This window comes from Homarus americanus, unplaced genomic scaffold, assembly GCF_018991925.1.
Source record: "Homarus americanus isolate GMGI-L3 unplaced genomic scaffold, GMGI_Hamer_2.0 scaffold47293, whole genome shotgun sequence".
NCBI lineage: Eukaryota > Metazoa > Arthropoda > Malacostraca > Decapoda > Nephropidae > Homarus > Homarus americanus.
Genome location: NW_024716859.1, coordinates 150,400 through 222,488, shown reverse-complemented (window position 1 = coordinate 222,488; position 72,089 = coordinate 150,400). Strand labels below are relative to the sequence as shown.

The 72,089-nt window shown below is 43.4% G+C and overlaps 1 protein-coding gene across 1 annotated transcript; it reads left to right on the top strand.

Moving 5' to 3' along the window:
* Window positions 1-42,790: 42,790 nt before the first annotated feature.
* Window positions 42,791-63,056, top strand: LOC121858517. The gene is made up of 3 exons (XM_042354990.1): window positions 42,791-42,868; window positions 59,363-61,871; window positions 62,965-63,056. Exons 2-3 carry the CDS (start codon window positions 59,675-59,677, stop codon window positions 63,054-63,056), a joined length of 2,289 nt encoding a protein of 762 aa, XP_042210924.1. The 5' UTR covers window positions 42,791-42,868; window positions 59,363-59,674.
* Window positions 63,057-72,089: the final 9,033 nt, after the last annotated feature.

Sequence of the window (72,089 nt, the reverse complement as noted above, 5' to 3'; positions counted from 1 at the left end):
GGTGATAGTAGTGATGGTGTTAGTAGTGATGGTGGTAGTAGCTGTGATGGTGGTAGTAATAGTAGTGGTGGTGATGGTAGTAGTAGTGGTGGTGGTGGTAGTAGTAGTGGTGATGGTGGTGATAGTAGTGGTGTTAGTAGTGATGGTGGTGGTAGCTGTGATGGTGGTAGTAGTAGTGGTGGTGGTGGTGGTAATGGTGGTGGTATTAATTGGTGGTGATAGTGATGATGGTGTTAGGGTGATGGTGGTGTGGCTGTGATGGTGGTGGTAGTAGTGGTGGTGGTGATGGTGGTGGTAGTGGTGGTGGTGGTAGTGGTGGTGATGGTGGTGGTGGTAATAGTGGTGGTGATGATGGTGATGATTGTTAGTGGTGATGGTGTGGCTGTGATGGTGGTAGTAGTAGTAGTGGTGGTGGTGATGGTAGTAGTGGAAGTTGTAGTGGTAATGGTAGTGGTGGTGATGGTAGTAGTAGTAGTTGTAGTGGTAATGGTGGTGGTGGTAGTAGTGGTGGTGGTAGTAGGAAAGGTAGTGGTTTTCATGTTCTCCCTCTTTCTCTCCCCCTCCTCCCTCCACCTTCCCCCAGCACACGTAAGGTCACCCATAAATATGATTTTGACCCATGATGGCGGCATATCAGGTCACAGCGAGTCATTCCCTTTGCCAGCTCAGGTCAGATGGGATTATTTGACCTCGGGCTATGATAGGTCAGGTCAGATAGTCTCAGATACTCGTACGATATAATATTTCTTTACTCTTAACTGGAGATGTGAGAATGTATCTAACTGACTCACTTACACAACGCCATTGAAATCTATTCTCAAAGATTCTTACATTGAATTCTCTACCTGAACCTGTGTTTGTTTTGGTCTGACGCACACACACACACACACACACACACACACACACACACACACACACACACACACACACACACACACACACACACTTGACAGACAACACACAGAATACCACGTAAACAGACAATAAACGCAAACAAACACAGACAGCACATATAAACAAACACAGAACCAAAGACGGACAGACAAGACATAAACAGAAGCTGGTGATGATAAAGAGGAGGAGGGGGACTTACGAGGGGTCAGGTTTATGTTGGTTTATTCTGGGTTTATTTTCACCTTTGTATATTTGGTTTATTTTTCTGGTGTGGGGTGAGGGTGGTTTATGGTGGAGATCTGGGCTGGTTTATTTTTGTGAGGGATACATTGGTACTTGTGTGTGTGTGTGTGTGTGTGTGTGTGTGTGTGTGTGACCCTCCTCTCACCCTTAACTGATGGAAATCTTAAGAAGGGGAAAATAAAAATTCAATTTAGGCCAGAAAATGAGAAATTATCCAAGTCATCTCAGACATGACCACCAGAGAGAGACTACAAAATGGTAGAAAACCTTGATTGGTTAAGAAGCCACTGTCGTTTCTAATGGCGTTAGTCATTAATAGTGATGCAATAGGGGAGTAAAGATAGATTTATAATGGGGGAGGAGGAGGGGAGGGTTTTATGTAAATGGGGGGAGGAGGGAAGGGTGTTATATAAATGGGGGGAGGAGGAGGGTGTTCTGTAAATGGGGGGAGGGAGGACGGGTGTTAGTGTCAGGTGAGGTTAATTAAGGCCTTGGAGGAGGACCCTACAAGGTGTAAGTGTCATTAAGGTGTTGTATTGGATATGGCTGAGGTGTTAGCCCTTGATGAGAGAGAGAGAGAGAGAGAGATGGACATAATAATAATGTGTGTGTGTGTCTGTATCTGTGTGTGTGTGTGTGTGTGTGTGTGTCTGTGTGTCTGTGTGTGTGACCTCTATGAATTACTTGATCAGTGTCAACAAGAGAACCACACTATAAACATCACTATAAAGAATAAAGAGAGACTAAATAATAACAAATTAACTAAATCCTGATGATAACGAGAAGGAAACACTATTTAATGTTTATTTTTATTTATTTTTCTATTGGGTATATTGTTTGTGTTTTAATTTCCCTTTGTTTTTGTTTTTCCCACCAGGGTTGTCGAAGGCGGCCACAGCTGAACGTCAACACAAGGTAGGTGAGAAGGAAAATTATACCTGTGTTGTTAATTGGTTTATATTCAGGTGTAACGGACATTATTGTTTGTAAGGTAAGAGGTAATTCATGTGTATGGGCAGGTGAAGACTTGTTGATCCGGGGATTTGAGTCCTTGTTCGTGTGAGTCTTTCCTCCTGTAGTGTTTGAGAGGACAGGTGAGTACAGGTGAGGATGGATGACTACAGAGCGTGTACACACCATGTTCACGTGTACACAGTAAAGGCCTGTTGACATTGGTAAAGGTGAACGTACCATACATACAGTATGTGTTTATACTGTAAACTGAAAATGTGCACATCCATGTACGTTCATTCAGTATGTACACATCCCTGCAGGCAACCAGTGTGTATACATTACGGCGGAATATTGATGAGTTAAGGAATAAATTATTGTTGAAATAATGTAAGAGTTTTACTTTAGACGGGGGTGCTCTCTCTCTCTCTCTCTCTCTCTCTCTCTCTCTCTCTCTCTCTCTCTCTTGTATTTCTGCTTTTCTTTCCCCCTCCCCCTCTCTCCTTCACTCTCTCCCATCTCCCCACCAGAGACAACATTATCCCAGGGAGCAAAAGGGATCGAGGGAGGGAGGGAAGGAGGGGGGAGGGAGGGGGAAGTCACAAGTCATGCAGGATATAAAGGTCTCCCCCCTCTCTCCCTCCCTCTCCCCTCCTCCTCCTCCTCTTTGCCCCTGCTATTAACTCCCTTTCTTCCCCCTACCCCCCTCCTCCCCATCTTCCCCCATGCCATCGACGTCCTCCTCCCCTACCTCCCCTCCTCCACAAGACTTCTACCACCTCCTCCTCCCCCTCCGCATCAAAAGCCTTGCGCCCCACCACTGCGGCGCTGTTCACCTCACCTGAAACTTTGAGTGGTGGAGAATCTGAGCTTGAGTCTAGAGGGGGATTGAGGTCTGTGATTAAAGGAACCTTAGAGAGGTGATTGCTGGCTGAAGAGTATGTTGGGGAGGGTCATGGGCTGTGATTTAGTCAGGGGGAGGTCGTGGGCTGTGATTTAACATGGGTAGTTTAATAAGGTGATTGTGAGCTGTGATTCAATGTGGGTCTACCCTGTATACCTGTACTGTATCTATCTATCTGTGTATCTATTATTACTTTATCTATCTGTCTGTATGTATGACTGTCGAAAACGAGAGACGACACACACACACACACACACACACACACACACACACACACACACACACACACTAGCAAGATAAAAAAAATGAACAAGTACCCCATAATAATTACCTCTAGACCCGCTGTGACAACATAGAAAACGGGGGAATGTCCGCGATGAATTAGCATAAAGTGCGTTTTTGTCGCTCGATTTACCGTGTTCACAGCTCCCTCCCTCACAAACGGACGGAACGGACGGGAAAGACGGACGGAAAGAACCTATTCCTGTATCTTCCAGGACGGACGCGGCGGCTCGGAACGATAAAAGAAAATGGGAAATTGTTGACAGGAAAAGTTTTGAAGGGGAAACTTAAATAATGGAGAAAATATAAAAAAAAACTGTTGACGGAAGAATTGGAGGAAAGTTTTGGAAAGAGTAAATTATCTGATCAAAGTCTTGTCTGAGTGAGGGTGTGATGGGGGTGGAGAGTGAGGGTGTAAGGGGGACAGGTGAGGGTGTGTGGGAGGTGGGGAGTGAGGGTGTCTGGGGCGAGGAATGAGGGAGGGATGGGGATTCACAGACATAGAGAGACATGGGAAGAAGCACCACCACCACCACTAACTCCACACCTGTACAACCCACCGCCACCACCTTTGACCTCTGTTTCACACCTGTACAACCCACACCACCTCTACTACCATCATCACCACCATCACCACTACCACCATCACCACTACCATCGTCACCACCACCATCGTCACCACCACCCTTACCCTCGTCAATAAGTTACCTGTGCGTTAACTAACTGGAGGTGAGGGAGGGACAGGTAACCCCGCACCTACACACAGGTGAATATTGCAGCTTGTGATCAATCAACTGTCTGTCAGAATAAAAAATAAGTCCCTCTGTTTCCTCCTCCTCCTCCTCCCAACCCCCTCTATCCCTACCCTACCTTACCCTACCTCCCACCTCTCTTACTCCCCTCTCTCCCTCTACCCTTCCTCTTTCCCTACCCCTCCCCTCTCTATCCTACCCTTCTTCCCTCCCATCCCTACCCCCTCTTCATCCTACCCTACCCTCCTTCCTCCACACTCCTGCCCCTCTCTCCCTACCCAACTCTACCCTACCCTCATTTCCCCCAGCAATAAACTTTGTCATGTGTCCGGGGTTAAAGTACAGTTTGTTAGTATATTGTGGCCTTGATAATGGCAAAATCTATACCTGTGTGGCACCTGGTAACAACGCCTTGCTAAACCTCGGGGGCGTGGGTGGGTGGCTGAAAGGTGGGCGTGTGTAGGTAAATGTGGGTGTAGGTGAGTGTGTGGGTGTAGGTGAGTGTATGGTGGTAGGTGAGTGTGGGTGATTGAGTGGCTAACAAACGAGGTGTAGGTGTTGATGTGTGTGTGTGTGTGTGTGTGTGTGTGTGTGTGTGTGTGTGTGTGTGTGTTTAACTGACAAACAAATAAACATATAATTGCTTCACCTGATGGCATACGCACAGCTCTCTCTCTCTCTCTCTCTCTCTCTCTCTCTCTCTCTCTCTCTCTCTCTCTCTCTCTCTCCTGCCCTGTCAGTGTTGTCAACAAGCCTAACAGAGGCTGTTGGCCATAATGAATATACGATATTGTGTTTCTTATTCATAGTCGACGGCTGGACGTGTGGGGGGGGGAAGAGAACAAAACACACACACACACACACACACACACACACATGTACAGTTAGAAAGATTACGTACAGGCGTTGTGTGTGTGTGTAAGGTGTCTGTCCATGGGTCGTCACACTAACAATATACATATCGGTAATTAACCCAAGAAACAGCCCGGGAACTGTGGTTGTTCCCATATGTTTTTGCTCACCGTCCGAAACCTGGATAATAATCCCTATTAGTTATATTCAGGTATTCCGTATGTTTTCGTTCAACAGGTGCATTTAGTTAGATGTTATAAATGATGAGTGATGGGAATATAGGTTGTGTTGGTACAGGTAATGACTCAGATAGGTCAGTGTGTAAGTCTGTCAATTCTCTTTTTCATCTTTTCGTCCTCATCTTCACCTCATCTTCCCTTCATTTCCTCATTCCCTTCACTTCGTATCCTCCTCTTATTCCTCTACCTCTCCTCCTCCTCCCAAGCCCTCACCATCAAGACCTCACAAGTGTATCTTTAACAGTCGCCTCTTGCCTTCCACATGACATCTATCGACCAATTGCAACGTGACTTTAAATTATTCCCGTCTTATGATTGGCTGAATTTCACTAGATCTCGAATTAAGATAACATCCGTATGCCATCAAATCCTATCGACCGACCAATCGTAATATGACTTTAAATTAATCGCGATTTATAATTGGTGTAAACTTACCCGAGTTTTTAAATTGGTGATATCCATACCTTACCTTATCTATCGACCAATTAGAATTTGAATACCATTATCTTCTAGTTGACGATTGGCTGAATTTCACGAACGTCTGTAAACAAGTGTTGCCATTTGACTTGGGTTATTTCCTGGGACGCTAATTGGCCTATTCCGTGTTGTTAACAGTCAATCTAATTGGCGTATCAGTTAGTCAATTAAGGTAATGGGTTTACTTAGCGACGTAATTGTGCCCTTTGATGGTCTTGGTGATCAGGGAATTGTAGTCGCTCTGGTGGTCGTATAGACGTGAGGGAAAATAGTCACAGCTAAGGAAAATAGTCACAGTTGAGGGAAAATAGTCATAGTTATGGAAAAAATAGTCTTTGTTAGGTGAAAAATAGTCACAGGTAGAGGAAAATAGTAACAGAAAGGGAAAGATGAGGAGGAAAGAGAAGGTCGAAAGGAGAAGAGGATTGGGAGGAGAAGTGAGAGTCAGGGAGTAGGAGAGAGGGAGGGAGGGGGAATTAGGGGAAGGGAAGACGGTAGAGGGGAAAGGAAATAAGGAAATAGATTGAAGATCAAAGGGAAGGGAAGGAGAATGGTGGAGGGAGAAGGGAGTGAAGAAGAGAGGCGGGAGGAGGTATAGGAAGAAGAAAGAAGGGAATGGAGAGAATAGGAAGAGAGGAGAAGGAAGATGGGGTGAAGAGGAAGGAATGGTTGGAGATAGGGAAGAGGTGGAGGTGGAGGAATAAGAAAAGGAAGAAGAAAGAAGAAGGGTGGAGGGTAGAAAGAAGGAAGAAGAGGAGAGGAGGAGGAGGAGGAGGAGGTAATGTACAGGAAGTCACTATGTAAAGAGGAGGAGGCTTCAGGGTAACTTTCTCAGCCTACCACACCTCAAGGTTGACCTCCATCCCCTCCTCACCCGTCCTCCCCCTTGTGGTGGTGGTGAGTGTTGGTGTGGTTGTTGATGTGGTTTTTGTGGTTATTAGTGTGGTAGTGGTGGTTGTTGTGGTTGTTATGTGTGTGAGAGAGAGAGAGATGTATGTAAGGTAAGTGTGTGTGTGAGAGATGGTCAGGGTTAGTTTTGGGAAGGGGCGGTGCGACAGGGAAGGTTCAGCTGTCCTCCGCTAGATGTCTCTCTCACCTCCAGGCAAAAAACTCATTAGTGGAGGTGACGCGTCTGTCGTGATGTAATTTGCACCTTATCTTGGCTTCTTCCCTTCCTTCCTTCCTTCCTTCCTTCCTTCCTTCCTTCCTTCCTTCCGCTCACACACACACATATACACACATACACACACACACGCACACACACACACACACATAAGGAACCTCATCTATTAAAGCAATTTTTAAACTCCTAATCGTAAACACAAACAAAAAAGACACTAAATATTTCCCCTTCCTAAAACACAAAAACAAACAAACAGCCAAACACAAACGGTAGAATATCCTGTTTATCTTCACGTCAAAAATAAAACACCTTGAATTTGTTGCCTCTTCGTGTTGTACATTTCCTCCAGGTAAATAATAAAAGTATGACTTGTAATTTGGGTCTTTGATATGGCTCGGTCAGTCGTGTTGTGAGGCGCTAACCCAGGTGGTGTAGGCTTGTAATTACCTGCTAGTGGGGTAGATGTGGCACTTAGGTGGTGGTTGGGGTAGTGGTGGTAGTTGAGGTGGTGGTTATGGTGGTAGTAGTTGGGGGTGGTGATTTTAGTTGTTATGTTGGTGGTGGTAGCTAAAGTAGTGGTGATAGTTGTAGTGGTTATTGTGCCGGGTTTTTTTTGATATAGTGGTGGTGGTGGTACTAGTAGTCGTAGTTGTAGTGGTGGTAGAAGAAAAAATCGAAGAAGATTAAGAAGAAGAAGACGAAGAAGAAGATGTAGAAGAAGAAGACGAACAGGAAGAAGAATGGAAAGCGATAAGTAGCAGTATCCCTGGTCCACCGTCTCACACACACACTACACAAGACGCTCTTAACTTTTCATAAAACTCAGGAAAAACTGCCGTGGTTACAAGTTAGTACAGGTACACACACACACTTCCGCTTCTCTGACACTCAACCCTCCTCCGCCACTAGCCGCCACAGCTATCGACTCTTGACACTCGACCCTCCTCCGCCAGCCGCCACCACTTCCACCTCCCTGACACTCGACCTTTCTCCGCCAGCCGCCACCACTTCCACCTCCCTGACACTCGACCTTTCTCCGCCAGCCGCCACCAGCCGACACTAACCGCCAGCCGCCACCACACCTGGCCTTGTATTGGTCAGTCGGGGATGGATCTATGACTCATGGATGGTTAAATGACGCATGGATTGTTCTGAGTCATGGATGGTTCCTAACTGACGCATGGATGGTTCTAACTGACGCATAGTGGTTCTAAATGGCGCATGGATGGTTCTAACTGACACATGGATGGTTCTAACTGACGCATGGATAGTTCTGAGTCATGGATGGTTCTAACTGAGTCATGGATGGTTCTAACTGACGCATGGATGGTTCTAAATGACGCATGTATGGTTCTAAATGATGCATGGGTGGTTTAAATGATCTAACCTTGATAAAAACATTTCACAAATATATTTATAATCCAATGTATTTTTTTTTTGGGGGGGGGATTAATGGCCGTTTATCCTATCATATTTCTTCAGTATCTTTCTCTTGGAAGTGATTGGTCAACGTTGAGGCGGTGGGCGGGGCTACGTGTGGCGGCTTCAGGTTACGTCATGTAAACAATGGAAAAGGTGCGGATGATTACCCTAGAGTATGCCGTGTATTTTCCGTGTACAGTATGATGTTGAAAGGTTGTAGTGTATGGAGGAGAGGAGAGGGTGGAGGAGAGGTATGGTGAGGAGTGGAAGGAGGAGAGGGTAGAGGAGGACAGGGTGGAGGGGGAAAGAGGAGGATGAAGTAGGGGAGGAGGAAGATGAGGAGAGGTGAGATGAATGAGGGGAGATGAGGGCGAGGAGAGGAAGGACAACGAAGAGGGAGGGAGGGGGACGAGGAGAAGGAGGAGCAGCAGGAGGCGTAGAAGGGGCATTGTTGACTTGTCTTCCTCGTTCGTCTCAGTTTTTTTGTAGTTGTTGACTTTTGTGTTTGCAAGAGAGAGAGAGATAGAGCGAGCGATATGACTCGTAAACAATAGAAGAAGTGCCTCACCTATCTCCCCCTGGTGTCTCCCCGCCCCCTCCTTCCCTTCCTTGTGTAATGGCGAAGGTCAAGCCTTACGCGTGTAGGAGAGAGAGAGAGAAGCAATGTCGACTCGTCGTTCTTGTTTGATGGGTTTGTTTTTATTGTTGATTCTTGTGTCGAGAAGCGAGTATATCCAGCAATGAAAGTGACGCGGATACCTACCCTACAGAACTCCGTCCATTGACTAGTGAGAGGGGAGGATAGAAGAGGGAAAGGATTGAAGGGGAGGGGAAGTGAAAGGGAGGAGAGGGAAAGTAAGTGAAGGGAAGGGGTAAAGGTATTCTTTGTTTATCGTCGTCTCTTTCTCGTTTCTGTTTTCCTTGACATGAACACAAACACAATCTAGGAGTGCTGGCGCCGTTGGTAGCAATTTATAGTGAGTGTTTTTGTGATGAGGTGATACTATGTGTGTGTGTGTGTTTGTGTGTGTGTGTGTGTGTGTGTGTGTGTGTGTGTGTGTGTGTGTGTGTGTGTCGTGTCGTGTCTTGGGTGAATAAAACGCTTCTGGGTCTTTTTATGGCTGTAAATTATAGCGTTTTATTGGAAGACCCGAAATTATTTTATAGTCACGAGTTAATAATATATCAACGGTGAATTATATACACCTGTGGATATATTATAGGAGAAGGAAATGTCTTATTATATAACAAACTTAGTGGATGAAAATGTCTCTTACTAATACGTAGGACATAACAAAGGAAGATAGTTATTAGTGATAAAAGCAACATAGAGGATTAATTAAAGACGACATGGGGCTTATACCAGAGAGACTTTACCTGTATGCAGACATCATAAAGGTTGGTGGAATTCTTAACTAATGAATACCACAACATACCTAGAACACGCAGGTATGTTGAAGGTGTTTGAGGACGATGAGTGTGTGTCATAGGTGTTGTATATTGCGTGTTAACCTGTCTGGATTGTATTGTTAACCTGTATGTATGTATGTAAGGGTTTTGTTAAGCCTGTGTTGTGTGTTGTGTCTTGCTGTTGGAGAGTGGTGTTCAATTTCTGGTGGGATACGCTGTTATGCCTTTCTTCCATCTCTACTTATTCCTCTCTCTCCTTTATTTCCTCCATCTTCTTCTTTACTCACTCCACCCCTACACACCTGCCTACCACACACACCTGTCGATCACACACACACCTGTCCCCTACACTCACATACACACCTGCCCCCGCCCCCCCACACACACGACACAACTAACAAGGTGGGCACTGTAGGCAGGAGGTAAACAAACTAATGGGCCGCAGTATATTAGCAGGTGTGATAAATATGACCAGGTGAGAGGTGAGGCCATTATCTCTCACGGTAATTACCAGGTGACTCCCTCTTACTGTTTGTTCACAGTTGATATATGTGTTGTATGTGTGTTTGTTGTACCTGTATGTGTGTTTGTTGTACCTATATGTGTTTGTTGTACCTGTATGTGTGTTTGTTGTACCTGTATGTGTGTTTGTTGTACCTGTATGTGTGTTTGTTGTACCTGCATGTGTGTTTGTTGTACCTGCATGTGTGTTTGTTGTACCTGTATGTGTGTTTGTTGTACCTGTATGTGTGTTTGTTGTACCTGTATGTGTGTTTGTTATACCTGTGATATTACATTATAGTTGGTGTAAATGTATAGGCATACTGACACTATTTGAGGGGGGGTTAGGTTAGGTTTGGTTTGGTTAGCGTTAGGTTGGGTAGGTTAGGTTAGGTTAAAGTCCAGTGATTATTGAGTCACTGTATACAAACCTCCTGGGTGGTCAATAAGCCACCTACCCTTAGTTTTCCCATTAATATCTCTACCATTATCCCCATATCCCTAAATAATATCGCCTATGTTTTACCTTGTGTACTAACTATTTATTGGTGTTCCGTGTGTGTGTGTGTGTGTGTGTGTGTGTGTGTGTGCACCAGTATCTACACGGGTCACCAAATCCGCTCACCGTGGTGCGTCGCTGGCTCGCCTTATCAACAAGTTTATTAATGAGAATTCTTTCGTCAACTTTGAGATATAACCTTAAATTACCCACGCCGTGTCTTACCTAACCTGCGCCTTGTCTTGCCTAACCCACGCTTTGTCTTACCTAACCCACGCCGTGTCTGACCTAACCCACACCTAGCTAAGTTTTACCACCAATACAGACACTCGAGCATAAAGGCTGTGGCCACTACTGTTGATGAAGGAAGCAGAGCATCACGTCTAGGGCGGCAGAGATGAGACCAGTGTGAAGCTGTGAGTCATCTCTGTCGTTCACCACCACAACTACCACCACCACCACCACCATCACCAGCAGGAACACCACCATCGCCATCAGCACCATCACCTGCACCATTGGTGGTAGGGGAAGGGCTCTCTCTCTCTCTCTCTCTCTCTCTCTCTCTCTCTCTCTCTCTCTCTCTCTCTCTCTCTCTCTGTAATGGACCCCCAGCATGTGCTTGATGGTTGTGTTCGTGTGCACATGTGTGACTGTGTCTGTGTGCAACTGAGTGAGTCACTCCTTCAGACTCTGTGACCGTGGACATACTGTTTATCGTATGTGCGTGTGTGTGTGTGTGTGTGTGTGTGTATCAAAGAGACACTAATATTGATAATGCTATTATTATTATTTTATTATTATTATTATTATTATTATTATTATTATTATTTTTAGTAGTAGTAGTAGTAGTAACAATTGTAGTAGGTAATTGGAGTATTAATCGTAGTACCAGTAATATATTCATTAAAGTAATCAATTCTTATCATTTTCCTCAAACATTTTCCACTGACTGTCTTACCTCATTGTCTGAACAAATGAACCACACTCACACACACAAGCCCTCCACGTGCTCTGCCTCCAATCATTGTCAAACGATAAATTAAACCATCTGAACCAAACACCTGTCCTCGTCACGTACATAACACATTAGGTCATAGGTAACACACGCACCCAAAAAAGTATCTTAGCGGTGGTGATCGATGAATGTCATAATGAACACTGTGACTCCTGTTGTCTCGGTAGGGTTGTCATAATCCTTCGTCCGTTGTGTCATATTGTCTCGCATAAAATCGTGATGGGGGGGGGGGGACTTAATCGTCAGGTACCGTCATCTCCACTGTAGGTTCTGCCGTGGTAGGTTCCTCCTCTTCATGTCCTTGTCGGGATAATTTGGATGCTGTACATAACTTCATGCGAATGTTGCGTCTTCTCTGTGAGAGGACCTTGGTGTGCTTGTGTGTGTGTGCTACCCTAATGCTAGCCTAACGTAACCTAACCTAATGCTAGCCTAACGTAACCTAACCTAATGCTAGCCTAACGTAACCTAACCTAGCCTAACGTAACCTAACCTAATGCTAGCCTAACGTAACCTAACCTAATGCTAGCCTAACGTAACCTAACCTAAGCCTAACGTAACCTAACCTAATGCTAGCCTAACGTAACCTAACCTAATGCTAGCCTAACGTAACCTAACCTAATGCTAGCCTAACGTAACCTAACCTAATGCTAGCCTAACGTAACCTAACCTAACCTGACATTAACTTTGAACTCTCAGAACGTGGAAACAAAAAGATATATTTAGAAAGTTTCGGTGGACACAGGACACCAATAACTAATACTCAAGGTGATAATGACAGCTCTGGGCCATGGCTGGTGGTGGTGACTACGCTCGGTGTGGGGCCCCGAGGAGGGGAGAGGGAGATTGAAGGGGGAGGGGAGGAAGTCAATTCACACACTTTGTTATCATCACTTAATTTATTGGCCAGCTTCCGCACGCATCATAGGTACAGTACACCAATTGTCAATATGGCATCGCTCACAAAAAATAGTTTCCCGTAATTTAATGATTGTCAGTTTTAATATCTGTTTTGGGAAAGTATTTGATGTATGAGGAAAAGGTTTGATTAATAATTGATGGTGTGTTTAGAAAATCACGTTATTTGGTGGTTGTTATTGGTTGTTAAATATTTCTATGGTATTTTATGAACATGCAAGTAAACAAATATTGAATCATTACTGTTTAAGACAAGACAATTGGCAGTAAAATCACGGAAACACCTTCGTGGCTGGTAGCGGGGGTCCAGTCCAACGAGGAGGGAATGAGTGACTCTGATATAGCCATGAGCCAGAAGCAACGCGCGCGACCTTAGCCTTGGCGGGAAAGGTGTGGACGGCGGGAAAATTGTAGGCCCGTCACCACTCCCGCCACTGACACCACCCTGGCTGCGTGTCTGTGTGTGTGTGTCCTGCAGTGTACCGTCCTTACCTCCCGTGATATATACCCCAGGCCAGCAGAGAGAGGCATATAATATCCCTGGAAGGAAAGAAACGTAAGAAAGTGTAGCAACAACGATCCCTGTGTGTCTGTGCTGTAGAACAAGTTGGAAAGATTGAAGTATTTATCTCCAATAGTGACTCTCAATGACATTTGAAACTATAGATGGTTATAAAATTCTCTCCTGCCATAGAAGTACACTTAGAGAAGAACAGTGTATCAAAATTATTAGAAAAACAATACCGTCTTGATTTCATTGTGTTTTGACTTTCATGTTCTTACAGTTTGTGTTTTTGTGTTAAATTTCGTGAGTGTTTTGTAAGATGAATTACTTGAGACATGTAAGGTGTTTTAAGACATTACTTGAGCCTTATTAACACTCCAGCCGTGATGAGGTGTAGAAAAACAATTGACTATCGGCTATCAGCAAGACTCAACTGTTCGCTAGTGTTTAGTGTAATATAATCTTGAATGAATATAAGTCTTTGTTGATAAATTTGGCGTCAGATTTGATGATATTTTAGGTCACCTGAAGATTAGCCTCCCAGGTTTAAGGTTCATTACCATAACGATGACCTAACCTAACACCCCAGGTAACGTTAGGGTGTTTAATCCTCAGGTGAAATAAGCTGTGGGTGGGCTAATCTTCAGGTGATGCGAAATATGAAACGTCCTTACCACACACACACACACACACACACACACACACACACACACACACGAGTAACACCTGTTTGATGCAAGGTAACAGATGTTGGTGTTGCAATCGGTATTGTTGATCATACAAGCACCTGTGTCGGGTTTGGCCGGAAGTGAATATTAAAAGTTAATCGTATTATTCTGATGATGTTAATTGCTGCAGGTGTTCTAAATGTGTGTGTGAATTTTAAATGATTTTTTTGTTTCTCCATTAATTAGCATAATCAGGCTTTTCATTTTTTGAGAGATATTAATACTTTTACCACATGAGAGAGTGTGTGTGTATATGTGTGTGTGTGTGTGTGTGTGTGTGTGGATGCTCTGGGCCAAATAGGATGAAGTTGGGTGGAAGGAGCTTGGGGTTGAAGAGGAGATGAGGCAGTTGTTGGGGGTGAGGAGGGGAGGTTGCAGGTTAGTAAATACGGTGAGGTGTGACGGAGTGATGTAGGGCGTAACACTGAGGTCACCACACCATCCCATTATGACTATTATTACGTTATAATGTGTAACGGTGTGTGGGGTGTATCTGTGTTTAGTCAGGTGTAGGTGGACCTGTATACACACACACATCTGTTGTAATACACCCAACACAAAAAAATGAACAATAAACTGGTTGTGTATTCATTTACTAGTGAATGTACAAAGGTTAGTATACAAGGGGTGGTGTACAAGGGCTGGTGTACAAGGGGTGGTGTACAAGGGGTGGTGTACAAGGGGTGGTGTACAAGGGCTGGTGTACAAGGGCTGGTGTACAAGGGGTGGTGTACAAGGGCTGGTGTACAAGGGCTGGTGTACAAGGGAGTAGTGCAGGGGCTGGTGTACAGGGGTGGTGTACAAGGGGTGGTGTGCAAGGGCTGGTGTGCAAGGGCTGGTGTGCCACCAAGGGGTGGTGTACAGAGGGTAGTGTGCAAGGGGAGTGGTGTGCAGAGTGGTGTACAAGGGCTGGTGTACAGGGGCTGAGTGTACCAAGGGGTGGTGTACAGGGTGAGTGTTACCAGGCGCTGGTGTGCAGGGGCAGTGCTGGGCTGGTGTGGGAAGAACCTCCAATATCTGCTGCGTCCAAAGCCTTATCACTTCATGTAAATTCCTTCCCGTGTTGATATGAACCACGAAATAGACCAATTTATATCACGTTATGGAAAATTGACCTTTGTTACCCCCTTATATAGAGGCGAGATTGACTGTATAACGCATCGTGATCTTTAAATAAGGGTGTCTCGAAAAATGTATACACACTGCCATACACATTGTCGTGGAGAGCGTGTGTATGTTTTGTATTACCACAGCAACATCTCATTTGTCTTCTATACGTGAGATGAATGATGATGTAAGATAAACATTCACACGACCATAATTGTTTTAAAGTTGTGAGTATACTGTACATCTTTCTGAGACACCCTGTATGTATTTTAAAACATTATAATTTTTTTTTTAATCTTTATTTTCACTTCCAGGTTCTAAATTGTTGGAAATAAAAACAAATGAATAAAAGTGATTAATAACATAAATATACAAAGGAATGATAACTGTATAATACAAGGATGATGACAAATGAATTACTGTGATTATTTAAATTTTTTCGTAAAGGAACAAAAGAAAAAGAAAATCGACTCTTAATCCGGATCAAGTGCGGATTAAACGGATCAAGTACGGATTAAACGGAATTAACACGCAAGAGAAGCATTATCAATACGGCCGGACATAACACGACGTCCGGTTAACTCGAGTATTCATCGAGTCCTTTAAGTTGAGAAGAAATATTTAGTGTTAGAAGCATTGTCAGGATACAACAGAACATTTCTATAAGGACCGTAGTGGTGAAATATGTTAATTAACTGTTTATTAACCTAGAAGTCTGGTTAAATTGTGTTGAATGACCTGTAGGGGATATTTAAGGTCAGGCAAGTGAAGTTAACTGACCTCTGGAAGATATTAGGTCAAGCAAGTGGTGTTAAGTGACCCGTGGAACAACAGAGTGAAGAACATTAACTCTGGGCAGGTGTTCTTAACGGGATTTTGTTCAGTGGAGAATAACAGGAGTTTTGTTATTCAGTTCAGTGTCTCAGGTGTGCGCTGTGCCCCCCAGAAGAACAGCAATTAACAGCACCTGATGCCGTACCTGGAAGAACAGCACCACCAACAACAGTACCAGTAGTCACAACACCATTAACAACAACAACAACTACAGCAACAACAGCTACCAACTCCCTTTGTAGTGTCAGAAGCAAGCAATTAACAGTTGTGGACTACGTGTGACAGGTGTGTGAAACGTGAGACAGGTGTGTACTGCCGAGACCCTCAACACCTGTTCTAATTAAAAGAGTTCCTTCAAACCAGGTATATACTAATACAGACATCTGGTATAGATACACAAGTTATAGAAAATATACTAAATAAACAGTTCTGGGAATATAGATTTAAATAAGAAAAGGTTTCTCTCTCTCTCTATATACAAACTCAACTGGGTCATCGTAAACAACATTCAAGATAGATTTAGAAAACATCTTCGCTACCAACAAGTCCCTCTACTCTCTCTCTCTCTCCATCATGGTTCTCGGCATCTTAGTGGACGTGTTGCTGTTGGTAGTGCCCATCCTCCTCACAATACACCTGGTGAGGAAGAACAGGAGAAAAGCTCGCCAGGTGTTGTGAGAGGTGAGGGAGGGGGAGAGGATGACTTGGTGCGATGGAAGAACCCCTTAAATGTGTGTGTGTGTGTGTGTGTGTGTGTGTGTGTGTGTGTGTGTGTGTGTGTGTGTGTGTGTGTGTGTGTGTGTGTGTGTGTATAACTTGGTAAATAACTTTGTTTGTATTTTATGTTTAATTAAAGGAGATATACACTACAGTATTATGATATCTAAAGGATGATTTACTTTTGTAGTTGTTGTTATATTTTCTGGTCATTGTATGTATTGCATCGTGTATGTTTTTGAAGAGAAGTTATATTTACGTATGTGTAATGTGTATTTGTATTAGTTATGTATACTGTCGTGTATTGTATTATGTATATGCATAATAGTTGTGTATATTTGTATTACTTATGTATACTGTATGTGTATTGTATTTATATATATATATATATATATATATATATATATATATATATATATGTTTATGTGTAGTAGATATGCATATGTGTATTATTTATGTATATGTGTATTGTATTATGAATAAAATGTTGAATGTTTGTATGTATGATTTCATTTCGTATACAGAAGTGGGGGTCCATGTATAAAAATTAAAATATACATGTGAATTTTCTATGTATATTATGTACATTTTATCTTAACTGTATGACGGTTAAATACACACACACACACACACACACTAGCTCTTTAATAAATACGCGAATTATACATATTTATGTATATTTTTAACCTAATACACCTAGATGAACGCTCCTTGAATATAATATGTATAATGGATAAACTCCCACCAGAGCCTCGAAACACTGTCTTAACCCCCCACCACCAGAGCCTCTCTGAAACACTGTCTAACCCCCACCACCAGGAGCCTCGGGAAACACTGTCTTAACTCCCCCCACCACCCAGAGCCTCTCGAAACACTGGGTCATAACTCCCCCCACCACCAGAGCCTCGAAACACTTGTCTTAACCCCCACCACCAGAGCCTCGAAACACTGTCTTAACCCCCCCCACCACCAGAGCCTCGAAACACTGTCTTAACCCCCACCACCAGAGCTTGAAACATTGTCTTAACCCCCCACCACCAGAGCTTCGAAACACTGTCTTAACCCCCCACCACCAGAGCCTCCCCTGGAAACACCCTGTCTTAACTCCCCCACCACCAGAGCCTCGCTGAAACACTGTCTTAATTTCACCACCAGAGCCTCGAAACACTGTCTAACCCCCACCAACAGAGCCTCGAACATTGTCTAACCCCCCACCACCAGAGCCTGGAACACTGTCTTAACCCCCACCACCAGAGCCTCCTCGAAACACTGTCTTAACTCCCTGACCACCAGAGCCTCGAAACACTGTCTTAACCCCCCACCACCAGAGCTTCGAAACACCGTCCTTTCTCTCCCCCTCCTCCCCTCTCAGAACTGTTGATCGATCGCCAAGCCCCCGTCGCCCTAACCTACTAGATCGCCAACTCGCCCTCCAAAACTTTCAATTGCCAGCTTGAGTGTATTGATTGTTGAGTGGTCGGGACAGTGGGTTAAGACGCTCTCAGAGTATCGATTATCCGTGATGCTGGTATAGTATATTATGCTGGTGGTGGTGGTCAGAGTGTTGTAGTGAAGCTGTTGTTTTGAGGGGATCACCTGAAGATTATGCACACCTGTTTATTTTACGTGATAATTAAATACGCTAACCTAATATAACTATGACTTAATCTAACCTAACCTAACATAACAAGAACTAGACTTAACCTAACCTAACCTAACCTAACCTAATATAACAATATGACTTAATCTAACCTAACCTAACATAACAAGAACTAAACTTAACCTAACCTAAGCTCTCTCTCTCTCTCTCTCTCTCTCTCTCTCTCTCTCTCTCACACACACACACACACACACACACACAGGCTTCCGTTACAAACCTCAAAGGAGACCCCGGGCAGGTGTTACAGGCCCCCGGTTGCTGTACTGTGCTGTACTTCCTCGTGCTGTTGAAGGCTGTTATGTGGTAGTACACACTATGACCTTACTGTAACCACACTCTATATCTCTCTCATAGCTGTACACTTTAACACACTTAATAAACCTTGATATTTAACACACCCTAACACTTAACACCCTCACAGCTTTACAGCCTGGTACCCTAACACACTGTAACACACTAACACACTCCTAATGATTTTAGCACCCCTACACCTTTACAGCCTGGCACTTAACACACTAACACACTCTAACACTTAACACACACCTAATAACTATACACCCTGGCATTTAACACTCTAACAGAACTTGGGCACTCAACTCAATAACACACCCTAACCCCTTTAAACAATGACATTTAACACTGTAACACACCTTGGCACTAAACACACCCTGGCACTTTACACCCTGGCATTTCACACCCTAACACTAACGCACCCTAACACCTAACATTTAACACCCTCACACCTCACACCTTTACACCCTGGCATTTAACACTAACACACTGTAACACACCTTAACACTAACACACTCCCACACTAAGCACCCTAACACCGTCATCGTATATGTAATAATGGCATGTTGGGTTGACACCTACTCTACTGTCTCTTGCCTTAAGTGAGAGCATCAATAGTGAGCAGAGAGAGAGAGAGAGAGAGAGAGAGAGAGAGAGAGAGAGAGAGAGAGAGAGAGAGAGAGAGAGAGAGAGAGAAAGAGAGGAAACAAGATTGAGTGTGAACGAAAGAAAGAACAAGAGAGAGAGAGAGAGAGGGAGGCAAATATTAGCACCAAGGAGAGGGAGGGAGAAGCCACCACCCGTAACGTTAACACAGACTATAGTAAGAGCAGCAGAGTGATGATGTAGAGGGGTCCGCCGGAAGCTGAGGGACCTTGTGGCTATTACTGTATACCAGACCTCCGCCTTGTTGTGGTGGTGATGGTAGTAGTGGTGGTGGTGGTAGTGGTGGTGGTGGTAGTGGTGGTGGTGGTGGTGGTTGTGTTTGTGCTGGCGGTGGTCGTGGTGGTAGAGGAGGAAATATAAGATAAAGACATAGATTTACACAGAGAAAGAAGGAGAGAGAGAGAGAGATCTTGGGTACTCCGGAAGTAGAGGTCCTGTTGGCTGAAACTCCAATCCTTCCGGTGGTGTGGTTGGTGGATGACGGAAGCGGATGTTGGTGTCTTGTGGTCTTCAGTGGATGACGGTGGTGAATGCTGGTCATGTAATCTATGACAGTTGGATGATGAAGATGGATGCTCGTCTCTTGTGGTCTGGAGTGGATGATGAAGATGGATGATAAGGAAACAAGAGACAGACAGACAGACAGTTGATCAAGACAGACAGACAGACAGTTGATCAAGACAGACAGACACACTCAGAACAGAGGGAATGACTTGGGGGAGGGGGTGACAATAATGGATGGTGAGGGAAAGAGTGAAGCAGAGAGGTGGAAGGAAAGGGTGATAAATCAGGAGAGACAAGGGAGATAAATGAGACAGACACACGGACAAGAATTAAAGGTGGAGGAAAGGGGGAGAGGGGGTAAGGAGGGATGGAGGGGGAAGAGGGTGGGAGGGAGAGGGGGAAGAGAGTGGGAGGGAGAGGATGGAAGGGGGAGGAGGTAAAGAGGAATAGAGGGAGGAAGAGGGTAAGGAAGGGACAGGGAGGAAGGCGAATGGAGGCCTGGAGAGGGATAAGGAGGGATAGAGGGAGAAAGGAGAGTAGGGAGGGTGAAACAAAGAGAGAGAGAGAGGGGAGGAAAGGGAGGTAAGTTAGATACAAAATTGTCTTGTAGAATTAAAACTACAGAATATGGTATACAAAATGATCGACCCTACTCAAACACAGTGTACATAATAAACAACAAACAGGGTACAAAGTAAACAACAAACAATATTAAATAAGGGGAAACAAACGAAAGGAAAAAACACTAACAATATATTAACTAAAACAACTGATCAATTCGTCTCATACACAAATGTCGGCAAATGGAAACCTAACCTAACCTGTTTCTCTGTGTACATTTATATCGTTATATTTCTTGATGGTCACGACTGTATCTTTATTTCCTCCTGTGTGTGTGTGTGTGTGTGTGTGTGTGTGTGTGTGTGTGTGTGTGTGTGTGTGTGTGTGTGTGTGTGTGTTTCTCCCCCTCTCGCGTTATGTCCAAGAGACGGCCGTTCCCCACACTCCCTCGGTACTCGTAACTCGGCGGTAAACTTGCGCCAGTCACGTGTCCCAAACAAAAGAGCGGAGGGGTGCGACGCCCCGAGTTATGCCTCGTCTGTTTTCATTGTTTATTCATATAACTTGTAGGCGTTTGGCTGTGTTATCTCCTCCGCATCTTCTCGTTAAAATGTTTATCTGACGAGGCTGAGAAGTGTGTTAATAGACGTAAAAAAGGAAAGAATGTGGTGGGAGTAAAAGAGATGTTGTTTTGAATCGAGGGGAAAAAACGCGCGAAAAGGAAATTTTGGCGGGAACGAGAGGGGGTCGTAATCTGGTGCCATAAAGAGGGTGGCGGGTTTAGGCCTCCTTCATGCCTATAAATATACGACCGAGTCCTTCCCCCTTCGCGGCCGTGCTGATAAAGGCCGGAAAGAGAATGATATTGACGAAATGGATCGATAAGACCAACGTAGAACAAAAGATAATGAAGGGAAAAACAAGAGATAAGCAAAAGAATATTAAAATTGGACCAACTCCCTCTGGCGTGAGATTTGTAACACCTTCCCGTGAGCTTTGGCTGAGAGCAGGTTAGGTTAGGTTTTTGCTGCATCTCTCTCTCTCTCTCTCTCCCTGTATATATGTTTATCTTTTATTTATGTATGTATATCTATCCCTCTCGTCTATGTATATACTGTATTCATGTCTCACTGTAGTACAACTCTCTCTCTCTCTCCATCAGTCAGGCCAGCTCTCTAACACAAGTAAATTACCCCCTGGTGAAAGGACTCGGTGATTGCTTAGTTTAACGTGGCAAAACAAAGGTCACGTGACTCATTATCCCCCCCCCGCCTCTCTTGCACACTGCTGCCGCCGCTCCCACTGTCAGCTGTTTGATGACGAGATCCGTGACGTCACATGCAAGGTTCGCGATCCGTGACGTCGTGATAGTTGATTGTTCGTGGTCTTGATGTTGATTGTTCGTGGTATTGATGTTGATTGTTCGTGGTAGTGTGTTGACTGTTCGTGGTGGCGATGATACTATGGGAGAAATTTTCCTTCCAGCTAAACATTCTCTCTCAAGCTATGATCTTCCAGTTTCCATTTCCAGGTTCTATCATCCTCGAACCATCACATCTGGATACCTGGAACTCGGCGTGTGGGTAGGTAACTTTACAGACACTTCCGGTTGTGTCGTAACCTCACATACAGATGGCGCCACCAGCAAGTCTCCCCTATTCAAAATCATCTCACGTGGGTTACTGGAAATACTCGTGTGGGTTGGTAACTTGTCACTGTACGTCACTTCCGGGTGTGTTGCTCGTTGGCTCACAGATGGCGCCACGGAGACTTGACGTTTAGAATTCTTAATTTTCCGGAAAAAGACTTGGACAAGGGCATTAGGGTGTGCCCCCCAACACACACCGTCACTCATACAAACGACACACACACACACACACACACACACACACACACACACACACACACACACACACACACACACACACACATTCAGCCACAAGATCCTCCAGCATACAAAAACGAGATAAAGAAATTGGATTGTTTTGATGGGGGAGGCAGCGTGATAGTGGCCGTGGGGGGTAGTAGGGAGGGGAAAGACCTATTCCTAATACACCCACGTCTTACGGCCAAAAAATAAAAATAAAGCCGATTCTCAAAGATTCCTACGATAGTTTTTTCCCACTTTCACTAGAGTCTCAACACCACCATGGCTGATTCTTTAACCATTCCTACGTGAAGTTCCCCCTCCCCTCCCCTCCCCTCTACAGGTATGAGTGAGGATGTAATAATGCTTCCTCCTCAGACCCCCCTCCCAAATCCACCCCTCCTCACTCTCCCTTCCACTCTTATCTGTCTCTCCTCCCCCATCTCTCTCTCTCTCTCTCTCTCTCTCTCTCTCTCTCTCTCTCTCTCTCTCTCTCTCTCTCTCTCTCTCAACCCTTGCACTACCAGAGGTAATTAAACAAGTCAGTAACAAGTTTGGTGAAGAAGTGTGATGAGGGAGGGAGGGAGGAGGGAGGGAGAGGGGGGAAAGGGAGGGAGAGGGGGAGCATCTTAAGTAGAGGAGAGACACGTAAGAAAAAGTGGGATGAAAGAGGAATACTTAAGTCGAGTGGGAGGGAGTGAGAGGGAGGGTGGAAAGGATGGAGGAAGGGAGAGTGAGGGAGTGAAGGAGAGTGAGAGGGAGGGTGGAAAGGATGGAGGAAGGGAGAGTGAGGGAGTGAAGGAGAGTTAGAGGGAGGGTGGAAAGGATGGAGGAAGGGAGAGTGAGGGAGTGAAGGAGAGTTAGAGGGAGGGTGGAAAGGATGGAGGAAGGGAGAGTGAGGGAGTGAAGGAGAGTTAGAGGGAGGGTGGAAAGGATGGAGGAAGGGAGAGTGAGGGAGTGAAGGAGAGTTAGAGGGAGGGTGGAAAGGATGAAGTAGGGAAAATTTGTCTTCACGAAATTAACAAGTTAAAAAAGAGATTAACGTCAAATATTGTTATGAGACAGGAAGAGGAGGAGGAGGAGAAGGATATAGATTTAGCTAACGAGCCCAACTCCCTTGTGACTCTCCACCTCCCTCCCTCCTTCACCCCTCAATCCACTTATCTCCCTCTTTCACCTCCCTCCCTCCCTCCTTCACCCCTCCACCTCCCTCCTTCCCCCCCCACTCCTTCACCCCTCCATTTCACCCCCTCCTCCTCCTCCCCCCAGGTAACATTAGTTTAGGTTAATCTTCAGGTGAAATAAACCGGAGTGGGCTAATTAACAGGTGATCCCTAAACCGTACTGGGCATTGGTATTAAATTCTACGGACTCCACACATCCCGATTCAACTGTCCGTACTCTCTCTCCCTCGTAGTTTCCACGTCATTTTGGGTAACTTCAGAGTCAGTAGGAAGGGAAGGTTAACTTGTGAATGTTTTGATAACTGTAGGATTGTTTTCGGTGTTCAGTGTGTTTTAGTGTTTCGGTGTTCAGTTTTTTTATGTCTGATGTTCAGTTTGTGTTGTGTTTTCGTTGTTCTGTCTGTTTTTCTGTTTAATGGTGTTGCTTATCTTATAATCTTTGTCTTCCCGTGAGTGTTGTCAAATATCTCGACGTAATTATCACACACACACACACACACACACACACGCACTCTGAGTATACGTTACGAGATGAAAAAGTTCTGCTGAATTCCGTTTTATAGGCCGTATATTCTGGGAGGGAGGCAGAGATAGCGAAAACTATTCGGAACTCTGGAAATTTATGTCTATATTACCCGCCAACTTGGTAGCTTGGTATGTGACGTCATGAGGTGATGGTAGCCGGTGATTGGCTGTCGCTCCGGTAAGTGTCGTAGAGGAATGTGATTGGCGTAATGAATTTCTCTCCGTTTTCTATTGTACTGTAAAATTAAAACCGGGTATAACTTGTGTTTTTTTTTAAATAGTTTTAACTTTTGTTTTATAAGACATTGAAACTAATAAACTTAAACCTTGTCTTGACATTAACTTAAAAAAATTTCTTATTATAGTAACTGAAAAGGGACGGATTATATACGAACATAAGCAAAAGTTACTCTATTACTATGGTACACCACTTTTGAGGCACCCTGTACATTATGGTGCAAAACCTATGAGCCACCCTGTAGATTACTATGGTACAAGACTTATGAGCCACCCTGTAGATTACTATGGTACAAGACTTATGAACCACCCTGTAGATTACTGTGGTACTCCATCTATGAGATACCCTGCATGCTACTATGGTGCACCGCTTATGAGAGACCCTGTATGTTGGTATCCAGGCGTGTAAGAGGGGGGGAGGGGGCGGGGGGCTCTGCTATTGGTCGATGGAGATAATGTAGATATAGAGTGGTGGAATTGTTGAGGGGGGGTAGTTGATGTAGGGGAGATGGAGGAGGAATGTAGGTACTGTGTGTTGGAGGAGGAGGAGGCGTGGAAGGCATGGTGGTGTAGGAAGAGGAAGAAGCGGTGTATAAAGAGGAGGAGGGAGGAGGTGTAGGAGGAGGAAGAGGAGGGGTAGAGATAGGAGGAAGAAGGGGTGTAGAAGGAGGAGGAGGTAAAAGAAGAAGAGTGTATGATTGTGACACAAAAGAAATAATAAATTAGTTTATATACATTATCCTGGTGTGTGTGTGTGTGTGTGTGTGTGTGTGTGTGTGTGTGTGTGTGTGTGTGTGTGTGTGTGTGTGTGTGTGTGTGATGAATGACCTCATATAAAACAAACCTTGATTTATGACTGTGTATGTTTGTTTATGTACGGGTCCTATGAGAGACCTAATGAATGGGTTAAGTACACAACCCTGATTTATGAATGTGTCATAATTTATACAACTGAACAAATGTACATCACAATACACTAAGGGGGTAATGCATATGTACAGTTCGGATATTAATGTGTCTGCTTGTGTGTATAGTTGGGTGAATGTTTGTATAGTAATTGGCTATATATACTTTAATGGATATATATAGTGAATGTTTGTATGTATCATTACAAGACCCTGATATATGAATGGTGTTTGTTTACTGGTTATATTGGTTTTGTTTGTTGTGGGTTTGTTGTTCTTTACACTTGGTTGGGTTAAGTAGGGCAGGTGTTTCTTTTATTACAGGTGTTAATGGGACTCAGGAATGTAGATGTTGAGGTTAATGGTGTAATGGCGTAGTTTATTGGGTTGATGGTATTATTATTATTATTAGTTTGATATGTCGTTATACTGTATTTATTTTATAACTGATCTGTATATCACACACACATACGCACAAACACACACACACATACGCACAAACACACACACACGCACAAACACACACACACACACACAGCCATTAATAAACACACACTAAATTATTTTCTTATTTACCTGCCGTTTAATTTAATAATGTCATTTAATTATTCATTTTCTTTTAATATCCCCGCCAAGGGTTAATGAATGAAGGTGTGGTGGCTATACTCTCTGGCTGATGGTGGGTGCTGGGGTTAAGTCTTTTTGGCGAAATTATATTCTTTTTTTTACTTGTATATGTGGATTATATTTCTGTATGTCTGTCTGTGTCTGTCTCTCTAGGTATTACGCTATCTGTGTCTGTCTGTCTAGGTATTTACTCTATTTGTGTCTGTCTAGGTATTTACTCTGTCTGTCTGTCTGTCTATCTTTATGTACTGTATTTAAACTTTGAAGAGAAACGTCGCTTATTTTAGACGAACTGACCTTGACAGACAAACAGACAGACAGACAGAAAGTAGCATGTCGCTCTTACATTTTACGACCCACATCCTGAAATGACCGGACAAAATAGATGAATTTCACCCCAGTAGCGAGTCCTCGGATATAATGACGTCAAGCTCCACGCCCCATTACCTGCCGTGTCATTGGCCTACTTAACCACCTGAAATCAGTACACGCTTCATCGCCACCTTCCCATTGGTTGTTTTAGATGGATGACGTAACGCAGGGGGGGTGGGGTGCTGTCGAGAGAGATTGATTGGCTAGTGTGGTTCTGATGTCACGCCTTCTTTTTCGGATTGAGCTTGTGATTGGTTGGAGTTGTTATGATGTCACGGAATCATCCAGACCGCGGGGTTGGGTGAGGTAGTGTCGCTGCCGTCTGGACGCTGCTGCTTTCAGAGACAAAGCGTCTCCGACAATGACTTCCGCAGGTAGTGGCCGCAGGGAAGGTCGCAATGGTGATCGTTTGTGGCCGCAGGGGAGTTAATGAGAGAGAAACTGGGGTAGATTGAGAGAGACAGAGGATAGACGATATAGTGGATGAGAGAGAGAAAATGAAGAAGGTTGAGATAGATAGATAGAGAAAAAGATCAAAGAAAGAATACAAACGATATTAAAAGAAAATGTAGTCACACGTTTTTTTGTGACCCTGGCGGCAACGAGCGGAGTTAACACGACCCGTTTTCTATGTTCTCTTGTGTGGAAGACTGAAGTAAACAACGTCTCTCTCTCTGCATGTATCAGTGTGTGTGTGTTGACTATAACGCTGTTGGCTGGCAGGTTGACAAGGGTTTAGAAATACATTAAGTGATATTCAGGTATTGTAATGCCACTACTACACACACTACCACTTACTACCACACACTGCCACTTACTATCACTTATTGCCACTTGTCCCGCCTCTGTCACCTGAGTAATTAAGCCACAGCGTTATCAGGTGAGCACCAACACCTCCAAATCAATGACCTTTCGTGCCCTTTGACCTTACTATGACACGGAGATGTCGAGGTGTGATACAGGTAGCGATCTTGATTGTATTTATTTTACCTATTGTATACAGACACACTGACAGACAGATAAATAGACATAAACTGACAGATGGACACATAAGGATAGACACTGACAGATGGACACATAAGGATAGACACTGACAGATGGACACAAGGATAGACGCTGACAGATGGACACATAAGGATAGACACTGACAGATGGACACATAAGGATAGACACTGATAGATGGACACATAAGGATAGACACTGACAGACAGATAAATAGACATAAACTGACAGATGGACACATAAGGAAAGACACTGACAGACAGATAAATAGACATAAACTGACAGATGGACACATAAGGAAAGACACTGACAGACAGACAAATAAACATAAACTGAGTGACAGGCAGACAAGTAGACATAAATTGACAGACAGACAAAAGGATATTCATTGACAGATAGACACATATACACAACAGTAATTCCCAATCTTTTTCTCTCCATCTCCCCCTTGAGGAACCTCCGAGATTCCCCGTGGACTCCCTTCACTGTTTACCACATAATGATGAAGAATACACGATTGTGATTTGGAAATGAAAGACAATTTACCTGTTACGTCTTCCTCTATGAAAACCAAAACATAACTAATATCTATAATTCTGATAATCTAATGTATAATTGTAATAATATAGCTATAACTAATGATAAATTCTAAAATATAACCATAAGAGTGATGATAATATTTGAAGGCATCCAGTGTGTGGCTTCAAAGTCAAAATGAAAGAAAAGAAGGCAAATTCTCCTCCCCTGACATGTCGGAATGAATAATACAAAGTTGCCACAGGTGAGGGAAAAAGTCAGGGAAATTTTAGGGGAAAACTGCTGGATGTTCTTGATGTTATTATTGGTGGGGAAAATTAATAGTAAGCAATGGGTGAACTATATTGAGTGTATTTAAAGACCAATTTTTTCTTCCCTTTTTTTCTTTTTTTTCCATAGTGTTCATTTGTGAGTTTTTACTTTGTTTGTGTTTAATTATTGTTTATTGTTTGTTGAGTTCGTGTGATAAACTGATAACAGGCGTAGGAAGAAGAGGTGAAGGAAGAAAAGGAAGAGGATTAAGAAGAAAAAGAAAACGAAATGGAGGAGGAGGAATATGGAAAACAAGAGGAAGAAAAGGAGAAGGATGAAGAAGTGAAGGAAAAAGAAGAATATGAGAAGGAAGAAGAGGAAAGAAGATGATGAGGAAAAAGAAGAAGGGGAAGAATGTGTCTCAAATCTTTACTTTATCACTTAAAAAAATTAATCTTCACACTCACTTGGCTGTACTGAAGGAGTTAGAGTCTAACTGTATCCTATAGTCTAACTGTTAGACTATAGGATACAGCCGAGTTCTCCCGTTACAGCAGCTCTCCCTTAACAGAATACAGAAGTGTTATAAATTTAAGATATTTCATGGATACCAGCAGGATTTTGTATTTTATGACAATACAGCGACTTCAAATTAAAAAGAAATGGAAGAACAGTTTATGTAATATATATCCACTCGTACATAATACAGTAGAGTACAAAATAATTCTGTACTGTAAACTCCCTATCTCCCCTCTTCCCCTCTCTATTTCCCTTCTATCCCCTCCTTCCCCTCTATCCCCTCCCTCCTCTTCCATTTTCCCTTCCTTTCCCTCTTACCCTTCCCTTCCTTCCCGTCTCCCTCCTCCCTTTTTCTCTCCCTCGTCCCTACACTCTACTCTCTCTCCTCCCACCTCACCCCCACCCCCTTCTCACCCCCACCCTCCCCTCACTCCCCAATCCCCCAATAACTGACGCTGATGAATAACCAAATCAAATTCTCAACTGTAAAAGCTCAGGCCGGGATCTGATTGGTCGTTAATCCTCTGTCAGGTTGCGTGTGTGCAGGCGATGATTGGCTGTTCGACTGGATTCGTCCACCAATGGGAAATAAGGGTGGAAACATTTGACGAATGATAATGCAGATTTTTTTTAATTGGATTCATGGATCGTCTTCGTGATTGGGTAGAGACACGTGAGGGTTTTTTTCTTCGTTTATGATTGGTTTGGGTTTCAGGGTCATATGATTGGTTAAACATGATCGCGAACACATATGATTGGTCAAATGGATATGAAAGGTTACGTGATTGGTCAGGCGTGTTTGTGAACTTCTGTGATACAAACAATATTTCACAACACATAACACCTTACTGTACTGAGAGAGAGAGAGCATAATTATTACAAGTTTGAGAGAGAGAGACACAGTGAGAGAACATATGAAAGCTTCAGGAAAAATACGAATGCTATTAGAAATGTAATTAAACCGGTTCTGTATATTTGTATTTTTTTTTTTGTCTGTTTTGTTGAACTTTTACACGACAGAAGATGTTGTTGACTTGCAGTACGACAGTTTGGGTTGACGGCCCCGGCAGCTGCCAGACGAAGGAGTTAATTAACAGTGTGTGTGTAGGGCCAGGACACCTGTACTCAGTGACCCACACCTGTATTTGACCTTAATTGGAAATTCATCGTTTTATTTGTTATCTCGTTTTTATTAAAGAATCCATCATTTTGTCGTAGTTTTAAGTGTATAAATTAACTATGTCCTCACTTATAGTACACTGATGGTAAAAATCTACCTTACGATCATTTGAGAATTTTGGGCCGAGGTGGAGGTAAGAAAGTTAAGGTTGAGACTGCCGGCAGAGAAGGTGTTTGAGGAGTTAATATTTGGACACCGGAACAGGTTAATGACGTCACTACATCTTTCCGGTGTGTTTATGACGTCACTGTACATCTCGGGCGTGTTTATGACGCCATTAGATTTTAGTTTGATCATTCATCGAAAAAATTTTAAACTAATTATAATACTAATGGTACTACTACTACTACTACTACTACTACTACTACTACTACTACTACTACTACTACTAATAATAATAATAATAATAATCATAATAATAATCATAATCATAATAATAATAATAATAATAATAATAATAATAATAATAATAATATTAATAATCATAATAATATTAATAATAATAATAATAATAATAATAAATATATAACAACACAAAAATAAAAAAAATATAATCCCTGTACCTGGAGCTGCACGTCACAACACGGTGTTCCTGTATTCACACGTACAAATACAGCCAGACATTACAGTAGGTGTTGGTGAGCTGGCTGGTGTGTTGCTGCCACTACTTGTTGCTCCTCTTGCGAGGGAAAGGGAAATTATCACCCGGTTTATAGGGAAATTCTGGTACAGTTTCTAGTTTGGGGGAAATTTTGCCTCAGTTTATAGGTAAATTTTAGAACAGTTTGTATGAAAATTCTGGAGGAGGATGTTCTTTTAGGGAAATTTTACGTCATTCTGTGGGGAAATTTTAGAGTAGTTTGTAGGGAATTTTTGGAGTAATTTGTAGGGATATTCTTGACCAGTATATTCTTTAGGGGATATTCTGCCTCTGTTTATAGGGAATTTCTGATCTAGTTTCTACTTTGGGGATTATTTTCAAACTTTTTAATTAATAGTTTGTTTACCTGTACCTGTTCTTGTATCTGTATCTGTCCTGTAATTTACTGAACCTGTACATGGTGATGATGATGATGATGATGATGATGATGATGATGGTAATGATGAAAAAAAAGAAGAGAAGGAGGTGAATAAAGAAGAAAAGGAAGACGATGAAAGCAAAGAAAAGAAAAAGAAGTGAAAAGTAGAAAGAAAAGGAAAAAGGTAGAAAGAAGAAGAAAACAAAGATAAAAGACAGCGAAGAGAAGAAAATAAGAAGACAAAAATAAAAAAGAAAGTCGATAAAGAACTACAAAGTCATCATCAAAATAAAGCAACTTCTCAATAGTCAAACATCACTAATTCTCACTTTCCCTGACAATCAATTCTAACATGTCAACAAAGCCTTCAAGAGAGACCCCGTTCCTCTTAACCTATACCTCGCTAAAGTGTCTGTGTGCTGAAGCTATCTAAACCTTCCTTTCTCTGACCGCCACACACACACAGACAAATTAAGCTATATCAACAATACCCTGACCTCTTCTGACAAGTTATACAGTATTTCGTGGTTCATTGCTGTGACCTTATATGGGACGGGAGGGGGGAGGGATGGGGAAAGGAGAGGGGGGTAGGAAGGGAGAGGGAGGAGAGTTTGACCTTATCTGGTTCAGGTAGGTTGGATTGTGTGTGTGTGTGTGTGTGTGTGTGTGTGTGTGTGTGTGTGTGTACCTGACCCTAACTCGTGTGTGTTGGAGCCATGCTGGAGAGTGTTGGTGTTGGTGATGAGTGTAGGAAGGTAAGTGTTGGTGACATGTGGTGGTGTCGTGGTGATGACTAGTGATTATAGGTAAGTGCTGGGTAGTGTTGGTGATGACTAGTGAGTGCTGGAGGAGGTTGAAGGTAATGTTAAGTGTTGGAGAGTGTTGTTGAAGGTTGTTGGTGATTGATGATGGTGGCAGCGACCTCCTATATACCTGCCCTAGAGGTAATGGATGGAGGTAGAGGGAGAGTGACCACCACACAAACTGACTGGTGCAGTGTTTGTTCTCTGTCTTGACCCAGACCTGAAGGCCGGCCTCTCTCTGCCTGATGGTGGGAAGCGGCTCACCTTCGCCCTTACTCCTTTATTTAAGTTTCCCCTTCCCCCTTCTTCCTCCTCCTCTTCTCTTCCCCCTTCTCCTCCTCTCGTTGTTTTCTTTGTCTCTTGTTCTGTTTTAATATTATCACCTTTTTATTTCTCCCATTTAATTTTAGTTAATTTTTGTATTATTATCATTATTATTGTTGTCGTTTTGGTTTTTGTTATTATTGTAGTTTTTTGTAATTACTATTATCATTGTTATTATTATTGTTGTTATTATTAGTTTTGTTATTGTTATTATTGTGGTTTTTATTAACATCGTTATTGTTATTAGTATTGTTGTTATTGTTATTATTATTTTTTCACCTGTGACCAGATAACTTTGAGAGGTAAGCTAGACTGAGATTTCTTCTTAATCGTCTTTTCTTTCTTTCTTTCTTTCTTTTTTCTTTTTGTTCTCTTCTTTTCTCTTCCTTTTCTCTTTCTTTCTTTCGTTTATTCTTACTAAACTCGCACCAGAAATGATGAACGACCAATCATTTGCATTTCTGTATCGACGTGGACATTATGTATTGACCAATCAGAGAGCTCGTTACAAGCCTCCAGGGCGTGTGTTGACCAATCAGACAGCTTGTTACACTACCCCGGAGCACGTAATTCATGGCAGCAATCAAGAGGACGTTTTTCACCAATTGCACGATTTCCGGAGTTCAAATGTCGTGTCTGATTGGTTAGTCTGATGATGACATCATAAAAGACGAGTCAGCTCTTCCAATTGGACGATTCCTCATGTTCAGAGAACGTGTTTCACTGGTCAGTGTTAAGATGACGTCATTAAGATAGTTTGCTCCTCCAATTAGATGCTTGTGATTGGTCATAATTATAATTAGGTAAGGTTAGGTAATCCTCCCTCCGCCTGTTTGTCCGTCCATCTATCCACCCTCCCTACCTCTATCCATCTAACTACCTATCCACCTGTCCTCGCTCCATCCATCTATACATCCAACTATTCCTGCCTCTCTCTCTCTCTCTCTCTCTCTCTCTAATGCTGTGTGTGGATCACTGTGGATATTATACAAGTTGGTAAGCGAAGTATACCTTTTTTCCACGGCTTTTGCTCTTCGGCATTTGGCAAGCTAGGCAGCGGGATTAACTGAAAAGAAAAAGAACTCAGTTAAGAGGATTGGGATTATTTTTTATTTAAAGTCTATTGTGTATTTACCTGAAGTTTAGATACAACGATTTAACACTCCAAAAAGTATCTTCACGGAGGTGATCGATGAATGTCATAATGAACACTGTGGCTCCTGTTGTCTCGGTAGGGTTGTCAAAATCCTTCATCCGTTGTGTCATATTGTCTCACACCAAAAGGTCTTTGTTGGTGTGAGTTATACACGTAAAGACACGGTCAAAAGTCCTCTCGTCTCTCCTACTGTTCTATGAACCCGGAGACTTAGGCTCGTGAACTCGAAGCAGTAGACGCTGATGTATCATGCTGTCCATAAATGGTTCGGGTTCACGAGTCTTAACCTCCTGGTTGGTGGTTCAGGAGGAGAGGCGACAGGACTTTTCACCGCGACTGGACTTGTCTTATCCTGGTCTACTAAGAACATACATGTGTGTGTGTGAGAGAGAGAGAGAGAGAGAGAGAGAGAGAGAGACTCATACACACACACCCTTTCAATAACAAAAGACCGTATTTACATTCTATCAGTTTAAGTTTTATTTGCATTTATTTTATTATTTTATTTATTTTATATATATTTTATTTGTTTTATTTTTACCACGATGTATAAAACCGACCAGAGCAGAATTTGTGTTGTTATTGTTGTTGTTGTGACAGGTATATGCGACGCGATGTGGTGTGTGGTGATGCGGCAGTGATTCAATTATTCACCCCAGTGGCCATTGTTTACGTTGGGTGCCGGGTCCGTGTGAAAGTTGCAAGTTGATATATTGGCGGGTAATGCAATCTGGGGCGTCTTATGGGATTATCTCTTATCTCCTGTATCTATTTACCCTTGTTTTATTGTTTTCTCTCTTATTCCTGTTTTATTTTTCTCCCTTATTCCATTTTTATTCTTTTTTCGTATTCCTTCTTGTATTATTTTTCTCTTATTCCTTTTTTTATTTTAGTTTTCTCCCTTATTTATTTTTTATTCTTTTCTTATTCCTTCTTTTATTCTTTTTCTCTATTGCTTCTTTTATTTTCTCTTATTCCTTCGTTTATTCTTATTTTTCTCTCCTATTCCTTTTTTATTCTTTTTCTCCCTTATTCCTTCGCTTATTCTTATTTTTCTCTTATTCCTTCTTTTATTTTTGTTCTCTCATATTCCTTCTTTTTATCGTGTTATTTGGTGCTAATTAACTTCGTGTCTCTGGGATGTTTTTATGTTCGTTATCGTGAGACTGATCGACCACGGGCGCCTTTATGGAGAGGAAATAATCGAAACTTAAATGCATGTTTTATTTTATTTTTTCAATCTTGTGTTTTTTTTCTTATTTTTGTTTTGTTTTTGTATTATTTTCTTTTACGTTTTTTTTATGACTTTATCAGCGTTTTGGGGGAAATATGAGAGAAGTGTTGGGATTATTATTATTTTTTTAATGGTCGATGTGTGACTCTTTCAATGGTTGGTGTTTTAAAGTGCTCACTCACACACTCACTCATATTCACTCACTCACTCGCAAGTATAGTAATGATGATACTGGTGGTAGTAGTGGTAGTACTCATGGTAATAGTGATGGTGGTAGGCGGGTGGTAGGAGTGGTGGTAGTACTGGTGATGGCATTAGTAGTAGTGGCGGTAGTGGTCGGCGGATGATGGTGATAGTATTGGTCGGCGGGTGGTGGTGGTCGGCGGATGATGTTGGTGGTGGTGGTATTGGTCGGCGGGTGGTGGTAGCAGTGGTCGGCGGTCGTGGTGGTGGTGGCAGTGGTCGGCGGGGCCCTGGACCATTAAGGGGGTATACAGCCCCCCCTCCCCAATACAGTGAAGACCATTACCTCGGGGATTATGGACCCTCCAGGAGCCTCTGTAGTGACAGTAAGTGGGGAGAGGTGGAGAGGTTGGAGGGGTGGGGGAGGTTGAGGGGGGGAGGTGGGGAGAGGGTGGGGAGGTGGAGGTGGGGGGAGGTGGGTGGAGGTGTGGGGGTGTGGGAGTGTACAGGTGTGGGGGAGGGTGAGGAGGGGAGTGTTGGAGGAGGACTTCAGAGGGTGTAGGGGAGTGTGCACAGGGGGTGTTGGAGGGTGTAGTGTTGGTGTACAGCGAGAGGGAGAGAGTAGCCAATCATACCTAGGTACACCTCATCCCCCACCGTAAAAAGGATCGGGGGGGATTAGATGGAGAATTTAAACCTGCAGTCCTGATCTGTGGGGAGGGGGGGCACAGAGACAAGCGGTGAGAGACAGGGAGAAGAAATCGACTGACAGACAGACAGATAGTGAGTAGGTGAGAGAGAGACAGACAGACAGACACGCCCCAGGATTAACTTGTTCATCAATCAATAAAAAAAAAGTCGAATAATAAAAGTATAAATAAATACAAAAAAGTCCACAACTGGTAACTCTTTTTTAACAAAACACTAAAACAACATTTCCCTTTTTTTTATCATTTGTCTTTTTTTATTTTTTCAATATTATGGATCTCTCTCTCTCTCTCTCTCTCTCTCTCTCTCTCTCTCTCTCTCTCTCTCTCTCTCTCTCTCTCTCTCTCACGGACGTTGCTCAATTGTGGTCTCCGGTCGTTAGAAAGAAGTGCGTAAATCACCTTGTTCGACACTGAGGCAGTTAGGTGGGACAGGGAAGAAAGGGAGAAGGGGAGGGGAGGAGGAGGGTTAATGGCAAGGGGAATAGAGGGTCAGAGGGAGAGAATGTAAAAGAAAGAGGGGAGAGGGAAGGAGAGAGAGGAGGAGGAGGAGTAGGGAGGAAAGGTAAAGAGATGAATAGAAGAGAAGGATCGAAGAAGAGGTAGAAAGGAAGGAGAAGGTGGTTTATCATGGTACCTATGGTAGAGATAATGGTAATATATCATGGTTGTGTATGGTAGTTTAACAAGGCTATATGTCATTGTTTTATGGTAGGTTTAATGGTAGTATGTCATGGTAGGTATAGTAGATGTATTGGCGGGTTGTAATGGTAGATAATCCTGGTTGTAATTCATGGTAGGTATGGTAGTAGATAATCATGATGGGTTGTAATGGTAGGTGGCCAAAGGTTGATCTCTCTTAGGGTTTTAGTCGAGACCAAATTTCATGACGGACCGAGACCCTGAAGAGACCAATTTTGTGGTGAGTCGAATCTTATGGGAGGGAGGGAGGGAGGGGAGGGAGGGGGGAAGGGTAGGTGGAGTGGGTGTCAAATTGGTCACCCCACCTGCAGAGTGCAGCAATGAGGATAGGGGAAGGAGGGAGGAGGAGGAGAAGGATGAAAGGGAGGGATGAGGAGGAGGTGGAAGAGAGGAGGAGGGCGTCGACATCTGGCCCTCACTCGCTACTCTAATCACATCAGCTCTTAACCTATCATTAACCTTACCAGCTCTGTAATGGTCATGTAACCAGGGAAGGAAGGGGAAGGGGAGTGGAGAGGGAAGAGGGATGGGAGGAGGGAAAGAGAAGGTGGGTGGCATCTATCTATGATTTTGGTTAAGTGAAGGGCTTACAGGTGTGTGTGTGTGTGTGTTGTGTGTGTGTGTGTGTGTGTGTGTGTGTGTGTGTGTGTGTGTGTGTGTGTGTTTTGGTGAAGGAGGTGTTGATGGATGGTAGTTTGTGTGTGTGTGTGTAAGTATTCAGGTACTGTACGGCGTGTGATTGGACTCTCTCTCTCTCTCTCTCTCTCTCTCTCTCTCTCTCTCTCTCTCTCTCTCTCTCTCTCTCTCTCTCTCTCTCTCTCTCTCTCTCTCTCTCTCTCTCTCTCGACAAAATTACATCATTTCAACTTTATCAAACTCTTGGTAACCTGTAATGTTAACTTATTAATGAATAGGTTAAGTTCGGTTAAGTTAACTTAACTTAATAAACTATGCCCTCAACCTAACCTTCCTTTAACCTAACCTACCCTAACCTAATCTAACCTAAGACCTCGCGGGTGTTTATTATAGCGGGAGACAGTGTGACTATCTCCCCTTCTAGTCTTACCCTCGTCTCCCCTCGTCTCTTCCCTGCACCTGTTTCGTCTCCCCTCTCGATCAATAAAGGGAATTAGAGGAGGTGGAGAGGTCATGCTCGTAAGGAGGAGCGTATGAGAAGGGAGAGAAGTAGAGGGTGATAGATAGATTTTGTGTGGGAAGTGAGGAGTGTGGGATGGTGGAGAAGAGTGGTGGGAAGGAGGAACGTGGGAGGGATTCAGTGAGTGAGAGGGAGAGGTATGGAGGGAGGGTTGATGGGAGTGTGGGAGAGAAGGGGGAGGGTTGATATGGGATGGAGGGAAAGTGAGAGGGAAGGGAAAGGTAAGAGACAGTTGGGAAGGGAGGGAGGGGAGGGGTGGTCTATGTGAGGGTAGAAGGAGGGAGGGAGGAAGAGGTAATGATAAGAAGGAGGGAGGTGGGAAGAGGGAACATAAATAAAGATGTTGATACCGAGAAGAAAGATAATGATGATGATGATTACTAATAAAGAAGAGATAGATAACGATAATGGAGATGGATAAATAGAGAATAAAGAAAAATAATGAATAAAGATGACCTACCAAAGATTCAACAATAAACACAGACTGCACCCAACACTCCCCATGGGCCGGAGTTATGGGCAGGTAAGGTCAAAGTTCACTGTGTCTGACCTAAAACAACGGGGTCATGTTACAGCTGATGTACCTGTATCTCTACCATTGTTTCTGTACCTGCGTCTCTGTACCAATACTTGTATCTGTATGTACCTGTAAATGTACTTGTGATTGCATGTAGACGGTGCACAGGTATATAAACAATGTACATAGACAATACAGGTAAACAAACAATGGTAAACAATAAGTCAATTCAACCGAGGATACCCCACACAAAGCCACCACTATCTCCCTTCAGTGTTAATTAAAGGTGCCTAGTGTATGACCAAACAAAGCACACCTGTCTAAACACCTTAATTATTATAGAGGGAGATAAATGCGCCTCTTGAATCTCTATTTATGAGAAGAATAAAACTTACGAGATATTGAGACTCGTGAGGAGACAATATAGAGACTATCCCTCACTTGTCTACATCCGAGGGAGGTGGGGGTGGGAGGGGGGAGGTTCCTACGTCGGAATGTAGGATTAATATGAGTTATGACCTACTATTCTTCTTTACCTAACTCTGCGCCTCTTGATCCCTCCTCCCATCATCTTCTTCCTCCTTCTTCCTTCCCCTCCTCCCTTCATCTTCTTCCTCCTCCTTCTTCCTTTCCCTCTTCCCTTCTCCTCCTCCTCCTCCTCGTGATATATGGATGTTTGGTATCCTGTGGAGTCATTCCTATTCTGTAGAGGTATTGTGTGTGTGGAGAGAGGAGGAGGAGGGGGAGGGAAGAGGAGGTGTTTGTGTGTGAGTAAGGAAGGAGGAGGAGGGGGAGGGAAGAGGAGGTGTTTGTGTGTGAGTAAGGAAGGAGGAGGAGGGGGAAGGTGTGGGTATGGGAAGAAAGTGAGAAGTGTTTGTGTGTTGAGGAGGTGGCGAGATGATATATGTATGTGGGGGAAGGTGTGTGTGTGTGTGTATGTACGTGTGTGTGTGTACATCAAAGGTGCAACAGGCCGACGAGATAATTAACATGATATACAACTGCAGGTAGTGAGTGTCAGGTGAGTAGGCAGGTAGACAGGTACAGGTACTTCATTCACGTGAGTTGTTGGCCTTTAAACGCCTCAGCTGACTCATTCACAAAGAGGACGAGAGAGTAAGTGGTGAATGACGTCAGCAAGGAGAGTAAACAGGGTGGACGTTCATCTTTATTTTTATAATTGAATGTTATTGTGTGAATGTTTTTGTTTTTCTGTATTTTTTGTAATTATTCAATATTTCGTTCGTGGGTTCGTGTATGGTTTCGTGCGTCCGTGTGTGTGTGTGTGTGTGTGTGTGTGTGTGTGTGTGTGTGTGTGTGTTTTTGTGTTTCATGCGTCTGTGTGTTTGTCGGGTACAGGAGTTATCAGTACAAGATCTCTCAAACACATTGTTATGGGTTTCGACCTTTCTTGGTGTGTGTGTGTGTGTGTGTGTGTGCAAGACTATCACAACAACAAGATCTCACGAGAGTTTGCTTTAATTGGCATTTTCCCTCATATATTACTCAAACTTTACGACCCCTTGTGTGTTGTGAGAGAGAGAGAGAGAGAGAGAGAGAGAGAGAGAGAGAGAGAGAGAGAGGTGTATAGACTTTACTGATGATGCTATATATCCTATCAGTTATATTATGGTCAACAAAATCTACCCGTGACTTAAGCCTTTGTGTACAAGTGACTCCCAAAAGAATAGAAGGACTCAGCACCAACATCTAGATACCGAAAATCTCACCAATTATCCCAAATCCGTAATATTTCCGGATTATCGAACGTCTAGCATCACTCCATGTTACCCTCTTCTTCAAATTCCGGATAATTTCGACGAGTTGGAATTTTCAGATGTTTGAGAATTTTTACTCTTATGATGAGAAGAATTTGGGACAACTTGATGGAATTCAATTTCTTTGTGTTTTCTTAACGGGATGACGTCAGTGTTGGCCAGCGTTTGCTCTTGTTATGAGAAGAAGAAATCCAATTGGCTTTTTTTCTTCTACAGTTAAAACACACACACACACACACACACACACACACATGCACTTTCATTCCCCTCCCTCCTTCCTACCTAATATCAAACGTTCCTCCCTTTCCCCTCTCTCCTCCCTCCCTTTCTCTCCCTCCTTCCCTCCCTCCCCTGGTGTTATTATGGATGATGGATTGACAGGGTTGACGGGTTGAACAATAGTAAGGCGAGTCTACCCCTGTGACCTCACGTTCTTCTCTCTCTCTCTCTCTCTCTCTCTCTCTCTCTCTTTCTCTTTGAAACTTCATATACTTTCCTCTCTTCTTACCTACGTCTCCCTCTTCCTCCTCCTCTTTTACTGGTTTTCTCTCCCTCCTACTTCACATCCCCTTCTCTTCCCCCTCCTGCTTCTCCTCCTCCTCCTCCTCCTCTTCCTCCAGCTGCTCTTTCATTACTCCCTCCTTCCTCTCCCCCCACTCCTTGTCCCCCTCCTGAAGCCTCCAAGGAGACCTATTTTACGACAAAATCAAGGGATGAACTCTCCCTCCCTTCCACTCTCCCTCTTCTCTTTCACCATCACTACCTCCACCCTTCTTTACTGTCTCCCCTACTCTCCTTTCCTTTCTCCTTTCACCTCCCTCTCCTTCAGTCTCTCTCTCTCTCTCTCCTTTCTTTTCCCCCTCCCTCCCCCCCTCCTCCTCCCCTCACCCCTCCTCCCCTCCCTCTTCCCCCCCTCCACCCTCCCCCCCCCCTCACCCTCCCCCCTCCCTCCCCCCCCCTACTCTTCCCCCTCCCTCACTCCTCAATTTCTTTCCCTCACGCCCTACGCTATTGTTGGACGCTCAGGCAGAACACTTTATTACTGTATTCTTTAACTTTTTGTATTCTTTTTTTTTCGCTCTCGTCATAAAGTTGCAGAAGCCTTGCCACTGGGTGTTGGTTGGGTGGAAGGAGGGCAGGAGGGCAGGAGGGATGGTTTGAGGGTGGTAGGGAGGGAGGGAGGGGGAGAGGTGGAGGGGTTTTCTTACAGGTAGAGAGCAGTGCAGGTTACTTGTTGCACGTGACTATGCCTTGCTGCAACACACACAAACACACGTACACACACATACACTGCCATCGCTTCTCAAATTAAAAAAAAAATAACAACTTCATGCACAGATTAGGAAATTAACAATGCAGGTGCAGTGTCCTTCTGTATGTAAGTGTCGTGATTGTTATTTATTATCGTGTTTATTACTTCCTCCCTTCGGTTATCTCCCCCCCCACCCCATCACTTCATCTCCCTTCCTCCATCCCTCCCTCTCCCTCTCTCCTTCACTCTCTCTTTCCTACATTCTCCCTTGAGTTTGCTATTTCTCGTTATATTTTCTCCCTTTTGACTCCCTCTTGCCTCCCTCCCTCCCCCCTCCCTCCCTCCTTCCCTTCCTCCCTCTCCCTCTATTTCTCATAACCCATTAGGTATCATCGGTAATGTTTCGCGTTATTGAGATAATGGTCACACCGTCCGTCTAGTTTGGCAAATTATACGCAGTCATGTTTCTCATTATTAGGGTCTCTCTCTCTCTCATATTATTAGTCCCTCCTCTTTGCCTACCTCCTCTACCCCCTCCTCCACCACACCACCAATTCAACGCCCTCTCCAATACCACACTCCACTACACCACCATACAAGATTCAACCACTACTACCACAATCCACTACCTCCTCCACCACCACCACACTACCCCCACCACAATACGTCATAGAAGCAGACTCGGTGGCTGGGACTGGGCTGGGGAGGGTTGTCGACTAGTGCATTCAAGCGTTCTCTTCCTTTACCTTGGTCGACAGATCTGATCATCCCCCGATATTACGGTTTTTTACACTGTCGAGTTTGAGTCACGTTCAGGTGATCACTTCTGTCCGGGGCGTGTTGTAGTGTGTGTGTGTGTGTGGAGGGTGAAGGTTGAGTGGGAGTTGGTGGGTGGTGGAGGTTGGTAATTGGTGGAGGCTGGTGAGTGGTGGAGGTTGTGGGTGGTGTAGGCTGGTGATTGGTGGAGGTGACGGTGGTGGAGGCTGAGGGTGGAATGTTATGAGTGGTGGAGGTTGGTTGGTGGAGGAGATTGAGAGTGGAAGGTTATGAGTGGTGGAGGTTGAGGGTGGTGTAGGCTGGTGCTTGGTGGAGGTTGAGGATGGAGGCTGGTGAGTAGTGTAAGGTGAGGGTGGAGCTCCGTTGAAGGTGGAGACTGGGGGTGGAGGCTTACGACTGACTGGTGGAGGAGGCTGAGGGTGGAAGCATTATGTGACGTAAAGTATTATTTATATGGTAATGTGTCGCTGTTGGGGGTAGAAGGAGGAGGGGAGGGGGAGCGCTTGAATGAACAGCCTCTTTTGTTGACACGATCAGCTGATTCCGACTTCAGCACTGTGTTCGAATCATGGCTTGAGCTTCCGCTTAAACATTTCCTAATCCTCTGGGCATTAATCTTCCAAAACCGACTAATCTTTACTATCTTAATTATATATATGCATCCGTACACCTACAAGGCATTTAATTAAGATATTAGTATATAATTTAACGTTTTTGGTGAGTTAAGTAAATATTGGGGAAGAGGAAAGCAAGGTCGCACTTTGTCTGGATATGTTTTACAACAAAATCAACATTACGCCGCCCGGGGAGAGTCTTGACATAAGGGCTATGATGCTTGGCAGTTGTGTGGGAGAAAGAACCTAATTGGTAACCTCCATAGTGCACCCTGGAGGTAGTGGTAGTGGTGTGTGGTGGTGATAGTGGTGGCGGGTAGTAGTGGTGTGTGGTTGTGATGGTGGTGAGTAGTAGTTGTGGTTATGGTTGTGTGTGGTGACTTGTGATGTAATGGTAAGCATACCCGACTCACAAGCAAGTAGTCCCGGGTTCGATCCCCAAGCAGGGTGAAACTATGAGCAAATTTCTATACCCCCTTTGCCTCTGTCTACCCAGCAGTAATTGGGGACCTGAATGTGAATCGATTTGCAGATTGTGTTCGGGGTGGTGACCGGATAAAACCCCAACGGACAAAACCCCAGTCTCATATAAAATAAAATAAAACACTTTTATGTTTTGTTTAGGTTAGGTTAGGTTATATTAGGTTAGATTAGTGTTGATAAATGACAACCCCGTTGGGGTTTTGTCATGGAACCGTTCGGGGTAATGGTTAGCCAGTGCAGTTGGCGAGTTGACCGGTCTTCTTGGGTTATTCCTCAACATTGGGGTGTAGTTGTTGTGTTGGTGACAGCTTCTACTTCAGGGATAGATAGATAATGTGAAAGATAGATAGACAGAAAGCTAGACAGACGGACACACATTCAGTAAAAACATTCAGTACAAGGTCACATGGATCCAATACAAGTATACAAACAAACACAAAATACAGCAATATCCATCATCTCAACATTATACATTACAAACACGGGAAAAATAAATCACTGTAGTAATATTTTTCCTTTGGGGGGAGGGGGAGGGAGGGGGGGAGGTGAGAGAGCAGTAGTGATGATGATGATCACGACATTATTCCCGCCATTGTCAAGGTCGAAAATATTGTGTTCGAACATCAAAAAATGAAAATAAATCATACAGCATTCATTTACACACGATAAAAACATAAATTTAAATAATCATAATGTATTTGAGGAATTTATGATGTATTTGTTGTAATTTGAAGGTTGTGAAGCGGAGGAAAAATAAGCAGGTGAAAATAGCGGTGTGGGGACTCAAGGGCGGGAAATTTAAAAGGTAATGGCAGGGTATAGGAGAGGAACCATCGGCTCAGCTCTCAGTCCTGCGGGTGACCTGGCGTGGGTGGGGCCGTCGCATATCCCCCCTCCTCTGGTGGGCGTGTGACCCGGGTATATTGCTATTTATTATATAGTCGAAATATATATAGTACTTTATTATTGTGTGTTAAGTATAGTGATATATTAGTTAATTAGTGGAGATAATGGTTTGAAACGGCTTTAATTATTGGTTCATGATATTTGTGATTAGTTTTGAGTTTAGATAAGAAAGGATTATAATATAGAACATAAAAAAAGTTAATAAAAGTGTAAAATAATGAAAGACAATACAGATATTTATACAAGTTCAAGTGACGAAGATGGTTTGTGAGTGATTGAAAATAATAATAATAATAATACGTGACAGACAAACAAACACAGACACTTGTGATCAGAAAGTCTTAATGAAACAGTGATGAGAATAATGATGATTTTGAACACTAGAGAAAAAATACTTAAACAAGAAAAAAGTGTTTATAAGTATCTACAGTAGTTAAGTAAATGACAATACGAGAAATATAAACATTCAATAATATAAATCACTTAAGGTTTACGATAATTTTTTTTTATTTATATTGTTTCACCTTGTTTATATTCAAGTTACTATGTGTTTTTGTTTTGTTGTTTATTCAAGATGATGCGATTTTTATTGTTTATGTTAAGTAATGCGATGTGCTCTTGTTTTCAGCGTTGTATCTGTACCTGTATCTGTGCGTGTACCTGTGTTCTGTGCGTGTACCTGTGTTCTGTGCGTGTACCTGTGTTCTGTGCGTGTACCTGTACCTGTCGTTTCTGAATTTGCATATTGAAATGTTAACCCAAACGGACAACGGTGTGTGTGTGTATTGTTATTTTCTTAGTATAAATGTGTATAACTTTATCTGTGTTTAATTATATATTAGTGTATGAGTGTATTTATATAAGTGTATAAGTGTGTATGAAGGTACATGTATATATAAGTGTGTAAGTGTATGATATTGTATACATAAGTGCTTAAGTGTGTATATACTGTAAGTGTATGAGAAAGTATAAGTCTGTGGGAAGTATAAGTGTGTGAGGGTGTTTGTAAGTATAAGTGCATGAAGGAAGCAACAGTGGTGGAGTAATTTATCTGTGATTGTGCTTGTTAGTGGAGGAGAAACCTCGTGACTGTGGCCACTACTACCCTGCTTGTGATGATGCTCTGCTTGTGCTTGTGTACTGTGCTCTGTGGTAGTGTATTTGTGTACTGTACTGTGTTTGTGAGTCTGTGGCGGTGCTGTGTTTGTGGTGGTGTGTTGTGCTTGTGTACTTGTGTTGGTGTGTTTGTGTATTTACTGTGCTTGTGTTGGTGTGTTCTGCTTATTTACTGTGTTTTTGTTGGTGTGCTTGTGTTAGTGAGTCGTGTTTGTGTCGGTGTGTTGTGCTAGCATACTGTAATAAAGCAAAACAAAATCACAAGAATATAATTTAAAAAAAAAATCTGAATAAACTGACGACATTTAAAGAGAAGGTAACTTAAGAAGAGTATAATAATAATAATAATAATAATAATAATAATAACAATAATAATAACTATAATAATAATAATAGTAATAATAATAATAATAATAATAATAATAATAATAATAATAATAATAACTATAATAATAATAATAACTAACAATAACAATAATAATAATAATAATAAGGGCCGACTTTACCCTGGTGTTGGGAGGAATCCAGGAAGAAAGTCACAGATAAAAAGGCACGGAAAAAACCTACCCTAACCTAACCTAACCTAAGCTAACCTAAGTCAACCTAACCTACGTGCAATGCCATCATATATATATTGTGTTGTCAGTGTGTACAAGTCATGTGACTTTTTTTTCCTGTGGACTTTATTTCCGTCCACCGTTGGGAGAGCTTTGTGTTGTTTTGGTCTTGGGGGGGAGAAGGTTTGTCTGTATTAACCTTGGGTGTGACAGTGAGACCCTTGTAGCAGTGTGTGTGTGTATGTCAGGTCATGTTGAGAATTGAGTGTGTGTGTGTGTGATCGTATCCAGGATTGAGTCTGTGTGTGTATAAATTGAAATAAAATCGATTAAAATAAATTATAAAAATCAAATGATCTTTTCTTAAAATAAACTAAAAGAAGATATAAATAAAATAAGAGAAAATAAAAGAAAAAATCGAATTACCTTTTGTTAATATAAAATAAAAAGCGAATCAAGGTAAACAAAAGAGAACCTGAATTACCCTCCTCACTTCTGGTGCGGGGTTGCCAACACGTGAACTCAGATCATTAGGTTGAGCGCAAACACACTAATTCGCTTGACTGCGTAGCTGATATGTGTGAGAAGGTGTGTTTAATTGTGTGTGAGAGAGAGAGAGGTGTGCGAGTCTGTGAGAAAGAGATAGGTGTGTGAGAAAGGGGTAGAATGTGTATGTCTGCGTGTGTGTGAGAGAGATGTGTGTGTGCGCGTTCAGGTGTTCCGGCTTTGTATATGTGTACAGGTGTAGGATATAGCTGGGTAAATGCGTTCTTTATGCGTTGAGTTATGAGGTGTTGTGTTAGGCGTTGTGTAGGTGGAGAGTAAGGCGTTCTGTAATGCGTTCACTTAGCGGCGTATCGTGTTTACTTACGCATTTTTACTAGAATTTAACGTTGGTTGTTTACAGGTTAAATTCTCGATATATTTTAGGATTTGCTTAAAATTTAACATAATTCAGATAAATCCTCGTCAATGTTAAATTGTTCGATATATTTAGACATAATTTAACGTGTTCAAGCGTGTTAATAGTGTGTTAAATTGTGTGATGGTTATAGTAGAGTTAAGTTTAGTGGTGTGGTGTGTGACGTTATGTGGCGTGGTGTAATGTGGTGTGGTTAAGCATGGTGTAGTGGTATAATGTGGCGTGGTGTAGCTTGATATGGTGTAGTGTGATGTGGTGTAGTGTCGTGTCGTATAGTGTAGTGTGATGTATATGGTGTGCAGTGTGGTGTGGCGTGGTGTAGTATAGTGTGGCATGGTCTGGCGTAGTGTGGTGTGACGGCGCAGTACCAGCATGAGGGTAGCCTTCTACTTGGTGGCCCAGATGAAGGCATAATGGTGAGGTATTTTGGTGCCTTTACTGACCCAGGGAGAGTGCCAGGGTGGTTGAGGGTGAGGGAGAGAGTGTCAGGGTGGTAAAGGGTGAAGGAGAGTGTCAGGGTGGTTAAGGGTGAGGGAGTGCCAGGGTGGTTAAGGGTGAGGGAGAGAGTGTCAGGGTGGTTAAGGGTGAGGGAGAGAGTGTCAGGGTGGTTAAAGGTGAGGAGAAATTAATCAGGGGGTGGTTAAGGGTGAGAGTGTCAGAATTGGTTAAGGGTAGAGAATGTAGGGGTGGTTAGGGAAGGGTGCAAAATTGGTTAAGGGTGCAGGAGGCTTGTAGAGTGGTTAAGGATGAGAGAGGGTGATTAAGGGTAGAGAGAGTGTCAGAATTGGTTAGAGTGATGAGGGAGAGGGTGTCGGGGGATGAAGGTGTTGGGGAATGAGGGTGGAAGGGAGGGTGTTAGGGTGGCTAAGGGAAAGGGTGGAAGGGAGGGTATTAGGGTGGCTAAGGGAGAGGGTGGAAGGGAGGCTAAGGATAAGGGAGAGGGTGTCATGGAGGGTCAGCAAGAGGGTACCAGGGAAGGTGATGGTGTCAGGGTGAATAGGATGAGGGAGGAGCCAGGGAGATTAAAGGAAAATTTTTAAGGGTGATGAAACGGCTGTCAGGGAGTTATTTTGGTCACTAAGGGAGAATTAAGGTCATGGACAAATCTGTAGTGTGTGTGTGTGTGTGTGTGTGTGTGTGTGTGTGTTTTGCCCCCATGATTTATATCTTTATCTATCGACGTCATGGGCAAGTGATAGATGTCTTACCCATGGCTGTGGTAAATCTATTTTTCTCGTGTGTTACATAGAAGCATATCTTTGACCTCTGTGTATGAGGGGGTGGTGATGTTAGGGGTATGGGGGTGTGGAGGGGAGAGAAAGGTGGGGGTATTAGGGAGGGGTAGAGGGGGAGAAAGAGGGGGTATTAGAGGATGAGTATAAGGTGGGGGAAGAGGGAGGGGTACAAGGTAGGGGGTATGAGGGGTAGATGAGAACGTAGAGATTGGAGGGGGGGGGTATCTCGGCAAAGTATCTCACGCCCGCACTGCTCTGCCCCCTCCCCCCTCCCTCCTCCTTGCCTCCCCCTTCTCTCTTACCTCCTCCTCCCCCTTTGCCCCTCACCCCCCAATCATCTGACCTTGGCTGGAGTCATGGATATAGCAGGTGTGTTCCCAGAATTGGTCACCTGGGTATTTCCGTGTGGGGAGGCTGTGTGTCGGTATATAATTCGGGTATGAAATTAATGGTTAAAAGCTTGCATTTTAATCTAACTTTACTATCCTATTTCTGTCTTGGTTAAGTTAATTTGGGTTAACTTACTGTATGTTAACTTTGTGTAACTTATGCAGTTTTAACAACCTAACCAAGGAAAATTTAACCTAACCTAACCAAGGAAAATTTAATCTAACCTATGGAGGAGGAGGCTGGTGAGAGAGTAATCTGGAGGAGGAGGAGGAGAGGAGAGGAGGGAGAGGAAGGAAGAGAAAGAGGACGACACAGTGTACGGGACGAGAAGAAGAGAGAGGAGGACGTGGAATAGGAGAGGAAGGAGGAGGAGGAAGGGAAAGTGTAGTAGAATAAGGGAGAGGACGAACATGAGGAGAAGAAGAAGGAGGAGGAGGAAGAACAACACCCTGCATACCTGTCATGATGTATAGTTACTGGTCAACGTTGTCTGGCGCCGCTGTGGTGCTGGAAGCGTCTGGCGGTGGTGGTGGCTGAGTCTGGCGGTGGTGGTGGCTGAGTCTGGCGGTGGTGGTGGCTGAGTCTGGCGGTGGTGGTGGCTGAGTCTGGCGGTGGTGGTGGCTGAGTCTGGCGGTGGTTACTGGTACAGGGTGGTTCAGGACGTTGTAAAATTCGTTGTGATTGGACTGTTCAGATGGCAAGTTCTTATTATTATATTAACTGTACAATGGGAGGATCTCGTGTCAGATTTACCTCCGTTCGATAGTTAATTAAGACTTACCTGTCTCAGTTGGCCAGGTGAGTGATTACCTTACCTGATTACCCAGACCGGTTGAGTGGCTTAGTCACCTGATTGGCCAGATCAGGTGAAGGATGAGTCAGGTGAGCGACTGAGGTGAATGGCTTAATCACCTGATTGGCTAGACCAGTGAGTGGTTGCTCAAGTTGGCGAACGCTCGACAGGATACCTTTCATAATAAGCGTACTAGTGCCCGTGAAGACTGGCGATCGTTCGTCAGGTGAAGCTACCTCAACCTTGTGGCATGGCGAGTAAAAGGTAAAGGGAACGCCAGACGAAAGGGGAAAGAGGGGGGGGGTAGGAAGTGCTGAGTGGGGAAGAGCCTCTCCAAGGGGTAGGGGGGCGCTCAAGGGTAGGGAGAGCGCTCAAGCGGTAGGGAGGCGCTCAAAGGGATTGGTGGGAGGGTGTTCAAAGGGTGGGGGAGTGGAGGTGCTCAAGGTGGTGGTGAAGTGCTCTAGGGATGGGTGGGGGTGTTCAAGGGTGAGGTAAAGGAGGGCTCAAGGAATGTGGTAGGGGAGGCGCTCAAGTCTTAACTCGAGTGTGTGGTGGAGAGGTGTGCCCTTAAGCCTGAGTCCCAGGGCCTCTCTGCTTTTAACCATCAACAATACGCTACTGTATTTTTCCTTAGCCTTTTAGGGAGGTAGAAGTGTGTGTGTGTGTGTGTGTGTGTGTTTGTGTGTGTGTGTGTGTGTGTGTGTGTGTGTGTGTGTGTGTGTGTGTGTGTGTGTGTGTGTAAGGTTCAGTAGTGGCTTTTGAACCCACACCAAGCTAATACCTCCTCCATCCATCCAGACCTCTATCCATCCACAGCCAACAATTCATACATCTTCCCGTCCACTCACCCATCTGTCCACCCATCCACTCACCCATTCACCCATCCATCCATCCACCCATCCATCCACCCACTCACCCATCCATCCACCCATCCATCCACCCATCCACCCATCTGTCCATCCACCCACTCACCCATTCACCCATCCACTCATCCATCCATCCATCCATGGTCATTGAATGGACTCCATCAACTCTGGAAGGCTTCATGGCGGGGCCTTTGGCACATGTTGTTAGAAAAGCTTCACCTACCTGGATTATTAAGCACCGTCCAACAGGTGTGAATAAGTCTCCTGGCGTCACTGTTTTGGGTTATGGTCGAGTCTCTGATCAGTTTGGACGTCATTTTGGTCACCATGTTTGTGTCATAATGAAGTGATTCTAAGTAAGATTGTTCTTATATCTCCGGTAAAGGGAAATATTTAATGTAAGAATCTTTGAGAATCTGTATTTTTTGTAGGTTATATTAAACCGGTTCGGTGCGTTTTAGAATTTTGGATTGTGGAAAAGTTATCAATCTTTTTGTCGTAGGTTAGGTTAAGTTAAGTGAGGTTAGGTTAGATAAAGTTAGGTAGATGCGTTCTCACACCTCCAATTAATAGGCGATATTTAACTTAATTTAACTTACAAACCTTCAAGGGGATGTGTAAAATAAAATCAAGATTTGTTTATAAATACACAAACAACCATCTCCTGTATGGTGTCTATCTAACAACAACCAATCAATGAAGGGTGATAGTTTTTCCCCCAATCACTGTTCAGGTATAACAACAGTGACCAATTAGAGGCTACACCTGTAATTAACAAAAATATACATCAAAGAGGGGGGGGGAGGGGTGACGGGCCATTCATTGTTGACCTGGGGTGAAAAATGTGTGTGAATGAAGGGAAGACTTTAAACTGTGTGTATATTTACTCGTGTGTGTTTATATTGTGTGTGTGTGAGGGGAAGAGAGGGGGGCGTGGTTATGAGAGGAAGGGGGCGTGGTTGTTGCCTATAGTATCATGTATATGTTTGTTTGTTTTTGTTTTTAGACCTCGTACACGAACACACACACACACAAATCAACGAGAACTTCCTCTGCAAGTTCGTTCATTCACTGATGTCATCCACCTGCTAACCCACCCACCCACCCACATTCCCATCCTCTTGTCCACTCACCCATCCACATTACTTTTCATCAACCCACACTTCCCCCACTTACACGTACTCCCATCAACCCACCAACCTATCCTTACCATCCACCCTCACTCACACACACCCCTGAATCTTCCACTGCACCCCTGGCCCTCTCACACCTGTCTCTACCACTGCACCCCCAGACCAGTGAGCCAAGCATTCCTCACTTATGTCCAACTCATGATCTACATTGTTTAATCTCATTCAGGTTTAACTCTTATTAAAAACTCTTGTGTGAGATTCTTGACATAGTGAGTGACAACAGAGGCTCCAAAACTCAGAGAAAGTTGTGTGTTAATTTATCTCATGGTTAACAGAAACACAGTTACTTAGTGTTTAACTTTGTGTGTGTGTGTGTGTGTCTTGGTTTAAGTAAGTTCGTTATACACGTTAAACACCCTAAAGCTAACGTGGAAGAGGATTAAGTTAGGTTAGGTCAGGTTTTTTAGAGTAGGTTAGGTTATATTGGGTTTTGTCGGGTGAAGCTAGGTTAAGTTAGGTTAGGTTATGTGAGGCTAGGCTAGGTTAAATTAGGCTTTGTTAGGTTAGTTATGATTTTCTTAGGTTAAGTTTGATCTGGTTAGGTTAAGTTAGCATTAGGGTGATTAATCTTCAGGTGAAATGAGCAATGGGCTAATGTTCAGTTGATGTATGGAAAGCTAGGATTTAAGAGTGGGGGGAGGGAGTGAAAGTGAACTGGAATGGAAGACTTGAAGGATGTTGGATAAAGGCAATGACTGACTGTGTGTGTGTATTGAAAACTCTTCTGAAGCCAATCTCTATTTGTTGTACTTTTCAAGCGTTTCTCTATCATCATAATTATCATCATCTGTCACGGTAGAGTATGTGTGTGAAGAGATGCTCGACTTCATTTCCAGGAAGAATATCTTCCAGCTTCGTGACCTGGTTCTACTCTGCCCGTCAGGTCACGATGCTAATTTTCTTCCATTTTTTTTCATTTTTATATATTTTTTTAAGTTGATAGGTTTTTCATCCGTCGTTTGTCCGTCTCTCTTTCTCTTTCGGTTTTACTCTCTCAGTTTTACTCTCTCTCTCTCTCTCTCTCTCTCTCTCTCTCTCTCTCTCTCTCTCTCCTCTCCTCTCTCTCTCTCTCTCTCTCTCTCTCTTTGTCCTCAGTCAGTAGAACTTCCCGCAGCTACTAATGAGTTTGTGAAGCAATAGAAAAGGCAGATCAACACGCTCACCAGGTTTTGTTTACAAGCGTGATTCAATTATTTTTCAACCCCCCGCCTTTTGTCCGAACGTTTGCTTTTCGGCTTCCTTCGTCAAAATCCCTCCCAGTGCATTTCATCCATCAGTCAAATGGCATCGTGAAATAGAAAAATAATTAGTATTTATTTGATAATGAATGAAGTTTATTTTTTTTATTTGTTGTTGATTAAAAAAAGAGTTAAGTGGGGGGACCAATTTCAAGGTGATTTTATTTTACTTCCGAACAGAAGAAAGTTGACGATGTTTCCCGCGCTTTTATCTGGGGTATGTTGAGTGGTCTCTTGAGTTTGGTGTCACAGTAACGTCAGCACAGTAGCAACGTCGGTACAGCCACAGGAACGTCAGCACAGCATCATCGTCAGTATAGCAGGAACATTAACAGAGCAGCAATGTCAGCACAAGGGTGAATATAGTAAACGACGTCATCACAGTAACAACCAAAGCGACGTCAGCACAGCAGGAACATTATCAGCACAGCAACACGGCAGCAACGTCAGCACAACAACACGGCAGCAAAGTCAGCATAGAAACACCGGACAATCGCTCCCAGCAGAAGACTTTTTTCCCCCAACACAAATATTGACCAACGACTGTTTGTTAGTGGCCATCTCTCTCTCTCTCTCTCTCTCTCTCTCTCTCTCCTCTCTCTCTCTCTCTCTCTCTCTCTCTCTCTCTCTCTCTCTCTCTCTCTCTCTCTCTCTCTCTCTCTCTCTCTCTCTCTCTCCTCCTCCTTCCCTTCCCTCCTCCCTACCCCTTCCCTCCCCTCCCTCCCCTCCCTCCCAATATGAACATGAACACTACAGAGCAAAAACAGGTCTTGGAGATGATGATGACCCTCCTTCCCCATCCCCCCTTCCCCATCCCCCCTTCCCCCTTCCTTCCCCCTCCTACAACATCCCATCATCTTAAGTCATCCTAGGAGAGGGGGGTGGGGGGATTCTTTGTGTATTCTTTCGTAAATAAAAATGCAGACGTGAGAGAGGAGGGATGGGAGAGAAGGAATAGGGATGGGAAAGAACCTTACCTAACCTAACCTAACCTAACCTAACCTAACCTAACCTAAGTCATTTGGCAGGGAGGAAAAAGCGGGAAAAAAGCATCCATCAGTAAGTCAGTGCGGAAAGGCGGTTCTAACGGAGGACTGAACCAGATATTCAGCATATTTGAACCCCTGAGAACCGCGGTCGAGGAGGTTCTATTCGTCCCAGTCCGGTAAACACTGATGGACGTGGTGACCTCTGCAACATTGACCTCGTGAACCTAATGTTGACTCACGTCTCTCCAACACTCCTCCGACGTGCCCGGTGGAGTGTGGAGAGGTGAGGGAGGAGTGTGTGGGGGAGTGAGGGTGTGTGAGGGAATGTGTGGGAGAGTGAGGGACTGTGTGGGGGAGTGAGGGAGTGTGGTGGAGAGGTTGGGGAGTGTGTGGGAGAGTAAAGGAAGTGTGTTGGAGTTTGTGGGAGAGTGAGGGAGTGTGTGGGGGAGTAATGAAGTATGTAGCTTGCCAGTTCTCCCTCTTTCCCCATCTCTCATTTCCCCCCCGCATTTCTCCTCCTCTTTCTATCTTTAATTTCCTCTCTTCTTCCTTTCCCTTGTTCTCCCTATTTTTCCCCTTCCCTTACCCTCTTCCTGTCGCCCATTTCCTCCCCTCTCTCTCTCCTCTCCCCTTCCCTTTTCCCCTCATTTATTACCAACATCAACACTAAGAATGAGGGAAACGTGCTGACCTTCTCTATTATCGAGGGTGAGGGGCAGGAAGAAGAAGGAGAAGAAGAATATAAAAAGAAAAAGAAGAAGAAGCAGAAAAACTTAAGGAGAAATAAAAATAAATGAAGAAAAAGAATCTGAAGAACAACAATAACAATAAAAAACAACACAAAAGAACACGAAAGAATAACAAAAGAAACAGCAATAACAAGGGAAACATCTACAACCACCACCACCACTACCACTACAACAACAACATCCATCATCACAGCAATAACATCACAACAAAACAAACAACAACCACCGCCACAACAATAACAACAACAACAACATCTCCATCATCACAGCAATAACTTATCACCAACAAAATAAACATAACCACCGCCACAACAATAACAACAACAACAACATCCATCATCACAGCAATAACATCACAACAAAACAAGCAACAACCACCACCACCACTACCACTACAACAACAACATCCATCATCACAGCAATAACATCACAACAAAACAAACAACAACCACCGCCACAACAATAACAACATCCATCACAAAATAAACAACAATCCCCAACAAAAACAACAACAACAACAAGAGGGAGGTCAGGATGGAGAGACATTTTCATTATCATAAAAGAACGTGTACAGTATATATATATTTTTAAGGTTTGTTGATAAATTTGATGACTAAGGTTCCTCGCCTCTTGAAGTACTGTACTTTACCTCCCACTCACCTCTCTCTCTCTCTCTCTCTCTCTCTCTCTCTCTCTCTCTCTCTCTCTCCTCTCTCTCTCTCTCTCTCTCTCTCTCTCTCTCTCTCTCTCCTCTCTCTCTCTCTCTCTCTCTCTCTCTCTCTCTCTCTCTCTCTCTCTGTCATCCCACCGTCATCACCTTCTCTCGCCCTCTCCATCTCCTTCCCTTCTCTCTCCTTTTCTATCTCTCTCCTTTCTCTCCTCTTTCTTTCTCTATATCTATCCCCCCTCTCCCTCTCTCTCTCCTTCATATTATCACTATTCATTAACACAGGCTCTTCACCGCCTACACCTCTCGCTACATCATCTCATTAATTTAAGACAGTCTGGTCCTCACTTTTAATGCCTGGCACTCCATGGTTTAGTGCTTGGCACTCCATGGTTTAATGCCTGCCACTCCATGGTTTAGTGCTTGGCACTCCATGGTTTAATGCCTGCCACTCCATGGTTTAGTGCTTGGCACTCCATGATTTAATACCTGCCACTCCATGGTTTAATGCCTGACACTCCATGGTTTAATGCCTGGCACTCCATGGTTTAATGCCTGCCACTCCATGGTTTAATGCCTGACACACCATGGTTTAATGCTTGACACTCCATAGTTTTATGCCTGGTACTCCATAGTTTAATGCCTGGCACTCCATGGTTTAATGCCTGCCACTCCATGGTTTAATGCCTGACACACCATGGTTTAATGCTTGACACTCCATAGTTTTATGCCTGGTACTCCATAGTTTAATGCCTGGCACTCCATGGTTTAATACTTGCCACTCCATAGTTTTATGCCTGGCACTCCATGGTTTAATGCCTGACACTCCATGGTTTAATGCTTGCCACTCCATGGTTTAATGCCTGGCACTCCATAGTTTAATGCCTGGCACTTCATGGTTTAATGCCTGGCACTCCATGGTTTAATGCCTGGCACTCCATAGTTTAATGCCTGGCACTCCATGGTTTAGTGCCTGGCACTCCATGGTTTAGTGCTTGGCACTCCATGGTTTAATGCCTGCCACTCCATAGTTTAATGCCTGGCACTCCATAGTTTAATGCCTGGCACTGCATGGTTTAATGCCTGGCACTCCATAGTTTAATGCCTGGCACTGCATGGTTTAATGCCTGGTGCCTCATACACCGTCACGCTTCACTTAATAAATCACCAATAAATAACTTCTTCATTACTTTAATCACCACGCAGTAATTAAATATATCCTTAACTAGGTCATTATCGATTAATGACATATCTATAACGAACTGTATCTCCTGAACCTCGTTCGTTAAAACCGATGCATTTACGTGAAAACTATATATATTGGATTTTTTTTCCGGTTTATGGAGGGAGGAAGCTCGTTAAATCCTGGTTATGAAGAGGCGAGTGTATTATAAAGGGTCTATTGGGTGGTCTTCGTTATACAACCCGGAATTAATTATTGGTATGTGCGGCTTGTGTTTTTATTTGCTGTTGTTGTTTTTGTTTTTTATTTGTGGGGTTGTATTTTGCGTGTTGTGGAGAGAGAGATGAAATGATTGAATAAAGTAGAAAGAGAAAGACAATGAAAGGAGAAGAGGAGAAACTGAGAGGGAAGGTGGGAGAGAAAGATGCAAGAGAGAGAGACAGAGACAAACGGAAAGATTGACAGAGGGGAGAGGTGACCTTGAGTGAGGGGAAGCTGGGAGATTGTAAGGGAATTTGTGAGAGGGAAGAGAGGGAGAGTAAAGGAGATAGATGAGAGGGAGAGTAAAGGAGATGGATGAGAGGGAAGATAAAGAGAATGAAGATGGATGAGAGGAGACAGAAGGAAAGTAAAAGGGATGGATGAGAGGAAAAGTAAAGATGGATGATAGGGGAAAAAGAGGGAGAGTAAAGGAGATGGATGAGAGGGGAAAGAGAGGGAGAATAGAGATGGACGAGAGGGAGAGTAAAGAAGGTGGATGAGAGGGGAAAGAGAGAGGAAGAGTAGAGATGGACGATGGTAGAGAGAGGGAGACTAAAGAAGATGGATGAGAGGGGAAAAGAGGGAGGGTAAAGAAGATGGATAAGAGGGAGGGTAAAGAAGATGAAAGAGAGGAGGGGGGGGGGAGAGGGGGTTTAAAGTGGATGCCTAAAGTGTGCCGTGGTTATGTGGATACAGATCTCTCCTACTATCCAAAAGTTCATTGATTCGATCCCTGGGCACCCCCAGTCCACCCACCTGAGAATAGGTACCTGACGTTACAGTTTAGGAAGTGAAAGCAGTCGAGTACAGTACCGGCCACGCTCTCTCCTTATGTACCAGAAGCTTGATAAAATACATAACAGATCTACAGTAGTTGCCCAGATTACAAAAAAATTCTCGACTGTAACCGTGCAGAGCTTTCAGGGGAATTAAAAAATATATGTTACAGACTTTGAATACATTACAGAATCGTAGCTACAATAACAACACACAGAGCTCTTAGTTAATTACAAAAAAAGATAGGTTGCTGTAGTTTACAAGGCTCTCTGATTATTACAAAAAGGGGGAAGGAAGTGTTTGTGTGTGTGTGTGTTGAGCAGTACAGTAAGGGGTGATAGGTGGCTTTGTAATGGAAAATACATAATTAAGTGATGTTTACAGTGTGTGTGGATACTGTAACTGATGATTCTGGGGTAGATGAAAATATTAATAATAATTATAATACAGTTGTAACGTTTCTGTAATGATGATATACAACATTATGTGAAAGTTTCAGTGAGTTATATTACAAGGGATTATTATAAATTAGTTGAATATTGTATTATCTCTCTCTCTCTCTCTCTCTCTCTCTCTCTCTCTCTCTCTCTCTTTCGACAAATAACAGCATGATAAGCATTTTCCTTGCACACACACACACACACACACACACACACAAACTTTCTCTCTTCCTTTGTCATTCATTTTCAATAGCACCCTCAGGCCTAACTCGCCACCTATTCACACCCTTTTTCTCACCTCTCCCTCCCCTTTGCCTCCCTTCCCCCTCACCCCCTCTCCCTCACCATAACCAAGCCAGTTCTACAGCGTTTGGGTAAAATTGGGGGGGAGGGGGTAATACTTCCGGCTTTGTGGGAGGTCTCTTACCAATGATTAATGGATGTTTTGACGCCACGTTCTCTACCACCATCACCTACCACAACTACTACCATCACCACCACCACCTGTATACCATAACCACCACAACCACCATCACCACTACCATGCTATTATTATTATTATTATTATTATTATTATTATTATTATTATTATTATTATCATCATCACTTATTTCACTAAGTCTTCTCCTCCCTCCCACGTAGTCATCTTCCACTCCTCCTCTTCCTCTTCCTCCTTCTCCTCCTCCTCCTCCTCCTCCTCCTCCTCCTCCTCCTCCTCCTCCTCCTCCCTCCTCCTCCTCCTCCTCCTCCCACATATCTTCCCACACCACTACCACCATATCTTTTGAGTCCACTTTAACGACACCCCCTCCCCCCCTCCTCCCCTCCCACATCTAACCCCTCCTACCCCCCACTGTTTCAATTCCCACGCAATACCTACCGCTATACTCACACCGTCACCACCACTATCACATCACATCACATCTCTGTTCTCTGCTACTACACCTCCTCACCACACCACTATTATTATTTGCATCATTACCTTAACACCACTATATCACCAATTACATCACTACCATAACACCACCACCACATCACCATACCACCAGCACCACCCTTCCTATTTTGTTTTCCTTTAAAGCTACCACACCACACACACCCATACCCCGTCACACAGCACCATACCACCACACATCACTACACCACATCCCTACTCCACACCATCACCCTTTCCAACTCTCTTCTTTAAACCCCTCCTTATCACCACCACCACCACCAATAATCGCACCAATCTAGGCAGAATATTTTGCAAGAGACGCACACAGGTAAGGGAATGTCAACTTTGGTGAGGTGGGGGCGGCGGTGTGACCTTTGACACGCTGTAGGTCAGAGGTAAGGGTGGGAGAGGGGTTAGGTCAGGGGGTATAAGTGGGAGAGGGGGGTTAGGTCATAGGTGATGGTGGGTTACGGGGTTAGGTCAAAGGTGGAATGGGTGGGTGGGTGGGTTGGTGGGTGGAGGGGTCTTGAACACGCGTCCAGAACAAGATATTTACCAGCTGGCGCCTCTGAAGCCCCAGAGAGTGACCCCAAACAACTCGTGGCATCGTCGTTGTTGTGTGGTCAAGGTCGTACTCGAAGGGTCGTCCTTGAGAGTGATCCCGTGTGTGTGTGACTGTGTGTGTCGTTAAAGGGGGGTTATTACATTTAAGAGGGGTTTTAGCCAATATTTTGGGGGGTGGTTACTTTAAAGGGAATTTAGGAAGGTATTCCATCTCATCTCACACACAAAGTCAAGAAAGTTCTGTCTGTTAGAGGGAGGGGGTCTAACCTAACCTAACCTAACCTAACCTAACATAACATAACATAACATAGCATAGCATAGCATAACATAACCCAACTTTTAATTTTAACTACCGTAGAATGCTGGGCTAAGACACCTCTGTTCTCTTAGCCTAAGGGATTGAATACCTTAATGAATTTTTAGGCAAGGTTGGGGGAGGGTTAAGAGGGGGTTGATAGCCAGAGGAGGAAAGGAGGGGGTTGGTAGCCAGGGGAAGAGGGGGGGTGGTAGCCGGGGGATGGTTGGTAGCCGGGATGGGGGGGTGAAGATGAATTATTAAAGGCTAGGTCTACACGCTTGGCTCGTCGGGTTTAATTTATATTAAAGTTGTGTTTACTGACCATTAAAGGTTAAAAGGGTAGAGAGGCGGTGGTGGTGGTGGTGGTGGTGATGGTGGTGGTGGTGATGTAATATAATGCGGAAATGGGAACGTGTGTCAGGGGTAGGTGGTTAGGGGGTTGTGTGTGTATGTGTACGTATATTTGTGAGTTTTTGTGTGTATATGTGTTTGTGTCTGTCAGTGTATGTGTAAGTGTTTATGTAAGTGTGTATGTACAGTATATCAGTGTGTGCGTATGTATGTATGTAAGTGTGAGTGTATTGTTGCGTGATATTAATTGTGTTAAATGTATTTATTAATTAAAATGACAATGTTACACCGTACATATAAGATGTAATAATTGGCCTGCCTTGTGTGTGTCTGTGTGTGTGTTACGTCATTCATACAGCCTTATTGTGCTTAATGAAATATAATAAAACAACACATTAACAACATTTACAACACTTTACCTTCCATTGAGAGATTAAGTGACGTGATATAACCCGTGGTTGTTATGTTATGAGTTATTTATCTCATTATTACAATACAGGTGATCTCTTAACACCTGTTTGTTTACCTGTTGTAGTGATGCTTCTTGTGGTCACCCGGAGATTAGGAACCACAGTTTATTTCACCTGATGATAAAACACCCTAATGCAAGCTTAACCTAACCTAATCCAACATAAAATACCGTGTACTAACCTCACCTAACATTTTAACTTAATTTAACGTAACCTAACATTTTAACTTAATTTAACGTAACCTAACATTTTAACTTAATTTAACCTAACCTAACAAAACCCAACATAACCTAACCTAACAAAACCCAACATAACCGAACCTAAACTAATCTAATCTAACCTAACCAAACATGGATTTAAATAGTATTGTTTTTAAGTTCAATTCTATACACCAGCGGCATAAATAAGTATTTTTGTTTTATAATTATATGTCGTAGTCACCCACACCTTATTTTCTTTTCCATTATTTTAATTTTATTCCAATTTTTAACAGGACAAAGTGAGAAATAAAAACTGACGAGTGAATGAGAAAAAAAGGTGATTAAAAGCATCGTAATTATGTGTACAGTATTAATTACACCTCATTATCCCAGTGAAACAAGGTAGTTAATAATATCACAGTGTCCCCTTAACTATGCCAGACAGAAAATGGGAAATAAGAACGAAAATGAAAGATAAATTATGTGGGATTGATTTATGTTTGACCGAAATTAAATGAAAAATAAGGCAATAGAAAATGTCACTGGACGATATATGACAAATGATGTGTATTTAGGTAATGAATGATGACGAAATAAAGTGAAAAATGGGATTAATAATAGAGAAACAGAGGACGAAGGAGGAGGATGGCAATGTCGTTACTAAAAGAGGAATAAGAGAAAGAGTAACAAGGCCTCAGGTGAAGAAATATACCACAGAAAGAAAAGAAAGAGAAAAGATAGGAAAGGGAGAAAATAAAGAGAGAAATATTAAAAGTGAAGAGAAGAAATACAGTGAGAAAACGCCAAGTGGTTCAAAGACAAAAGACACAACGAATAAAAGAACGAAAGGAAAAACAGCGATAACGAACGCAGAAGGAAGTGGAGAGACAACAAGAAGAGAAGAGAAAGAAGAAGAAGAATTTAAATCAAACTGGATACCTGAACACGAAGACTTGGTGACGTTTGTTTTGGTATCTGGTTCACATACACCTGACGAAGGCCATGACGATGATGATGAGTCCACCTCCTCCTCTTCCTTTTCCTTCTTCGCCTCCTCCTCCAGCACCAGCAGCGTATTGGGCAGGTTCCAGGAGAAGAAGCCCGTGCCCAGGTTTCCATCTTCCAGACCGACGTCCTTGGAAACCATCATTGAAGACGGTCCTTGTCCTTACTCTTTCCAGGAAGCCATCATGAGCTCGTCACTGGATAGCCGAGCCTTCTATCGTGACTGTCGAGGTAGTCTGGAGAGCTTACTGGGGAGGAACAGAGGAACACATCGGAATCTTCCCAGAAAAACAGATGGTTTCGGCGGCGATATTGTCCTCGGGAGGAAAAAGATACTATCGGACATTCTCGCTGAGGAAGAAAATTCCGGCGAGGATTTTCTCTCCGTTCCTGAAGAAGAGGAAGAAGATGGAGAAGAAGAATGGAGAGACTTTCTAGAGAAGACAATGGAGGGGGTAGTGGATGCAGCAGCTGTTGGGAGGAAAGGAGAATCTATTGATGGAAGTTTCTCCTTCCCTGGCGAGTTTTTATTGGAAGGTGAAGAGCTTAAGTCCTTGATGAATGATTCACCTTTACCTTACAGCTTTACGGCCCAAGACGAGGCTGGTGATGGACCTCTGACTCAGGACTGCCAACCTGACGAGGATGTAGTAGATGCAGTAAGTGGCGCTGACGAGGGTCTTCCCGAAGGAGCAGCTGAGACTGACGATGCCTGTGAAGAAAAACACTCCAAGGGCATCCCAGAAGAAGCAGATGATTTTGTTGATTATGACCCACGAGATATAATTCACCCGAGTAAAGATTCTGACGATGGTGTGAACGAAGACCACCATCATCATCATAACTACAGTGACGGTGTCCTGCGAGAAAGACCCACAGCTGAGGGTGACACAGCAGAAGTCCTTGACACTATCGGCGACAAGAGATGCATCCCCGATAACGAATGCAGTGATGTAGAGCGCCGTCAGCACCTCCACCAGCACCACCTTCTCGACCCTGACGGTACACAGATCACAACCTCTGATAGGGATCGATGCCCGGGCGAAGTTGACGGACAGCGGGAAGGAGGAGGCGGCCTGGAGGTTATTGCTGATGGTGACGAAGGTGCTGCTGACGAGGGTGACGAAGGTGCTACTGACGAGGGTGACGAAGGTGCTGCTGACGAGGTTGTTCTTGACGAGGGTGGGACTAATGGATGCCGGGATATACTGAAGAAGGAAGGAGTTGATGTGTCCAGGATTGAAGGAGGTGATGTGTCCAGGAAGGAAGAAGGTGATGTGTCCAGGAGTGAAGGAGCCGATATGTCCAAGGAAGGAGAAGGAGGAACCGATGTGACCAAGAAGGAAGAAGTGTCCCCAAAAGAAGTTTCCTTTAGTGTCTACATCCAACTGGAAGCTTTAAACGAAGAGGTGACCATAGAGGAGAAGAGGGGTGAAGGAAAGGAAGAGGAGGGGAAGGAAGCAACAACGGAGGACGGGGATGAAGGAGAGAAGAAGGAGCAGAACAAAGCAACGGAAGAAAGAATTATGAGTGAAGCGATAACGAAAGAGATGGATGGAACGATAACGATAACGAATGATATCACACTAGAGACAACAACGAATAAGAGAAGCGAACAAAAGACAAATAAACAGAACGAAAGAATATTGGAGGACAGAGATAAAGTAAAAACGGAAGAATGGGACGTGGAAATGACAGATAAACCGAAAGAAGGGACAACGAAGGAGAGGGAGGAGGCGAGACAGGAAGGAGGCGAGGGACGACTGGCTCCAAAATACCTGCGGGAGTTTGTAAAAGGTGAGTCCAGGTAGGTGTTGAGGGTCACCTGGTGGTCCCTACAGGTGAGTACTCTCTCTCTCTCTCTCTCCATGTCATTTCACCCATACCAGTCAACAACACAGAGTTTTGATGGGGTTGAGTGGATACAGCATTCACCTCCAATCCTAAAAGTCGCTGGTTCGATCCCAGGGCACTCCCAGTCCACCCAACTGTAAATGGGTCCCTGACTTTGTAGATGAGGGAGTGAAATCGGTCGAGTTCAGTACCGGTTATGCTTCCTCCTTGTATAGTATAGGTTTATAGTATGTATGTATGTACGTATGTATGTGCTGATAACCACATAAGAAACAAGAAAACACGAAGTTCCCAAACGCTATCGTGTAATTCACATCTTCAGGGGTATGTTGTAGGTATGTATGTAGATATGTATGTATAGTATAGTATAGTATAGTATAGTATAGTATAGTATAGTATGTATGTATAATAGTGTATGTATGTATATGGTTGTATGTATGTATGGTTAGTTAGTATGTATGGTATAGTATGTGTGTGTGTATGTGTGTATGTATAGTATGGTATAGTGTATATGTATGTATGGTATAGTATGTATAGATTAGTATAGTATGTATGTTGTGATATAGTATGTATAGTATAGTATAGTATGTAGATGTATGTATGTATATATATAGTATAGTATATTATAGTATAGTATAGTATAGTATGTATGTGTATGTATGTATGTATAGTATAGTATAGTATAGTATAGTATAGTATGTATGTTAGTAATAATATGTATAGTATAGTATAGTATAGTATGTATGTATGTATAGTATAGTATAGTATAATTATAGTATAATATTATGTATGTGTAGTATATGTATGTATAGTATAGTATAGTATAGTATGGTATAGTATGTATAGTATGTATGTATGTATGTATGTATGTATAGTATAGTATAGTATAGTATAGTATAGTATAGTATGTATGTATAGTATGTTGTTTACACTATCACTAATGCCTGTCATACCTATGGGACCTTATCTATACCTGTAAAAACACCTAATTTTTGTCCTAATAAGTTACTAATTTACCCTTTTCTCTGTCCTCCAGGTGAGTTGAGTTGTCCTGGTTCGAGGTTAACGAGGCAGGAAAACACAGGTAAAGTCAATTTTTACCTGTTGATAGTTAACGTCAATGCGTGAGTGTGAGGTGATGAGGGAGGGTGTGAGGTGATGAGGGAGGTGTGAGGTGGTGAGAGAGGTGTGAGGTGATGAGGGAGGTGTGAGTGATGAGGGAGGTGGGGTGATGAGGAGGTGTGATGATGAGAGAAAATATTAAAGAAAGGAAAATATGAAATAAGGAAAAAATACATGAGAAAATGAGGAAGACGGGAAATAATGAGGAAAGATGTGAAGGAATGAAGGAAAGTTTATGAGGAGACAGAGACAATAACATGAGGGAGGGTGAACTATAAGGGGCCAGCTCGTAGTGCCTGGAGGCTGGTAATTACAGGTTGTGTTGTGGCGGTGGCTTTGTTGACTCTCCGGCATGGTCCCCGCGTTGGTGTGGCACTGTGATGATGGCTAGTAGTGGTGTTTGATGCTACTGTGGTGTGTGTGGGGGGGGAGGGAGATTAGGTTAGACACGAGTGCCTAATTTACAGGTGATCTCCTATTTCCGTTTCACCTTCATTAATTCTCAGGTAGTTGGTGTGAGGTGAGAGAGATGAAGTGAGACAGAGCAGAGTAAGAGAGATGGGGTGAGACAGAACAGGTGAGAGAGATAAGATGAGAGAGATGAGGTGAGAGATGAGGTAAGAGAGATATGTGATGTAAACAGTGGCCGCCGTGTTGGTAATGTTATTGTAGTGTTCTGGTGAGTGAAGAGGGAATCTGAGACTGTGTTGTGAGACGCCTGGGGATGTGTACCTGGTTGTGGGAGGAGAGTCACCTGGTGCTCCTTCCCTCCTCCTCACGCTCATATTCTCCCCTCACGCTCCTCCTTCACGTTCCTCACTACCACTACCCAGCAGCCAGTCTCCGGGTTAGGATGTGTGTGTGTGTGTGTGTACAGTTTGTGGGTTGTATTAAACTGTACTACCCTGACTGGAGTGTTAGCAGGGGGGGGTTGACTGTGTTGTTTAAGTGGTCAATTTTGTATATACATTTGTTGACACTTACCAGTCATACCAGCCTCTCTCACACCACCTCACGACTCACCACCTCTACCGACTCACCACCTCTACCACGACTCACCACCTCTACCACGACTCCACCTCTACCGACTCCCACCTCTACCGACTCACCTACCAGCTCACCTACCGACTCACCACCACTCACACTCACCATTACTTCACCAACACACACCCGACTCACCACTACTACTACTACTACTACCACAATAAAGCACCACTATCGCGACTTACTACCACAGCTCACCACCACCACCTGAGATTTCCAACAAGACATTACTAAAGTGACAAAAATTCTCCAACTTGGAAATTGAATACCACTTTTTCTACCAGGTTTCATATCCTTAGATGATGTGAGACCTCTTAAGTGCCTTTGATGTTACCGAACTCTGGGGGGAGGAGGAGGGGGGAGGATTGTCAAAGGTTCTAACGTTATATATTCGTTTATTTCTGTAATTTTGTGTTTTATTTCGTTTCGTTTTCTGTCGTTATTTATGAATTATTTCGTTATTTATGTTTTATTTTGTTAATTTTTTGTTTATTTCCTAAATTTTTGGTTTATTTCGTAATTTTTTGGTTTATTTGGTTAACTTTTTGCTTTTCTTTAACTTTTCGTAAATTTTCTCATTGTTTCGTGATTTTTTCTTTTTTCGTTAATATTTTTAATATGACTTTCAGATATAGTCACAGAGCAACTTAGTAGTCATTGAAGCTGTTTGTCATTTTTGTAACGAAGATAGATAGATAGATAGATAGATAGATAGATAGATAGCTAGATAGATAGACAATCAGACAGACAGACACCCTTAAAAAATCAGACCTCCCTCAATATCTCCAGCGAGGCTAAAATAAAATGTACAAACAAAACAGCCAGTTACAATTACAACATTTTACCCTTTCTCTTTTGTCTTGTGTTGCGGCGTTATCAAGAAATACAACTGGGGGAGAGGGGCAGTGTTTTCCGTGAGGGTGGAATAGTCTACGCAGCGAGATTATAGAAAACGGGGTGTGGATAAAAAATGGGTCACATTTTAGGGGTAACTTGGAGAGAATGAGTGTGGGATGACTCTACTGTAGTTGTTTATTTACGCTAGGATGTGGTGGTTGTGTTTGTGAATGAGAGAGAGATAGATGGTGGAGGGAAGGACGGAGGGAAGGTGAGAGAGAGAGATAGATGAAGGAGGTAGGGAGGGGCGGAGAGTGGGAGATGAGGGAAGGAAAGGGAAAACGAAGGAGGATGGGGAGGGGTCAGGAAGGGGGTGGGGAGATGGGAAAGAATTGGGTAGGTAATGGGTGAAGAAGATGAGGACAGGATGGGGAAGAAAGGAATGGGGTTTGGGGAAGGAGGAGGGGCAGGGATGGGTATTGGGGAAGGAGGAGATGGAGGATGATGATGGGGAAGGAGGGTGAGAAAGAAAGATAGAGAGAATGCAGGCAAGACACATAATGCACTATTGGTTTTCAATATCAGGGTCCAACAAGAGTCCCCTCCCCACCTCCTCCCCAACCTCCCTCCCCAACCTACCTCCTCAACCTCCAAGAACCTCCCCAACCTCCTCCCCAACCTTCTCCCAAACCTCCTCCCCAACCTCTCCCCAACCTCCTCCCCAAAATAGATAATCTTAAGATGGTACCTTTACCTGTTGATATATTTAGCCATTTGATAAAAAAAGAAGAGATATGATAACTCTTTTATTATATCTAAGACTGTGGTTATATTGTTGGGTAGTTTTGGTTATCTTAGTAAAGGAAAGTATCTCTGTGTTATCTTAGACTGTGGTTATATTGTTGGGTAGTTTCTGTTATCTTGGTAGGGTAACTGTTATCTTAGTTACCTTCACCTGGAGTACACACCTTTAGAGAACGACATTGATTAGATGGGGGCAAAGGTGTATCTTAGTTACGAATGTTAATTACTTTAGATACCTGTGGCCTTCCTGGTTAAGATAGCGAAAGAGATAACGAATTCCTTGATATCTATAGCGAATATTTTGATAGCTATAGCGAACTCCTTGATATCTTGTAACACAGACGCATCCTAAGTCTGTGTGACGTGAGGAGAGGCGAAAGTCAGGTGCACACACACACGCACACACACACACACACACACACACACACACACACACACACTGCCCAGGTAATTACAACACTTCCGGTCACCACGTCCGCTACTCTTCATGCGGTGTTTGTTACCCATTTAAAGTGTTGTGTTACTGTTACTGTCTCGTCCATCACTCCTGTTACTTTTGTGTTACTGCTACTGTTGTGTTACTGTTACTATTGTGGTGCTGTTACTGTTGTGTTACTGCTACTGTTGCTGCCTCGTCCACCGCTCCTGTTATTGCTACTGCCGTTTCCTGTACTGTCCCTCCTGACACACTTCACCTTCCTCTCCTGTTGCCTCGCCTTCTGTTGCTCCTCCTCAGTGGGAGTGTGTGTGTGTGTGTGTGTGTGTGTGTGTGTGTGTGTGTGTGTTGTAAGCGGTACTCGGGAAAAATAATACACAATATTTATTTACTATAATCTAAATACAATTGTAAAAGGTAAAACACAACACCATCTTCTTCTTCTTCTTCTTCTTTCTGCCTTTTTGTGTTTTGCTGTCCTTTTCTTTCTTCTCTTCTTCCTTCTACTCCGTCTTCTTCTTCTCTTCTTCCTCCTCCTCCATCTTCTATTCTTCTTCCTCCCCTCTACGTCTTGCTGTCTCCTGCTGTCTCGCCGGACAAAAGGTGTAAGATGTACTGTAGGAGGAGGGGAGGTGAGGAGGAGATGCCTGTGGTGAGTCCTCTCCCCCCTTGTCCCCTCCTCCTCCTCCTCTGCCTCCTCTTCCTCCTGCACCTTTAACTCTTACTCATCATCTCTTCCTCCCCCTCCCTTCATAAGGTCGTTAGTATGTAATTACAGTAGTTAGGGACGTTTTCACATTATCAGAGAGAGAGAGAGAGAGACGTTGTCACTTTTCCTCACTCACAGGGCTCAGGTAAGCCAAAATAGTCCCTTCCCCTCCCTCCTCCCCCACCTCCCCGCCCCATTTAACCTTCTCCCCACCCCACCCCATCTCCCCCATTCGCCTTATACACAGTGTCCAGTTTATGGGGTTGTCTCACATGGGTTAACTCTTAAGGGGACCCCCATAAGAATTTCCTGCCAAGACTCACCCATTTTCTTGCCCAGAGGCTGACGGAGGGAGTCTGACCCCACGTATAGAAAATGTAAGGTGGGGAGGAAAATAAACTAGACTCCTCCGGGGCAATCTGTAAAAAAAAATCTGTAATCTGACAAGTTTACTGATGTGTGTGTGTGTGTGTGTGTGTGTGTGTGTACCTGACTCCTCCACCCCCCCCCACCTCCCATAATGGCCAGCTGCGCACCGTGACCCTGAAACAAGCGCCATAATTACGGGTTAGGAAGACAGCAAGGGGTCAGCCACAGGTCAAGAGAACTCATTATAGACAACGGTGACCCGAGCGGTTGACCTTCCGGAGAAAATTCTTAACGGACAAAATTTTTTCTTCCGGACAAAATTCTTTTTTTGCGGACATAATCGTAACCTGTTGAATATTTATTGAAGTATTAATGTTGTTGTTTTTGGTTTAGAATAACACATGACATAAGATCTGGTGTGTGTGTCTCTCTCTCACACATATACACTCACTCACTTGCACACTTACACTCACTCACTTGCACACTTACACTCACTCACTTGCACACTTACACTCACTCACTCACTCACACACACACACACACACACACACACACACACACTCACACACACACACACACACACAATGCGGGTGCCAGGTGTTTGTCATCAACTGGCACCCGGGCGTCATTGGTGCCAAGGCCGTACCTCTCTGTCTGGCACTCCACCCCCCTACACACACACACACACAAATAAGATCAGTTTAATCGTTTGTGTTAATGGATACTTATGTGTATGTATGTATGTGTGTGTGTGTGTGTGTATGTGTGTGTGTGTGTCTATTTATCTGCCCCCCACATATGACCTCGTATCTGGCAGGTGTTGTTACAGGTCTGTGGGGGAAACTAACTAAAGCAACCAAGACCTAACCTAACCACTATTTAAATTTACCTGGTGAAGTTGTAAAGATACGAAAAGAGAAAAGAGATAGAGAATGGGAAGACAGAATAAGTAAAAAGTGATAAGGATGTATGTGTCCAATAAAGAGAGAGAGAGAGAGAGAGAATATCACCAGCAACAATAACAAAGTTTTCAATACTACGACAGAATATAACACTACCGTTTCCAGTAAGCCAAGCGTGACTCAACATGTTGTTACTCCGAGCTGACACCTGACACCTGGGGGGAGGGAGGAAAGCGGATGCAGAGATGAGAAGGGGAGGGAGTGAAAGAGAGAGGGGGAAAGGGAAGAGAAGTGGAATGGCGAAGGGGAATTTTGATTTCTCTCTCTCTCTCAATCACACACACACACACACGGTATAATCCCTCAATAATTCAACCAACTAAATTGTCAGTGTATCGGGGCGAGGTATGTTACCGTAGTATATCCTGGTATAACAACACTATAGTATATTCGTATAGGACAACAAATTCTGAAGCTTAAAGTGGTGGTATATTGGTCAGGTTGAGTTTAATATGCGATATATCTTGGTTAAAACGCCGGAGTATATCTTGGTTAAAACGCCGGAGTATATCTTGGTTAAAACGCCGGAGTATATCTTGGTTAAAACGCCGGAGTATATCTTGGTTAAAACGCTAAATATACCAAAATTAAACCTATAGCTGATGGTTGGGGAGGATATAGATCTGTTATATTAGTAGTATGCTAATTAATTCTACGAGTATAATCGGTAAATATAACGTGGTAGAACATGAGTATATTCCAGTATAACACTAGATTATAACCTCAGTATACCAGGAGGATATTTGAAGTATATTGGTATATTCCCAACATCTTAAAGTATAACCACACGATATATCCTATTAAACCTCCTTAATATATCTCCCAACATCCAGAGATATATTTTTGGGGAGTATAACTGCATGATATAGTCCAGTATACCCCGTGTAGTATATCCTGATGGGTGAGTAGATTTGGTTAATATAATCCTCTGTCCTGTCTGAGAAATGAGGTCATTTTTTCAGTGCCCCATAATCTGTGTTTCTCTGGGGGGTGTAGGGGAGAAAGAGGGAGAGGAATGAAGGAGAGAGGGGTGAGGGAATGAAGGGAGAGAGAAGAGAGAGGAGTAGCAGAAGGGGAGAGAGAAGAGTGAAAGGAATGAAGGAGAGAGAGAAGAGAGTGAGAGAGGGAATCAGAAGGAGAGAGAGAGAGGAGTAACAGAGGAGAGAGAAGAGAGTGAGAGGAATGAAAGGAGAGTGAAGAGAGTGGGAATGGAGTGGGGAAGACAGCCATCTTCACGAACCATATACTATACAGTAATCTTCAAAACTAATAAGACTTGTAGAGGTGATGATGCCAAGCTGTTTTTATAATGTTTGTGTGGGTCTGATGATGATTATTTTGAATTATTGTGTGTGTGTGTGTGTGTGTGTGTGTGTGTGTGTGTGTGTGTGTGTGTGTGTGTGTGTGTGTGTGTGTGTGTGTGTGTGTGTGTGTGTGTGTGTGTGTGTGTGTGTGTGTGAAATAAGCTTAGGGCTAATCATAAGGTTATCCTCAAAGTACAGCGACAGTACAGGTATACAAACAATATTCATACACAATACATTAGTAAACAATAAGCGTAATTTGAGTTTGTTTACCGTCCATAGCTCCTGTGGCCATGTTATCCGGAAGAGTTCGTTTTGTCAAGTCATCTCAGGTGTGTTAGTGGGCAGCAGGTGTGTCGTCATAATTAAACGTCACCTCTCGCAGACATCAACTGACTCTTCCACAGTTACTACGAGACAATGGACGCTTACTAGTTACCAGCTATTTATTAATATATTTTTCTCTCTAATAAACTCAAATTGGTATTATCATATCGAACTGTTTAATAATATAGTAGTTTATTTTTAATTGTTTTTTATGGAGTTAGTTTAGGAGTGGTGTTTTTTGAAATGGGAATATAATTAATGGAAAAAGCAACATCTGGTGGGATGGTCTCGTTAGTGTTGCCAATGTGCTGATTATTCCTATATTATTTAGTATTGGTATTTCTCGCCTATAATACCCCTCCACTGTAGCTCAAATATATAACTACATTATCTACATAATATATAGGACATTATGGTGATATATACGTTTATATATCGATAAAATAGTATAGGAGAAATGAAAGTAGCAACTGGGTGTGTGTTTGAGGGGTGGCGTGACGTTGGGTACACTGGTGGCCGGATAAACCCGTTGAGAGAGAAGATCCTCATTTACCGGCCAAGTGGGATATCCTCGTGGCCGGCCATATGGTCCACTTAACACCTATGTAGTCGCTTCCGTCTGGCGTTGCCCAACACTTCCGTCCGGCCAAGGTGTTAGGTCCTTCACTTGTGTTTATGTCGGGGTTAAGGAAACTTATCCCGCCACGGTTGGGCAGGTTACTGTACTGTACACTTGACCTAATCTAACCTGATCTGACCTAACCTAACCTGATCTGACCTGACTTAACTTCGCCTAATTAAACCTAACCTGACCTAATCTAACAGAGAGAAACTTAACCTAACCTAATATAACCTGATCTGACCTGACTTAACCTTGGCTAATTAACCAACCACCTAATCAACGAACCCCTAATATAACTGATCTAACCCGTAACAACACCTAATCAACAGAGAAACAACAACCTAAATAACCTGATCTGACCTGACTAACCGCCTGGCCTAATTAAACCTAACCTGACCTAATCTAACAGAGAAAACTTAACCACCCATAACCTGATCTGACCTGACTTAACCTTACCTGGCCTAATTTAACCTAACCTAACCTAATCTAACTTAGAGTAACTTAACCTAACCTAACTTGACCTAACTTAACTTGACCTAACTTAACCTAACCTAAACAACAACAAATTCACATTAACACTGTCTACCTGCTTGTCTGTGTGTCTGTCTATACACGCTATTCAGTATACATGTAATACACACTTTTACCTACATTCTATACACTTTAATACACACACCAGAACGATGATTTTAAATTGGCAGTCATACATAGTTAGGTAAACATACACGATGGTGATTGGTCGAGTTGTTTGCCGATACTGTAACGTGATTGGCTGTCGTCGGGAGGGAAATATGGTGATTGGTGGAGTCGCTTCTCGATGCTGTAACGTGATTGGTTCTCGTTGAGGGAGAGGTGTGTGATGATTGGCTGGGGCTTGTTTGTTGATGTTGTGATGTGATTGGGGCTGGGCAGTTAGTGTGTCAGTCAGTTAGTCAGTCAGTCGTCCACTCAGTCAGCCAGGCAACCAGTCAGTCAGCCAATCATGTATGTATGTATATCAGTATGTATGTGTATGTCAAAGTGTATGTATGTATGTCAGTATGTATGTATGTATGTCGTGCATGTATGTATGGGAAGTCAGTATGTATGGGGAGCAAACACACCTGCCGCCCACCAGGCAGATACAGCATCAGGTGCCTAAAATCCATATATTGATCATCAATATCCGTTTACTGCCGCTCTGAGGCCGACCACGGTGGGCGGCAGGTGAGAGAAAGAGGACCTGAGAGCTGAGAGTGAGAGAGAGAGTTACAACACCTGGGTGGGGGGTGTTTAACACCTTGCCCACCTGCATGTAACACCTGTGAAGTCAACAATCCCCCTATTTCCCCTCGAGACGTCCACATACATACATAACGACTAGATAATGACCCACATACAGCTCACTACACATACATACATACATACATAACGACTAGATAATGACCCACATACACAGATGTACAGTATTACCACATCAGTGGCAAACCTCCGTGAGGACAAGACTCTTATCTGAACAGGTAAAAGTGTTGAAGAATTTGTGGAAAACGAAGACGAAGATCAAGGGGAAAATATTAGTAAGGGAGTTTGGAGATATTGGGAGAAATAATACTTTTTATGAAGAAAACTTGAACAATTAGGAAAGA

What these genes read in the sequence shown, in the direction of transcription:
- LOC121858517 (XM_042354990.1), top strand. Translation starts at nt 59,675, where the DNA reads ATGGGATTAATAATAGAGAAACAGAGGACGAAGGAGGAGGATGGCAAT. An exon ending in CCTGCGGGAGTTTGTAAAAG is followed by an intron (nt 61,872 to 62,964) that starts GTGAGTCCAGGT and finishes TCTGTCCTCCAG; the next exon opens with GTGAGTTGAGTTGTCCTGGT.